Source organism: Saimiri boliviensis, chromosome 11, assembly GCF_048565385.1.
Source record: "Saimiri boliviensis isolate mSaiBol1 chromosome 11, mSaiBol1.pri, whole genome shotgun sequence".
Taxonomy (NCBI): domain Eukaryota; kingdom Metazoa; phylum Chordata; class Mammalia; order Primates; family Cebidae; genus Saimiri; species Saimiri boliviensis.
The window spans coordinates 30,096,839-30,168,380 of record NC_133459.1 but is presented as its reverse complement, the minus strand read 5'-3'; the positions used below and the strand labels follow the sequence as shown (position 1 = coordinate 30,168,380).

Here is a 71,542-nt window from a genome sequence, read left to right as displayed (position 1 = left end):
TGTTCCAACAGCTGGGAGTATACTTGTGTCCTCACTCCACACCCAGACTTACCTGGTGCCCACTGCAACCTCTTGTTCAGAGACAGCCAGGGGAGTAATCACCCAGCCAGGTTCTTGCCTGCTGCCCAGAAAAGCCAATACAATGAGAAGAGCAGGAGTGTTGTAGCAGAGAAAGAGTTTAATTATCACATGCAGCTAAGTGGGAGGTATTTCTCAAATCAACCTCTCTGAGAATTTGGAGGCTAGGGTTTTTCAGGATAGTTTGGTGGGCAGGTGGCTACACAGTAGGACATGCAGGTTTGCTGGGGATTAAACTATAAGAGTGCAGGAACTATCTTTGCATGCAGTTTCTGCTGGGGGTCACAGGATCCACTGAGTCTGTTCTTCCATATGAGTCAAGATTCTCTGGAATGCAAAAGTTTGAAAAATATCTTGAAAACCAATCTTAGGTTTTACAATAGTGATGTTATCTATAGGAGCAATTGGGGAAGTTCCTTTATCTTGTGACCTTTGGCTACAGACTCCTGAGCAGTAGGTAAGTTAAAGAATAATGGCTGGTTCCTTTCGGCTGGAACTGCCATCTTCAGTAATTTGCCAAAATGACGAACACAAAGGGAAAGAGGAGAGGCACTCGATACATGTACTCTAGGCCTTTTAGAAAACATGGAGTTGTTCCTTTGGCCACATATATGTGAATTTATAAGAAAGGTGATATTGTAGACATCAAGGGAATGGGTACTGTTCAAAAAGGAATGCCCCACAAATGTGATCACGACAAAACTGGAAGGGTCTATGGTGTTACCCAGCACGCTGTTGGTGTTGTTGTAAATCTTGCCAAGAGAATTAATGTGCGTATTGAGCACATCAAGCACTCTAAGAGCCGAGATAGCTTCCTAAAACGTGTGAAGGAAAATGATCAGAAAAAGAAAGAAGCCAAAGAGAAAGGTACCTGGGTCCAACTGAAGCACCAGCCTGCTCCACCCAGGGAAGCACACTTTGTGAGAAGCAATGGGAAGAAGCCTGAGCTGCTGGAACCCATGCCCTATGAATTCATGGCATAATAGGTGTTAAAAAAAAAATAAAAGACCTCTGGACTGTTTAAAAAAAAAGAGAGAGAGAGAGAGAAAGAGAGAGAAAGAATAATGGCCGGTTATCACTTATCTGTGGTTATACCACAGCAGAATCCAGGCCCCTACCACAATTCTAACCTTGTTGACTTCCATTAGTTTTCCAAAGGCAGTTTGAGTCCCCAAACAAGGAAGGGGCTAGTTTCAGGAAGGGACTTTTATCATCCTTGCTTTAAATTGTTAACTCAATTTTTCCCATTGTAGTTTGATCTATGGCCAGGAAAGAGCAAAAGCAGTGAGTTTGTGAGGTTAGAAGCAAGATGGATATCCAGCAGTCCCACTGCTGGGTATTACCCAAAGGCAAATAAGTCAATATATGAAAAAGACACTTGCACACACATGTTTATAGCAGTCAGTTCATAATTGCAAAGATGTGGAACCAACCTAAGTCCCTGTAGACTAATGAGTGGATAGAGAGAATGTATACATACACAGTGGAATACTCAGCCACTAAAAGGAGCAAAATAATGTCTTTTGCAGCAACTTGGATGGAGCTGGAGGCCACTATTATTTTTTTCTTTTTAATTTGAGACAGGGTCATACACTGTCCCCAGGCTGGAATGCAGTGGCACAATCTCAGCTCACTGCAACCTCTGCCTGCCAGGTCAAGCGATTCTCCTGCCTCAGCTTCCCTAGTAGCTGGGACTACAGGGACTCACCCCCACGCCCGGCTAATTTTTGTATTTTTAGTAGGGACGGGGTTTCGCCATGTTGGCCATGCTGGTCTTGAACTCCTGACCTCAAGTGATCTACCCACCTTGGCCTCCCAAAGTGCAGGGATTACAGGCATGAGTCACCACATCCAGCCTGGAGGCCAGTATTCTAAGTGAGGTAACACAGGAGTGGAAAACCCAAAAACGTATGTTCTCACTTATGAGTGGGAGCTAAGCTACGAATATATAAACACAGAGTAATATAATGGATTTCAGAGACTCAGAAAGGGGAGGAGGCTGGAGGGGTTCTAGGGATAAAAAACTATACATAAGTTAACACTACTCAGATGATGGGTGCACTAAAATCTCAGAATTCACCTCTATATAATTATCCATGTAACAAAAAAAAAAAAATTGTATGCCAAAAGATTTTTTTTTTTTTTTTTTTTTTTGAGACAGAGTTTCGTTCTTGTTGCCCAGGCTGGAGTGCAATGGTGCAATCTCGGCTCACCGCAACCTCCGCCTCCTGGGCTCAGGCAATTCTCCTGCCTCAGCCTCCTGAGCATCTGGGATTACAGGCACATGCCACCATGCCCAGTTAATTTTTGTATTTTTAGTAGAGACGGAGTTTCACCTCGTTGACCAGGATGGTCTCGATCTCTTGACCTGGTGATCCACCCGCCTCGGCCTCCCAAAGTGCTGGGATTATAGGCATGAGCCACCACGCCTGGCCGATTTTTGTATTTTTTAGTAGAAATGGGGTTTCACCATGTTGACCAGGATAGTCTCGATCTCTTGACCGCGTGATCCACCCACCTCGGCCTCCCAAAGTGCTGGGATTACAGGCGTGAGCCACTGCGCCCGGCCCAATATATATATTTTTTAAAGCAGCAAGGTGGAGTCATCTGTGTTAGATTTCTCCAAGTGTTCTAATTTTGCAAAGGCAGATTTGGGAGCCAGATCTACGGTGTTCCTGGGCTTCAGGTAAATCCCTATGGGAAGAGCAGAGTCCAGCCCAGATCTTAAGAAATAGGAGAAGTACTTCCCCTGCTGTCCCCTCTAAACCTCAGCCACCCTGGACTGCTCAGCCCAAATCTCCCAAGCCAGAAAAACGTACCTTCCTAGATCTGCCCCTACAGGACAGGTGCACAGAGGGGAGTCCGAGCGCGGTTACAGGTGAATGTTGGCAATGATGCGGAGTGGAGGGAACCTGGAAACCTCGCACCCACTCTCTCTGCTCTGCGGATGGAAAGCCGTGGGGCCCGGAGGTCTCCAGATCATTCAGCCAATCAGGAGTGAAACTGGGAGTAGAACTAAGACCTCAGTCTCCCACCGGGAGCTGGTCCCACTGCCTCGAAGCACAGCTGCTCTCTCCTGGGGTCGTGTCTCTTGCCCTCCACTGCAGATTTAAGCGTCTCACTGAAATGCCTTTGAATGGAAGTAGGAGCCTGTGTGCATCAGAGTCTAGTCATCTCCCCAACCTCTCCCCACCCTCCCTCTCCATGTGGGCTGCTGAGGTCTCACCTGAGGTCTTCTGGCCCTCCCAGGCTGAAGCCACCACCTTGGGGCAGCCCCAGCTCAGGTATCAGCTGTAACCTCCTGCAGGCTTACACCCCACCTCTGTGCTGTGACACAGAACCTCCTCTGCCTGTTCAGTAAAGGCAGATCCGCAGGGAGTGGGCTGCTCTCCCGGTTTTTGTCTGCCAGCCGTGCCTAGGGCAGGAGGTGGGGAGGAGGCCAGTGAGGGCGAGGCTATGAACCCCAAATACCTGACACAGATCTCAGTCAGTGTAGAAAGTTTGTTTTCTCAAGCTTAAGGATGCACCCATGACACAGCCTCAGGAAGCCCTCACATGTGCCTAAGGTAGTCAGGGCACAGCTTGCTTTGATACGTCTCAGGGAGACAGGAGACATCAGTCAATATGTGTAAGAAGAAGCCGGGTGCAGTGGCTCAAGCCTGTAATCCCAGCACTTTGGGAGGCCGAGGCGGGTGGATCACGAGGTCGAGAGATCGAGACCATCGTGGTCAACATGGTGAAACCCCGTCTCTACTAAAAATACAAAAAATTAGCTGGGCATGGTGGCACGTGCCTGTAATCCCAGCTACTCAGGAGGCTGAGGCAGGAGAATTGCCTGAACCCAGGAGGCGGAGGTTGCGGTGAGCCGAGATCGCGCCATTGCACTCCAGCCTGGGTAACAAGAGCAAAACTCCATCTCAAAAAAAAAAAAAATATGTGTAAGATGTACGTTGGTTTGCTTTGGCAATGTGGGACAACTAGAAGGTGGCAGGTGTGATTCCAGGTCATAAAAGGCAGAAGGTTGATAAGAGACAAAAGGTTGCATTCTTTTGATTCCTTAATCAGCCTTCCACTGAATACACAATTTAGTCTGACTCAGTGAATCTGCCTCTTTCATAAACAATAGGGCAGAGGAAGCAATCACATGTGCATTTGTCTCAGGTGAGCAGAGACGATTTTCTGTGCACGCCTCTGAAGATCAGCTATTAGTTTACATTGCAGGGTGAAATTCAACAGAACTGTTTTAGGGTAAAGATCTTGAGGCCCACAATGAATTTTCTTGTGGGCAGTCTGTGAGAGAGGTATGCAGCTATCTTACCTTATTTAGGAATCAAATGGGAGGTGGGTTTGCCTGGCATAGTTCCCAGCTTGATTTCTTCCCTTGGCTTAGTGATTTGGGGATCCTGAGGTTTTATTTTCCTTTCAAGTCTTCCTCTGCCTGGAGCAGCAGAGATGGCGGTCTTCCCCCAGAAATGAACCTGCTCTGAGACCTTGGACCAGCTATTCTTCCTTTCTCCGGCCTGCCTCCCACTCGCGGGCCCCCCATGGCCCCTTCTCCCGCCTATAGCGGAGAGCTTAATCCCAAGGGATTGACATCAGCTTGGTTTACCACTTACCAAGCCTGGTGTGCCACTTACAACAAATTTGCTCTAGGCAAGTTAGTTGACTGCTCTGAACCTCAGTTTTTTTAATCTGGAAAATGGGGCCTTGAAGCCGGTTATCAGGATTAAGATATAAAAAGAAAATACATACAAAGTGCCTCACTCCCACCACTGCTGTTTGTATCTGTTTCTAGCCATAGGAATTTCCCCTGCCAGATTGTGTTGGTCCCTCTGCTTAAAACAGGGAACAAATCTGTAATTTTGGGTCCCCAGTGCCTAGGATAAGACTTGGGGCCAGGGCGGTGGCTCACACCTGTACTCCCAACACTTCAGGAGGCCAAGGTGGGTGGGTCACTTGAGCTCAGTAGTTGGAGACCAGCCTGGGCAACAGGGCAAAACCCTGTCTCTACAAAAAAATACAAAAATTAGCCAGGTGTGGTGGCACACGCCTGTGGTCCCAGCTACTTGGGAGGCTGAGCAGGAGGACGGTTTTAGCCCAGGAGGTCGGGGCTGGGGCTGCAGTGAGCTGTGATCATGCCACTGCACTCCAACACTCCAGCCTGGGCAGTAGAGTGGGACCCTGCCAAAAAAATAAAAGAAAAAGACTTGGCACAGAATTCAATAAATATTTATATTTGTAGGCTAGATTAATAAATGGATGTCACAGCTAACATATGAGATCTGGGATTTAGATCAAGTCCTATCTGACTTCACATCCTGTAGGGATCCTGAACAGAAGCATCAATGGGGCAGAATTGAGGGCCCAGAAACAGAGCTGATAACAAAGACTGGAACGTGTCACCCATCACCAAAGAAGCTGAAGGTGACAGAGAAGTGGTGCTGGGACAACAGGGAAGCAGTTTGGAAAGTAAAGTCTGTTTGGAACCTCACTTCTCAATAGAATACATGTGCGATGGTTTAAAAAGTTAAATAAATAAGTGTATATATCACATGATTCCATTTATATAAAATATCCAGAATATGCAAATCCACAGAGATAGAGAGTAGATTTGTGGTTGCCTATGGCTGGGGAAAGGGGAGAGAGGAATGGGGGGTACCTGCTAATGGGGTGCTTAAGGGGTTTCCTTTTGCAGTGGTGAAAATACTCTGCAATTAGACAGAGATGAGGGCTGCTCAACTTGGCAAATACGCTAAAAACCACTGAAGTATATGCGTGAAAAGGTCAACTTTTATGGCATATGAATCATATCTCAACAAAGTTGTTTAAAAAAAACAGATTGCACAATCCCTGCATTCATTGCAGGGGAGGGGAGTGGTCCAAGAGCACCAATTATTCTCTTATTAAAAAGTTAAATAATATATCTTTTTTAAACAAGCCATTAAAGAGTCTTTAAAAATTCAGCCGGGTGCAGTGGCACATGCCTGTAATCCCAGCACCTTGGGAGGCTGAAAAGGACAGATCACTCGAGGCCAGGAGTTCAAGACTAGCCTGGCCAACATGGCAAAACTCCATCTCTACTAAAAATACAAAAAATTAGCCAGGTGTGCTAGCACATGCCTTTAGTCCCAGCTACTCCAGAAGCCGAGGCAGGAGAGTCCCTTGAACCGGGAGGGTAAGGTGGGGGCAGAGGTTGCAATGAGCAGAGATCTTGCTACTGCACTCCAATCTGGGTGACAGAGCTAGACCTTGTCTCAAACAAACAAAAAAATCTTTTAAAAAAAAGAATTGACTAAAAAAAATTACTTTCTAAGCTTGGATGTGACACAAGAGATCACACTTGTGAAAGATCAACAGGTTTGGTGGCACCTGACTTATAACTTGTTACAAGTTACATTCATAATTACAAAACTCAGCTCTTCCTGGGAGTTAGGACACCAGGGGATTAACTAACAGGACAGTTCGAGGCCTGAATAAGTCACTCAGGTTGTGGTTCCCTTGACTATGAAATGCTAATAAGTAATTTAATGCAGTGATTATGTTCTTCTTCTGAATCCCAGCTAATAACATTATGTCACCTTTCCTGATCCTCCACTTCCTCATCTGAAAAATGGAATTAATATGTTAGTATTTGATACCAGCATTGTTTCGAGGATTAAATGAGATGATCGAAGTAAAGATCTTAGCTTACACCCTGTTAATTGAAATCCCTGGGATTGAAGGACTGTTCCCTAGCCTCACCTGCCAGATACACATGTTAGCAGAAAGTTCTTAGCAAATGGCTCTGCCAGCTGTCTTTCTCAGAGGGCTGCGACCAGCCTGTGCAGAGCTCTGGTGGGTAAATGACTTTCAGCCCAGTCTGCGTGATTATATTCTCATTTCTGCTGGAGCATCGCTACAAACAAAGCAACAGGTTTGATCCTGTGAACTAATCGTGGAGTTGGAATTCAAGGGGGACTAGCCAACAGCGGGAATTAGACCCTGTAGACCCTGGGATGGCATGTGAATAAAATAAACAACACTGCAGCTTTGCTCTATGCTATTAAAGGTCTTCTTTATGTTAAATATCTGAAGCTTCACCTAAAGTAAAAAATACTTCCGCTTTTCTTTATGCTATTAAAGGTCTTCTTTATGTTAAATATCTGAACTTCACCTTAAAGGAGATATTTCACATAAAGACAATGCCAGTATTATTTTGCCTTAAATATATAAAAGCTATCATCTGTTTTGTAACAAGAATCAGAAGAAAGATAACCCAGGCCCAACATTTCTATAATTCTCATGTTGGATTAATGAATATGGAATCTTTATAAATTATGCATTGCATAATTTCACTATTTCTTATAATCCTTGTAACAACCATATGAAGCACTAATCATCATCTCCATTTTACAGATGAGGAGTCAGAGGCTTACATATGTTTAAAATGAAGAATTTCCAAGGTTCTCAGTAAGTGGCAGAGCCAGGATTCAAACATGGCTCTGTCCGATTCCAGAGCCCAGGCTTTTGCACCAGTGCTCAACTCATCCAACACTCTTCGCAACAGCATTGAGAAGCGAATATTATTATGCCTGCTCACAGAGGCATCTGTAAGGTCAGAGAGGGGCCAGAGGTCATCCAAATCAAATTACTACCAGAACTAACGAAAGTCATCTCAAAGGTGACCTTAGGTCTGGGACTGATATAGGCCAATCCTAACACAGAGAACAGATGGCATCTGTCCCTGCCAGTCTATCCCTCCTGCCATACACCCAATCCATCCCCTCACTGCATTCTTCTCTTTTCCAAACCATGCAGTGATGTTTCCTTCTTCCTGAAATGCTTTCCCTCCAGCCTAGCCCGCTGCTCTTCTCTCCAGTTTTCAATTCAAATGGCATTATGTGGTCATCATGCATGCTGCCCATCAGCTGTTTCAAAGTCTCCCCTTGCGCACGGGATAAAATTATATTTCCCAACTGAAATCATCAGTGTAAGTTAAGCTATACTGCAGTAATGAACAACCTTCAAATCATAGGCGCTTATAACTACAAAGATTTCTTTCTCACTCATGCGTTGTTCCCATGTGGGTCAATTTCACTCTGTTCTGTCATCTCCAGGATTCAGACTGAAGGAGCAGTCAGTCCCTCACGGCACATTTCTACTCAAAGACCAGTAGCCAGGGCCGGGTGTGGTGGTTGACGCCTGTAATCCCAGTACTTTGGGAGGCTGAGGCGGGCGGATCACAAGGTCAAGAGATCGAGACCATCCTGGCCAACACAGTGAAATTCTATCGCTACTAAAAATACAAAAATCAGCTGGGTATGGTAGCGCACGCCTGTAGTCCCAGCTGCTTGGGAGGCTGAGACAGGAGAATCACTTGAATCCGGGAGGTGGAGATTACAGTGAGCCAAGATTGTGCCACTGTATGCTAGCCTGGCAACAGAGCAAGACTCTGTGTCAAAAAAAAAAAAAAAGAAAGAAAGAAAAAAAGACCAGTAGCCAAAGCAAGTCATGTGGCTAGGCCAAATGTTAATGAGGAGAGAATTATAATCCTTCCACAGGTGGGAACAGCAAACATTTTGGTAATAATAAGGTCTATTATACTCCTTTCCCTTTAAATGGGATATGGCCGTGTGGCTTGCTCTGGCTAATGAAATGTGAATAAAGCAATGTGTTACCACCAGTAGAAAGCTTTATGAGCTGGTGTTAATTCACCACACACTCTGCCCCTCTGCAGGAGCAGTCATCAGATGGTGGCTACTCTGTCAGCCCAGTTCCAAGCGTTGAGGACAGCATAGAGCAGGGCCCCCAGCTCTCCCTTCATAGGGATATAGTTTGAGGCGATCACAACCTTATTAAAGTATTGAAATATGAGGTTTGTTTGTTACTGCAGCATCAGTTAACCCATTCAGCTCAATACATACTTCCTTTGGAATACTTACAGGGGACAGTGGGAGGTGACCAGAACTAGACCCAGTAGCTGGGCATGGTGGCGCACACCTGTAATCCCAGCTACTCTGGAAGATGAGGCAGGAGAATCACTTGAACCTGGGAGCTGGAGATTGCAGTGAGCCAAGATCATGCCACTACACTCCAGCCTGGGCAACAGAGTGAGACTCCCTCTCAAACAAACAAACAAACAAAAAAAAACCAAAAACCAAAAAACAAAACAAAACAAAACGAAAAACTGAATCCAGGGATTGGTCAATCAGGAAGCTTCCCTATCCCTGAGCTTTAAGGAGGATTAAAACATCACAGGATGGGGAAAATCTTCAGGACATTGTTCTGGGCAAAAATGTCTTGAGCAATACCCCACAAGCACAGGCAACCAAAGCAAAGATGGACAAACAGGATAACAAGTTAAAAAGCTTCTGCATAGCAAAGGACACAGTCAGCAAAGTGAAGAGATAACCCACAGAATGGAAAAAAATATTTGCAAACTCTCCAACTGACAAGGGATTAATAACCAGAATATATAAGGAGCTCAAACAACTCTCTAGGAAAAAAAAATCAAATAATCCAATCAAAAAGGGCAAAAAATCTGAATAGACATTTCTCAAACGACAACATACAAATTGCAAGCAGACATATGAAAAGATGATCCGCCCACTTCAGCCTCCCAAAGTGCTGGGATTACAGGCATGAACCATCGTGCCTACCAAAACATGTGATTTTTAAAACACTTGCATTTCTAATAACACGAATTCTTTGGAGTTGTTTTGCATTATCCTACTTGGGAACCATAAATCAGCCCAGGGCACACAGAGGCACCACATTCAGCTTTGCCAAGGAGTAGTCATGTTTCAAGATGAAGTCCATCACCACCCATGAAATACTCATTCTTGCCAAGGCTGTTCTGCTTAAATCAAATCAATTCATCTCAGTTTACAGAAGATATGGGAGATAAAGGGACATCAAGTGGAAAGAATTATACCAATTCAGAAAGTGGGATGTTATGCAATTTAACCCTCCCAGCCTTGTAGAAGCAAGCAAACTGGGAAACCATTCAGGAGAATTCAGACACATCACAATTAACTACAATATGTGGTTAGTAATTAGAGCATAGTTTGAAAACATCAACAAGGCCAGGTGGTGGGGGCTCACACCTGTAATCCCAGCACTTTGGGAAGCCGGGATGAGCGGATCACCTGAGGTCGGGAGTTCGAGACCAGACTCATCAACATGGTGAAACCCCAGCTCTACTAAAAATATGAAATTTTGGGGCATGGTGACGCATGCCTGTAATCCCAGCTTCTTGGGAGGCTGAGGCAGGAAAATTGCTTGAACCTGGGAGGTGGAGGTTGCAGTGAGCCGTTATTGTGTCATTGCACTCCAGCCTGGGCAACAAGAGCAAAACTCCATCTCCAAAAGATAAAAAAAATCAGCTATACAAGACATCTCGGGGGAAATTGAGGGAATTTGCATTAGAACTGTGTACATGACATTAGGAAATTGCTGTTACTTTTTTAGGTGGAATAATAACCATGTGGTTATATAGGACAGTGTCTGTTTTTTTTTTTGTTTGTTTTGTTTTTTTTTTTTTTTTGAGATGCTTGCTGAAATAATTAGAGATTATGTGACAGGATGTCCTTACTGCGAAATGTTCTTTTCATTTATTTATTTATAGACAGAGCCTCACTCTGTTGCCCAGGCTGGAGTGCAGTGGCAGTGGAGCATCTTGGCTCACTTCCACCTCTGCCTCCTGGGTTCAAGCAATTCTCCTGCCTCATCCTCCCAAGTAGCTGGGATTATAGGCGCCCACCAGTATGCCTGGCTAATTTTTGTATTTTTTAGTAGAGACTGAGTTTCACCACTTTAGTGAGGTTGGTCTCGAACTCCTGACTTCAAGTGATGCACCTGCCTCAGCCTCCCAAACTGCTGGGATTACAGGCATGAGCCACTGCACCCAGCCCTGAAATATTCTAAGAAAAAAATTCAGGCTGGGCTCAGTGGCCTCTCAGCACTTTGGGAAGCTGAGGCAGGTGGATCACAAGGTCAGGAATCTGAGACCAGCCTCACCAACATGATGAAACCCCATCTCTACTAAAAATACAAAAATTAGCCAGGCATGGTGGCAGGTACCTGTAATCCCAGCTACTTGGGAGGTTAAGGCAGGAGAATCGCTTGAACCTGGGAGGCAGAGATTGCAGTGAGCCAAAGTCACACCACTGTACTCTACCCTGGGCAACAGAGCTAGACTCTGTCTCAAAAAAAAAAAAAAAAAAAAAAAAATTCAGATAGTTAGATAGATGATTAACTATGGCAAAATGTTGACTAAATTTTACTGCAACATTGGGCCTGTTCTTTTTGCTTTTCTGTCTGCTTGAAATTTTTCATAATAGAAAGTAAAAATTTAAGTCTCATAGTCAGCAATAACTACACTACAGAATCCAACTAAATATCTTTTTTTTTTTTTTTCTTGAGATAGGATCTCACTGTCACCTGGGCTGGAGTGCAGTGGCACAATCTTGGCTCACTGCTTACTACAACCTCCACACCTCAGGCTCAAGTGATCCCACCTCAGCCTCTAAAGAATAGCTGGGACCACAGGTGCATGCCACCATGCCTGGCTAATTATTTTACTTTTTGGTAGAGATGAGTGTTCACTATGCTGCACAGGCTGGTCTTGAACTCCTGAGCTCAAATGATCCGCCTGCCTCAGCCTCCTCAAGTGCTGGGATAACAGGTGTGGGCCACTGCACCCAGCCTCCAAACTAAATATCTTGAACAATTCGTGGCCGGGCATGGTGACCCACACCTGTAATCCCAGCACTTTGGGAGGCCAAGGTGGGCAGATCACTTGAGAACACAAGTTTGAGACTAGAATGTCTAATGTGACCAAACCATGTCTCTACTAAAAAAAAAAAAAAAAAAAAAAAAAATTAGCCAGATGTGGTTGCCATGCCCATAATTTCAGGAACTCGGGTGACTTGGGAACTCGGGTCAAGAGACATTAGAATCACTTGAACCCAGGAGGCAGAGGTTGCAGTGAGCCGAGATGGTGCCACTGCACTCCAGCTTGGGCGACAGAGCAAGACTCAGTCTCAAAAAAACACCAATTTGCCCAAGAGATGAGTTACCATTTTACTAAGCAAATGAGCATTCAGAACACCTTGCACATGTAATTCTCATTCTGTTGACATCAGTCACAGTGTTTCTATATCCAGGAACTTTACTCGGAAGATAGAGTCACTCTACCATGAGACAATGTACATTTTAAAACAGTTACTCACATTTTAAAACCTCAACTCACAATGGGTGTGGCTCTTCCAGGTTGTTCAGAAGGTTAAAACATTTTTAAAAGGCAGCCTCTTTTTTCAGCCAAAATATTCCTCAGCTTCCCTGTAATTTCTTTGCCTCCAAGACCTTCAGCATTTTTCAAATTTCTCTTGCCAAATCAAGAATTTATATTTTTAAAAAAACGTTTTAGACCCAACATTGTTTTTACATTGACATGTGGGAAGACAGTTTGCTGGATCGTGGGACATGGGGGGTTCTTCTGAGGTTTGGAGATAGTTTCTATCCCTCCATGACCAGTCAGTCCTCGTGAGGGGAAGTAGTCAGAAACCAAGACAGAGTCCCCTGTGCCAGCCTCCCTGCTCCTCATCCAGGGATCCATGCCAATGTCCTCTGGCTACAGCCAGGTTTATTGCACTTTCAGAACTAACTGTCCATAGTTTAAAAGCCTGATCCACACGATGAGACATCACTTCACACCCTTTAGGATGGCTATTATCTAAAAAGCAAGCAAACAAAACAAAACAGAAAATTACTAATGTTGAGGAGGATATGGAGAGACTGGAGTCCACATTCATTGCTGGTGGGAATGCAAAATGGTACAGCCCTATGGAAAGCATTATGACAGCTCCTTGAAACATTAAGCATCGAATTACCATATGACCCAGCAACTCCACTCCTAGGTATATTCCTGAAAGAACTAAAAGCAGGGACTCAAACAGCTATTTATATACCAATGTTCATAGTAGCATTATTCACAATAGCCAAAAGAAATACCCCAAATTTCCATTAATAGATGAACAAATAAATAAAAGGTGATACATAAATATTAATACAAGGAAGTATTATTCAGCCTTAAAAAGAAACAGAGGAGGCAAACCTGGTAGCTCTTTTGTGAAGCCAAAGATAAGGAGAGACTCTGGTGTTGGCCATGCTGAAGAAAAGCTCAAAGAAGGAGTCAAGATGTAACCCCAATTATATTAATTTCAAAATGGTGGGTAAGGATGGTTCCATGGCGCAGTTTAAAATTAAGAGGCATACACCACTTAGCAACCTAATGGAAATCTGTTGTGAATGGCAGGATTTATCCACGAGGAAGATGGGACTCCAATTTGACAAGCAGCCAATCAATGAAACAGACACACCTGCACAAGTTAAATGGAGGCTGAAGATACAATTAACACGTGTCAGTATCAGAGAGGAGGTGTCTGTTACAAAGGAAACCTGCTACTTTACTCCAGAGCTCTGTTCCTACAGACCAAGAATACGCTCTCAATTAGATACCACAATTTGCAGCTGGGTATGGTGGCTCACACCTGTAATCCCAGCACTTTGGGAGGTGGAGGCGAGTGGATTGCTTGAGCTCAGGAGTTCGAGACCAGCCTGAGCAACATGGCAAAACCCCAACTCTACAAAAATAATTTTAAAATTAGTCGGGTTTGGTGGCTCGCACCTGTGGTCCCAGCTACTCGGGAGGCTGAGGTGGGAGGATCCTCCAGGAGGTTGAGGCTGCAGTAAGCTGTGATTTCACAACTGCGCTCTAGCCTGGGTGACAGAGTAAGACCTGTCTTGAAAAAAAAAAAGAAGAAGAAAACCACAATTTGGTTACACCACACCCTGACTACTACAGTACCATTTTCTTTATCCTTTCATTTCCCTTTCCCTGTTTCTCTGTTTTACATAAAGTAATTGGTATGTGTGCGAGTATATTGTTTTTTGTTTTGTTTTGTTTTTGCTAAATGGCCGGTGGTATGTTTTGATTGACATCTGATGGAGACGGGATGGAGAAAAACATTCTGTGAAAATACCGCCTTTTTCCATGAGTGGCATACTGGTGCAGCTCTCATCTTTATATTCCAGTAAGTTATTTTGCTCTCACTATTTAACCAAAACCCACACGCACACATAAAAATCCTTGCGTACCTTGCTTGCTTGGAGACTTTCTATCTTTTTATCATTGTAAGATCAAGGACAATTTTATAACTTTACTGTTAAAGGTCAATCTGTCTTTAAGTAGGGATAAATTACTCTAGAAAAAAAAAAAAAAAACTAGATAGTTTTCCCTTCAAGTCAAGCATCTTGTTTAAATAAACTGCTTTTTAAAAGAAAAAAAAAAGGAATAAAGTCCTGATTTGTGCTACTGGATGAGTGAATCTTGAATTCATTATGCGAAGTGAAATAAGCCAGACACCAAAGGACAAATACAGTATGATTGCACTTATACGAGATCCCTGGAATAGTCAAATTCATACAGAGAGAAAGTAGAAAGAGTCGCAGTTACCAGGGACTGGAGAGAGGAAAGAATGAGGAGTCAGTCAACGTGCACAGTTTCAGTCTGGGATGACGAAAAAAATCTGTTGATGGATGGTGGTGATGAGCGCACAGCAACATGAATGTATTTAATACCACCTAAGAAAACACTCAAAAAGGGTTAAAATGGCAAATTTTATGTTGTGTATATTTTACCACAATAAAAAACAAATACTCATCCACTTGGAGCTGCTGGGCAGAGACAAGACCTTGCTGAGGACAGCCTCTCGTGAGCCAGTGACTTGCCGCCCCTACCTGCCTCCCACCTGCTGGACTCTTGTCCCCTGCCTGCCTCCCACCTGCTGGACTCTTGTGCTCTTCTTCCCCAACACCAGCCTCAGCTGTTGGTGGCAGCAGAAAAAGGTTGGGGGAGCCCCATTCCCATGGTCTTCAGTTTGTTTCATAGATGGGACGACTGAGGTCCAGAGATCAAGCCCAGCATGCCCTCAGGAATCTGACTTTGGAGGCTTCCCACCCCACGGTTCAAGATCTCTTGGATCCCAAATCCAGCAAATGTAATTGCAAATGTTTTGGGGTTCACCAGCTAGGACTTACTCCCCCTCAGTACCAGACCTTACTTTGTTTTCAATTCCGAGGAACCAGAAATCATGAGGCACTTGGAGCCTTTTATTCCCTACTAATTACAATGCAAGCTGCTACCCACATTTTCTTGCTTTTGTCTGAGGGTGGGATCCATCCGTTATCAGAGCTGATGTGTAGTCAGTCTGTTTGGCAATAGGAGCCAACAAGGATTCATGATCCACCACCCACAGCCAACCCCCCACACTGCAACAACCAGGCAGCTGGGCAAGATGAGAGTATGGTCACTTTTACCCTTTTCATTGTTCCACTCAGAGTAGAAGAAATTCAGGGCCTATGGGGATATTGCAAATTCCTTTAACCTGAGTGGGGACACTGATGTGCAAGTTCCTAGAAAGCAGCATGGACATTAACAGAACATTAAGCAAGCATGATGACTAAACCAAAGGGAGTTGACAGAGAACATTTCAACACCACATAATTAATTGCCCAGCAGAAAGACATTTCAGCAAAGGCCCTGGAGACCACGTGATTCTGCTTCCTCATCATAGATCTGCAAACTTGCTTCACAGATGGTGTGCAGCAGCCATTGCATGAGGTGCTTAAGAACACAGTGTTTTAATTCCATTTGCTTACCCTGGGGAGACAAATTCTTAATTGACAGTGAAGCCACCTAGTACAAGGTAGTCGTGAAGGTTGACACTGAATCAGCCATTCACCAGGACAAATATCTTTAGTTTGTTTCACAGATGGGAGGACTGAGGTCCAGAGATTGTGGGTCGTGCCCAGTATCACAAGCTCAAATTCACACATGACAGAGAGCAGAGCAAGGGTTCCCTTGGACTTTGATTAACGCCCTGCGGCTACTCCCAACTGGGGTGAGGGAATCTCCCCACACTCAGTACCCAGCCCTGATGAGGCTTAGAGTCGAATTAGTGGTCCTATTGAAGAGAGAAATTAAATAATAACAATAGTAGTCTGTGATTGCTGCATAATAAAATTTACTGTGTTGTGTTCAGTATAAAACCTAACCCCCCAGCTCTGCTTAAAATTAACTAACTCCCTGTAAAACCTACCTTGTCCGTTCTCCCCACATTCTCAGCAAAGTTCCCCGGCATCTCAAGACTCGTGTTTTTCTTGTTGACCAGCTGCAAGGTCACAGGGCAATGTAACACTCAAAGACGCTGTGTTTCTCAAAATGCTATTTTTCAAATGTAGCATACATCACCAAACGTGTCACAAATTAATTAACTGTTCTTTGTTCTGGCTTCTGTAAGCCTGTTAGCTGCCACATCATCCTGGATGTAAAAAAAAAAAAAAAAAAAAAAAAGAAGTTCGCCATTTTCTTGTCCTTTGCTCAGCCTTGGAATGCTAATCTGCTGAGCCAGCGGCCACCTTAATAAAATCCTCCTCTTTCATCCATTGGTCTCTCCGGTCTCATGGGCAGGACCCCTTCCTTTCTCCCTTATTCTCCACAGGAAAAATGTTTAATTGGTAAGTATCATTACCATGCATGGGTTTGTACTTCTACCACCGATGTATGTATCCATGGACAATACAAAGTATTATTTTGTGTGCTTTAAAAAGTTTCAAATAAATGGTATCATATCATTTTGCAACCTGATTTTTTTCAGTCTTTAGTGTGTTTTAAGTTTATCCTTATTGGTTCATGTAACTCTACTTAAAGTATTTCAAATACTATAAAGTAGTCCACTGTTTGAATAAACCTCAAGTTATCTACCCATTCTTTGTGTGTGTGTGTGTGTGTGTGTTATATATATTGTACGGTGAATTCTTACAATAACATAAGCTTGAGAAAAGAAAATGTTATTAAGAAAATCACAAGGAAGAGAATATATATTTACTGTTTATTAAGAGGAAGTGAGTCATCATAAAGGCTTTGATCCTCATTGTGTTCATGCTGAGTAGGCTGAGGAGGAGGAAGAAGAGGGAGAAAGAAAGAAGGGTTGGGGTATTGGCATCTCGGGGTAGCAGAGGCAACAGAAAAGTAGCATATAAGTGAACCAATAGACTTCAAACACAAACCCATGTTGTTCAAAGGTCAATTGTTTCTTCTTTTCTTGTATAATTTATTGGGTGCAGTGTTCTAAAGATGACTTTTGGGTCTAGTTGGTTTATAGTGTTCTTCAAGTCTTCTACTTCATTGTTAATCTTCTGCCAAGATATTGTATTCATTATTGAAAGTATTCAACTATTATTGTTGAATTGCCTATTTCTCCCTTCATTTGTCAGTTTTTACTTCATGTACTCTTGGGCTCTGTTGTTAAGTGCATATATGTTTATGATTGTTTTATCTTCCTGATAGATTAATCCTTTTATAACTTTAAGATGTCTCTCTTGGCCAGGCACGGTGGCTCACACCTGTAATCCCAGCACTTTGGGAGGCCGAGGCTGGCGGATCACCTGAGGTCCAGAGTTTGAAACCAGCCTGACCAACATGGAGAAACCTCGTCGACTCCCACACAATAGTAGTGGGAGACTTGAACACTCCACTGTAAATATTAGACAGATCAATGAGACAGAAAATTAACAAGGATATCCAGGACTTGAACTCAGATCTGGACCAAGCAGACCTAATAAACATCTACAGAAATCTCCACCCAAGATCCACAGAATATACATTCTTGACAGCACCGCATTGCACCGACTCTAAAATTGACCGCATAATTGGAAGTAAATCACTCCTCGGCAAACGCAAAAGAATGGAAATCATAACAAACAGTCTCTCAGACCACAGGGCAGTCAAATTAGAACTCAGAATTAAGAAACTAACTCAGAACTGCACAGCTTCATGGAAACTGAACAACTAGCTCCTGAATGTGGACTGGATAAACAATGAAATGAAGGCAGAAATAAAGATGTTCTTTGAAACCAACGAGAACGAAGACACAGAATACCAGAATCTCTGAGACACATTTAAAGCAGTGTCTAGAGGGAAATTTATAGCAATAAATGCCCACGTGAGAAGCGAGGAAAGATCCAAAATCGGCACCCTATCGTCAAAACTGAAAGAGCTAGAGGAGCAAGATCAAAAAAACTCAAAAGCTAGCAGAAGAAGTAACTAAGATCAGAGCAGAACTGAAGGAGATAGAGACACAAAAAACCCTTCAAAAAATCAATAAATTCAGGAGCTGTTTTTTTTTTTAAAAGATCAACAAAATAGACTGCTAGCCAGATTAATAAAAAAGAAAATGGAGAAGAATCAAATAGAAGCAATAAAAAATGATAAAGGGGATATCACCACTGATTCCACAGAAATACAAACTACAATCAGAAATTACTACAAACAACTCTATGCACATAAACCAGTAAACCTGGAAGAAATTGACAAATTCCTGGACACTTGCACCCTCCCAAGCCTAAACTAGGAAGAAGTTGAAACCTTGAATAGACCAATAACAAGGGCTGAAGTTGAGGCAGCAATTAATAGCCCATCAACCAAAAAAAGTCCAGGTCCAGACAGGCTCACAGCTGAATTCTACTGGATGTACAAAGAGGAGATGGTACTATTCCTTCTAAACTATTCCAAACAATCCAAAAAGAGGGAATCCTTCCCAAATAATTTTTTGAGACCAACATCATCCTGATACCAAAACCTGGCAGAGACTCAACAAAAAAAGAAAACTTCAGGCCAATATCCATGATGAACATAGATACAAAAATCTTCAATAAAATACTGGCAAACCGATTGCAACAGCACATCAAAAGCCGTATCCTTCACGATCAAGTGGGCTTCATCCCAGGGATGCAAGGCTGGTTCAACATACGCAAGTCTATAAACGTAATTCACCACATAAACAGAACCAAAGACAAAAACCACATGATTATCTCAATAGATGCAGAGAAGGCCTTTGACAAAATTCAACAGCCCTCTATGCTAAAAACTCTCAATAAACTAGATATTGATGGAACATACCTCAAAACAATGAAAGCTATTTATGACAAACCCACAGCTAGTATCATACTGAATGGGCAAAAATTAGAAGCATTCCCTTTAAAAACTGGCACTAGACAAGGATGCCGTCTCTCACCACTCCTATTCAACATAGTACTGGAAGTTCTAGCAAAAGCAATTAGGCAAGAAAAAAAAATAAAGGGTCTTCAATTAGGAAAAGAGGAAGTCAAATTGTCTTGATTTGCAGACGACATGATTGTATATTTGGAAGACCCTATTATCTCAGCCCAAAATTTCCTTAAACTGATAAGCAACTTCAGCAAAGTCTCAGGATACAAAATCTATATGCAGAAATCACAAGCATTTCTATACACCAATAACAGACTAACAGAGAGCCAAATTGAGCAAACTCCCATTCACAATTGCTACAAAGAGAATAAAATATCTAGGAATACAACTAACAAAGGATGTAAGGGACCTCTTCAAGACCTATGAACCACTGCTCAAGGAAATAAGAGAGGACACAGACAGATGGAGAAACATTCCATGCCCATTGTTAGGAAGAATCAATATCCTGAAAATGGCCATACTGCCCAAAGTAATTTATAGATTCAACACTATCCCCATCAAACTACCAATGACCACCTTCACAGAACTGGAAAAAAACCACCTTAAACTTCATGCGGAACCCAAAGAGAGCCTGCATAGCCAAGATAATCCTAAGCAAAAAGAAAAAGCTGAAGGCATCATGCTACCTGATTTCAAACCATACAGTAATCAAAACAGCATGGTACTGGTACCAAAACAGAGATATAGACCAATGGAACAGAACAGAGGCCCTGGAGGCAACACCACACACCTACAACCATCTGATCTTTGACAAACCTGACAAAACCAAGCTATGGGGAAAGGATTCCCTGTTTAATAAATGGTGTTGGGAAAACTGGCTAGCCATGTGCAGGAAGCAGAAACTGGATCCTTTCCTGACACCTTACACTAATATTAACTCCAGATGGATTAAAGACTTAAACATAAAACCTAACACCATAAAACCCCTAGAAGAAAACCTAGTCAAAACCACTCAGGACATAGGCATAAGCAAGGACTTCATGACTAAAACACCAGCAGCATTGGCAACGAAAGCCAAAATAACCCAGCAATAATGGGATTGCTGGGTCAAATGGAATTTCTATTTCTAGGTCCTTGAGGAAGTGCCACGCTGTCTTCCACAGTGGTTTATAAATCATTGAAGTATAAAGACACATGCACACCTATGTTCATAGTGGCACTGTTTACAATAGCAAAGACCTGGAACCAACCCAAATGCCCATCAACGACAGACTGGACAAGGAAAATGTGGCATATATACACCATGGAATACTATCCAGCCATAAAAAATGATGAGTTTGTGTCCTTTTTTTTTTTTTTTTTTTTTTGAGGCAGAGTCTTGTTCCATCACCAGGCGCCAGGCTGGAGTGGTGCAGTGGTGCAATCTCGGCTCACTGCAAACTCCGCCTCCCAGGTTCAAGCAATTCTCCTGCCTCAGCCTCCTGAGTAGCTGGGACTACAGGCTCAAGCCACCATGCACAGCTACGTTTTGTATTTTTAGTAGAGAGGGGGTTTCACCATGTTGGTCAAAATGGTCTCGATCTCTTGACTTTGTGATCCATGCGCCTCGGCCTCCCAAAGTGCTGGGATTACAGGCATGAGCCACTGCGCCTGGCTGAGTTTGTGTCCTTTGTAGGGACATGGATGAATCTGGAAACAATAATTCTCAGCAAACTGACACAAGAACAGAAAATCAAATACCAAATGTTCTCACTCATAAGTGGGTGTTGAACAATGAGAACACATGGACACAGGGAGGGGAGCATCACACACTGGGGTCTGTTGCAGGGGGGCAAGGGAGAGAAAATTGGGGGGTAGGGAGGTTGGGGAGGGATAACATGGGGAGAAATGCCAAATGTGGGTGACGGGGGCATGGAGGCAGCGAACCACATGGCCATGTGTGTACCTGTGCAAAAATCCTGCATGATCTGCACATGTACACCAGAACCTAAAGTACAATTTAAAAATAATAAATAAATAAATAAAGATGTCTCTCTTTAGTAACATTTTTTCGTTTTCAAGTCTATTCTGTGATATTAGTAGAGGATCACCAGCTTTCTTGTGATTTCTGTTTACATGATATATTTTTCCATTCTTTTACTTTCTTCTTTTTCTCCTCTTCTTCTCCTCCTCCCCCTTTCTCTTTTCTTTCTTCTTCATCTCACTATATCACTCAGGCTGGTCTCAAACTCCTGGGCTCAAGGAATTCTCCTGCCTCGGCCTCTTGAGTAGCTGGGACTACAAGTGCACACCACTGCACCCGGCTCAAACTACCCATCCTTGAGCACTGATTAGGTTTTTGTACTTTTTACTATTATGAACAGAGCTGCAATGTCTACTTGTGCACATGGGTGAGTTTTCTCTGCTATAAACATTTATCAGTGGAATTGCTGACTCATAGATGTGCTCATCTTAAAATTTCCCAGATATATTGCCATATTTCTTTTCAAAATAAGAGCACTAGATATATATGAATTCCTGTTTTCCCAGAATATCCTTCAAATTTCTCTGTCTTTACCCATTTTTGTCTGTTTGATATCATTTACTGAGAAAGGCATGTCTAAATTTCCCATTCGAACTGTAGATTTGTCGACTTCTCCTTGCGCATCTGTCCATTTTTGCTCTGTGTAACTTATCACCAGGGTAAGTGGGAGTTCATGCGGATGAAGCAAAATTCATGAACTCATGGATGCCCAGAGATCACAAAGAAGCCTATACAATTAGGGAGATGAACTTTGCTGGTTTGCTGAAGACAGATGGGTTTCCCAGGATGGGGACTTTCAGCGCTAAAACAAAGGAATGACAGATTCTAACACTTTCATGAATGACCCACAGAAGTGGGATGCAGGGGAGGGACCCTGCTTTGGGGCCTCCCCAGCATCCATCCTCCACGTCATCTTTTCTTCTCATACCAGAATTTTCCAGCCATTAGAAGTTGGGTAACACTGATCCCACCTCTGGGTGAGCTGCTGACAAACGACTTATATTCTTGACCTGCGGACCACAGGCAGAATTCAAGGGGTTCCATGAACTCATATAGTAACGTAATTGCATCTTTATTTTCACCAGGCTCCCACTGAAATTTGTCATGTTCTTTTATTATGAATACAGGAAGCACACCACAGTCCCATTAGCAATACATGTGTGTTTGTGACCTAGTGGAAATCACGGATATCCATATTACATGACAGTTGTTGCCGACATCTGAAAAGTAAGGTAATTATTACATTTGCTGCCGCATACAGGTGATCAAAGTCTTTTCAACTGATGTGCCTGCAACATTGCAAGCCAATATCAGACAACTCTTTGCCACACGACAATGATGTCTCATATTCTCACATTGGTGACCCAGACATATTAATTGCTTTCCAGGATCCCCTATTCACATTAGTTATCAGTCAGGGGAAGGAGGTAAGTCAAAGAGCACTTCACAGTTTAACACTCTCATTAAACCTTAGCAACAACCACCCTCACTGATGTGTCATTTTAAAATAAAATCAAAACCTTGTATTTCCCATATTTATAATAGATTCTCTTAAGAAATGAATAATTTAAAAATGTATATTACTCTATTGGAAGTTTGTTTATTCATTATTTCGGTAGCTATATTTTAATATAATTTGTTTCCTCTGTGATTTTTTTCTGAGACAGTCTCTCTCTGTTGCCCAGGCTGGAGTGCAGTGGCATGATCTTGGCTCACCGCAACCTCCACCTCCTGGGTTCAAGCAATTCTTCTGCTTCAGCCTCCCAAGTAGCTGGAACTATAGGTATGTGCCACCATGCTTGGCTAATTTTTGTATTTTTGATAGAGACAAGGTTTTGCCATGTTGGCCAGGCTGGTCTTGAACTCCTGGCCTCAAGTGATTCACCCACCTCAGCCTCCCAAAGTGCTGGGATTACGGGCATGAGCCACCATGCCCAGCCTCCTCTGTGGCCTTATACATTTTACATTTTACTTTGTGCATTTAAAAACACTCTGAGGTCAGGTGTGATGGCTCACACCTGTAATCCCAATACTTTGAGAGGCCAAGATGGGAGGATCACTTGAGGCCAGAGGTTCAAGACCAGCCTGGGCAATATAGTGAGAACCCATCCTAAAAATAACAATAATAAATTTTAATTTAACTTAATTCAAAAATAAAAACACTCTGAGAAGGGCTTCCCCCACTGGTCAGAGGCCTATGGCACAGAAAAGATAAAGAATCACTGGCTAGCTCTATCCCCCAGCTTGTTTTATTTTTATTATTTTTATTTTATTATTTCTTATTTTATTCTGTTTTGTTTCTATTTCATAGTGTTTCTCATCTTTTAATATACTATATAGTTTACATTTTAAAATGATCTGTGCATCTTTACTAGAAAAATGAAATAAATGAAAACAGAAATTTTGGTCTGTCTTGTTCACTGTCATACTCCCTAGGACATGAGCAAATGATTCTGAGGCCCCCCCAACCATGTGGAACTCTAAGTCAAATTAAACATTTTGTTGTTCCCAGTTTCCAGTGTGTCTTTATCAGCAGCATGAAAACGAACTAATACAGTAAATTGGTACCAGTAGAGTGGGGTGTTGCTGAAAAGACATCCGAAAATGTGGAAGCAACTTTGGAACTGGGTAACAGGCAGAGGTTGGAACAGTTTTGAGAGCTCAGAAGACAGGAAAATGTGGGAACATTTGGAACTTCCCAGAGACTTGTTGAATGGTTTTGCCCAAAATGCTGATAGCGATATGGACAATAAAATCCATGCTGAGAGGCCGGGCACGGTGGCTCAAGCCTGTAATCCCAGCACTTTGGGAGGCTGAGGCAGGTGGATCACGAGATCAAGAGATCGAGACCATCCTGGTCAACATGGTGAAACCCCGTCTCTACTAAAAATACAAAAAAGTAGCTGGGCATGGTGGCGCGTGCCTGTAATCCCAGCTACTCAGGAGGCTGAGGCAGGAGAATTGCCTGAACCCAGGAGGCGGAGGTTGCGGTGAGCCGAGATCGCACCATTGCACTCCAGCCTGGGGAACAAGAGCGAAACTCCGTCTCAAAAAAAAAAAAAAAAAAATCCAAGCTGAGGTAATCTCAGATGGAGATGAAAAACTTGTTGGGAACTAGAGTAAAGGTGACTTTACTATGTTTTGACAAAAAGACTGGTGGTATTTTTCGCCTGCCCCAGAGATTTGTGGAACCTTGAACTTGAGAAAGACGATTTAGGCTATCTGGCAGAAAACACTTCTAAGGAGCAAAGCATTAAAGAGGTAACTTGGGTACTGTTAAAAGCATTCAGTTTTATAAGGGGAGTAGTTTGGAAAATGTGCAGCCTGACTATGCAATAGAAAAGAAAAACCCATTTTCTAGGGAGAAATTCAAGCTGGCTGCAAAAATTTGCATAAGTAGCAAGGAGCATAATGTTAATTCCTAAGACCTCGGGGAAAATGTCTCTAGGGCCATGTCAGAGACATTTCATGGCCACCCCTCCCAACACAGGCCTAGAGGCCCAAGAGGAAAAAAAGTGGTTTTGTAGGCCAGGCCCAGGGTCCTCGTGCTGTGTGCAGCCTAGGGACTTGGTGCCCTGTGTCCCAGCCACTCCAGCCATGGGTGAAAGGGGACAATGTAGAGCTTAGACTGTGGCTTCAGAGGGTGGAAACCCCGAGTCTTGGCAGCTTCCACGTGGTGTTGAGCCTGCAGGTGCACAGAAGTCAAAAAAATTGAGGTTTGGTGGCTCATGCCTGTAATCCCAGCACTTTGGGAGGCTGAAGTGGGTGGATCACTTGAGGCCAGGAGTTCAAGACCAGCTTGGCCAACATGGCAAAACCCTGCAGTGAGCTGTGATTGTGCCACTGTGCCCTGAGCAGCAGAGTGAGACCCTGCCGGCATCCCCACACACAAAAAATTGAGGTTTGGGAATCTCTGCCTAGATTTCAGATGATGTAAGGAAATGCCTGGATGTCCAGGCAAAAGTTTGCTTGAGGGGCAGGGCTCTCACAGAAAACCTCTGCTAGGGCAGTGGGGAAGGGAAATTTGGGGTTGGAGTCCCCATACAGAGTCCCTACTGAGACATTGCCCAGTGGAGCTGTGAGAAAAGGGCCACCGTCCTCCAGACCCCAGAATGGTAGATCCACCAACAGCTTGCACCGCATGGTGGAAAAGCTGCAGACACTCAACACCAGCCCATGAAAGCAGCTGGGAGGGAGCCTGTACCCTGCAAAGCCATGGAGCCTGAGCTGCCCAAGACCATGGGAACCCACCTCTTGCAGCAGTATGACCTGGATGTGAGACCTAGAGTCAAAAGAGATTATTTTGGAGCTTTACAATTTAACTGCACTCCCTGGATTTCCAACTTGCACGGGCCCTGTAACACCTTTATTTTGGCCAATTTCTCACATCTGAAACAGCTGTCTTCACCCAATACCTGTACTCCCATTGTGTCTAGGAAGTAACTAGCTTGTTTTTTTGTTTTACAGGCGCATAGGCAGAAGGGACTTGCCTTGTCTCAGATGAGACTTTGGACCATGGACTTTTGGGTTAATTCTGAAGTGAGTTAAGACTTTGGGGGACCGTTGGGAAGGCATGATTGATTTTAAAATGTGAGGACATGAGATTTGGAGGGGCCAGGGGTGGAATGATATGGTTTGGCTGTGACCCTACCCAAATCTCAACTTGAATTGCATCTCCCAGAATTCTCATGTGTTTTGAGAGGGATTCAGGGGGGTAATATAATCATGGCAGCCAGTCTCTCCCATGCTATTCTTGTGATATGAGTAAGTCCCACAAGAGCTGATGGATTTATCAGGGTTTCTGCTTTTGCTTCTTCCTCATTTTTCTCTTGCCACCACCATATAAGACATACCTTTTCCCACCCTGCATGATTCTGAAGCTTCCCCAGCCACATAGAACTGTGTAAGTCCAATTAATTCTCTTTTTGTTCCCAGTTTCAGATGTGTCTTTATCAGCAGCATGAAAATAAACTAATATAGCAGTGCTAAGATAAAAGTTCATAGCCCTAAATGCCTACATCAAAAAGCCTGAAAAAGCACAAATAGACAATCTGGGGTCACGCCTCAAAGAAGGAGAGAAACAAGAACAAACCAAACCCAAATCCAGCAGAAGAAAGGAAATAATCAAGATCAGAGCAGAACTAAATGAAATTGAAACAATAACAACAACAAAATACAAAAGGTAAATGAAACAAAAAGCTGGTTCTTTGAAAAGATACATACAATTGATAGACCATTAGCAAGATTAGTCAAGAAAAAAAGAGAGAAAATCCAAGTAAGCTCAATTAGAAACAAAATGAGAGATACCACAACCAACACCACAGAAACACAAAAGATCATTCAGGGCTACTATTAACACCTTTATACACATAAACTAGAAAATCTAGCGGGGATGGATAAATTCCTGGAAAGATACAACCCTCCTAGCTTAAAGCAGAAAGAACTAGATACTCTGAACAGACCAATAACAAGCAACAGGATTGAAATGGTAATAAAAAGTTACCTACAGAAAAAAGTCCAGGACCAGATGGATTCACAGCTGAATTCTACCAGACTTTCAAAGAATTGGTACCAATCTTATTGACACTATTCCACAAGATAGAGAAAGAGGGAATCCTCCTTAAATCACTCTATGAAGCCAGCATCACCCTAATACTAAAACCAGGGAAGGACACTACTGCCACCCTCATCCAGGCCACCAACATCTCCACCTGGACTGCCAATATTCTCCTACACATTCCCCTGGATCCACTCTGCCACCGATCCATTGTCCACAATGTATCCAGAGTGAGTATTTCTGAAGGAAAATCTGATCCTTGTTCAAAACCCTTCAATAACCTCAACAGAGCCCAGACACAGTAATACATACAGACCACCTGATCTATGACAGTTCCCCTGTGGGAGGGAAGGGATTGTCTTTTCAACAAGTAGTGTTGGGTCGGTTGGATTTCCACATGGACAAATATGAACTGTGACTTCTACTTCTTCACACTATAACAAGAAGTAATGAGATGGAACGTAATCATGTCCCTAAATGTAAACAGCAAAACAGTGAAGATTCCAGAAAAAAAACAATAATAATATCTGAACTTGGAGGGAGACAAAATTTTCTTAATAAGGGTAAAATAAGCCTTGTAAAAGGTTTAAAAATTAGACTTCGTTAAATTAAAAATCACTGTTCATCAGAAGACAACATTAAAAGGGTAAAAGGACAAGACAGAGACGAGGAGAAGATATCTGCAAAATATAAATCCACAAAGGACTCACTTCCCAAGTATTCACTACAAATCAACAGGGAAAAAAACCTCCCAATTTAAAAATGGGCCAAAGAGTTAAACCGGCACTTTACACACAGCGAAAATGAATATTCAAAAGTCCAATAAGCATATGAAACAATGTCCAGCGTCAGTGGTCATGAAGGAGATGTGAACTGAAATCACAATATACTTCTATACCCCTGCTCTGGACCCCAGCTCACCCCTTACAGAAGTGTGTGACATCACGGCCCTTGACACATTTACAACGTACACGGGTTTGTGTGGCTACTGGGTTGATGTCCATCTCCTTCACCAGATCTCAGCCCCCTAATGGCAGCCATGACATCTGCTGCTGACCCTTGTGTAAACAAGACCTGCTATAGAACAGGTGTGTGACACACAGCTGGTGGATGAATGAATGAAGGAAGGAAGGAATGAAAAAGGCGCTATCACTGCCATTTTACAGGTCAGGAAACTGAGTCTCATTTGTTTGAGAAATTTGCCCGAAGTCACACTGCTCGCCTGTAGCTACTAATGCACATGAGGGTTCAGGTCCTACTAGGGAGTAGATTAGTTGTCCTGCCTTAGTTACTGACAGTTCTGAAGAGTCTCAGCTGGATGGAGGTATCTTTTTCAGATGTTTCTAGGTGACCTGAACAGAAAAGCCTTGTAAGTATATTAAGATGAGGTCACGGCTCAGGCTGATCTGACCCAGGCACAAGCCAAGTTAAGATTCTGTTGTTGTGGTCCAGTTCAGGGAAAAGATCTTCCTACTGCATATTCTGGTTTCCTGCTCAGGGGCGGATCAGGGTGAAGGAGGTCACAGTGTCCTCCCTTGCACCTCTCTGAGCAGCCAGTGGCATGGTGTAGCCTGATTTCCACGTGAGACTTCCACACATTCATGAACACAGTTTTAGATACCACTACTAGGTATATACCCAAGAGATAGGAAAACAGATGTTCAAACAAACACCTGTGCATGCCTGTTTACAGCAGCATTTTTTTTTTTTTTTTTTTTTTTTTTTTTTTTTTTTTTTTGAGACGGAGTCTCACACTGTTTTCCAGGCTGGAGTGCAGTGGCACGATCTCAGCTCACTGCAATCTCCGCCTCCTGGGATCAAGCAATTCTCCTGCCCCAGCCTCCCAAGTAGCTGGGACTACGGACGTGCGCCACCACGCCCAGCTAATTTTATTTTTCTTTTTTGCATTTTTAGTAGAGACAGGGTTTCACCATGTTGGCCAGGATGCTCTCGATCCCCTGACCTCATGATCTGCCCACCTCGGCCTCCAAAAGTGCTGGGATTACAGGCGTTGAGCCACCGCGCCCAGCCTACAGCAGCATTTTTGTAACAGTGAAAAAGTGGAAACAACCCGATAATCTATCAATGGATGATGAGTGGATAAACAAAATGTGGATATTCATACAATGGAATATTACGCAACCATAGAAAGGAATGAAGTAGTGCTACAAGCTGTAATATGGATGAACCTCAAAACCATGATGCGAAGTGAAAGGAGTCAGCCCCAAAAGGTCACAGAGTGGACAATTCCATTCATACAAAATATTCAGAATAGGCACACCCACAGAAACAGGAAGCAGATTAGAGGTTGCAAAGGCTGAGGGGAGGGGGAGTGGGGAGTGATTGCCTAATGGATATAAGGTTTCCTTCTGGGGCGATGAGAATGTTTTGGAACTGGATAGAAGCAATGGATAAAGCTGAACATTGTGAATGTACTCAACACCACCGAATTCTATCTTTCAAATGGTTCATGTTGTTATGTGAAGGGACCCTGGGCTCTAACTCAGAACCCCTGCCCCATAAGGAGAAGGCACAGAAAAGCAGGGTGAATGGGTGTTCAATGTCAGTCTGTCAAATGCATCGCTGTGTGCAGGCATGCGCATCTGTGTGTACACATGCTGTGAGCACGTGTGTGCATATGTGCACGCATGCGTGCATGTGTGTGAATCCGTGTGTGTGCGGTGGGAGGGCACTTGGCCAGTAATAGGCCATTGAGACCAGAGGGAAGGAGGCGTTCTCAAAAAGATCACCACAGACTCTTCTTCTGTGAGGACCTGAACCAGACCTAAGGGCCATTGGGCCAAGACAGGAAACAGATATTATCTATCAAATTGCCTAAAACTACCCCTTATTTTCCTAATGAGAAAATACCCCTTATTTTCCTAATGAGAAAAAACTACCCCTTATTTTCCTAATGAGAAAAAAAAAAAACTACCCCTTATTTTCCTAAGGAGAAAAGCCAGGCCAGAAGAGTTCTACCTCTTGCCCAGGGCCACACTGCAAGTCAGTAGCACTGACTGAAACCCCAGCCAGGTCTCCAGGAGTGGGGCCTATGTTTTCCACTTGAGGTGTGACCTGGCACCAGCGTCCCAGGTTTTACCTGGGCCGGGGGTTGGGGTGGGGTCCTCCCACATCGGGCACCCAGCCCTGAGGACACCACTGCCCTCTGGCTGCTCAACAGGTCCTGGATCTTAGTGGGCATGTCCCATTGCAGTTCAACAACATCAGGGGCATGTTCCATTGCAGTTCAACAACAGCAAACATTTACAGACGTCTGCTCTCTGCCAGGCCCCGGGGAGTGGAAGATGGCAGAATGCATCAGTTCTGATTCTTTCCCCCTCCCCACTTGAGCGATCCCTAGGCTTGTGGGGCATTAGGTAAACAATCTCAACAGAGCCGGGAGGCCAACAGGGAGGGAAGGGCCCTCAGAGGGCATCTCGACCGCTATCAAAGAGGAAACTGAGACCCAGAGGATCCCTGACCTGGCTGAGGCCGCACAACCCGGATGCAGCTGAGCCTAGAATTTGAACCTGATAACCTCTGGGTTGCATTTGGCAGGTTTCCAAATCGACCGCCAGGGAAGGTCTTATGATTCATGGCAACATCCTGTCCCTGAGCTTATCACAAGTCCTTCAAATCTTACGTGACTTCCTCCAGCTATTGACATCCTGATTAATATGTAACCTACTGACACAGAAAAGGACACTGATTTGTGTCTGTATCGTGAAGTTTACTGCTTACATGTAGAATTTCATCCGTATGATATAACCTGTGAATGGCTGGAACGTCTGTGTTGTGCCCTCCTACGAGAAAGGGCATATCTGAAATGAGGTGCCCGGCTTTCTCCTAAACTTTCCTACAAAAGCATTCCCACTTGTTACAGACTTGGGAGGATGCCTGACTGTGTTGGTGTGTCTTCTGGGTCCAACCTCACATTTGGTTTCCGACACATTTTTACCAAATAACTTCTGCCTCAACAGCCTTAATTTTAGTTAACAAACCAACATATCTGAGTTCAAACCCAAGCTTTTAGCATATAGAAGGTAGCAGAGCAGAGAGTGTGACTTAGGTGTCACCTAGACTTGTATCCAAATCCCAGGCTCAGCACCTTACTGGCTGTGTGCCTTGGGTGACACCTCCTGGCCTCAGTTTTCTCATACATGAAATACAACCATAAATACGTCTACTTCAGGGAGAGGGTGGGAGAGTTAGTTCAGATAATGCATGGAAACGATTGAACCACTGTCTGGCATACGACAAGTGCTCAGTAAGTATGAATCGTTCACCTTATGCCCTCAACCTGCCAGCCCCAGACTCTTCAGGCAGAAAGAGAAGGTTGAGGCCAGGTGGCTCCTCTGGGATCTTCCAAGGGGCACAAATCAGGTCCCTTTCCCATTCCGACCTTGTGTACAGGAAAGACTTTTAAGTTGCCAAAAAGAGGTCTGGCCTCTGCCTTTGGTAGGTAATCTCTGTTTGCCTGGTCTTGGGCTAGCCAGAAAGCAACCCTTTGATGCAGGGTGGGAAGACCAACCACATGATTTAGGGTAGAAGCCCTGGGTCACACCATCTCAGTTGACCTGGAGACTGAAATCAACCACATGGGCAATCAATCAATGATGCCTGCGTAATGGAGACCCAATAGAAATTCTGAACTCCACGACTCAGGCAAGCCTCCACGGCTGACAATACTCCATGCACATCATCATACATGGGACACTGGGAAGTAACACCTCCAGCTTCAGGGAGAGAGGACAGTGGGAGCTCTGCATCTGATACTTCCCTAGACTCGACTCTATACATGTCTTCCCCTGACTAATCTTAATCTTTGTCCTTTCCCTGTAATCAACCACCACCACGAGCCCAGCAGTTTTCAGCTTTCCACTGAAAAGGTGTTCCCGGAAGGAGAGGAAAGGCTAAGGTGACCTCATCTGTCAGCCTAGCTTTCTGCTTTCGGACCTTCTAATGAGTCCTTCCAGTGAATAATAAAACTTCAGGGTGGTTTCGGAAACTCCTGGACTTGCAATTGGTGTCAGAAGTAAGGGTTGTTGGCTGGGCATGGTGGCTTATGCCTGTAATCCTAGCATTTTGGGAGGCCAAGGCAGGCCAGCCTGGGCAACATGGCAGAACCTCATCTCTGGCTTTAAAAAAAAAAAAAGAAGCGAGGGTGATCTTGTAGACTGTGTCCCCCTCAGCTACAGTTGGCCAAACCCTCACACCCTGGCAATGTTAAACAAACAAGAAAGCGAGCGGGTTGTCCAGAACAGCTCACAGTCAAAGAAGATTTATCCCAAACCCTGCACAGAGCGCTTGCAGTGCAGTGTGTCTCTGCATCTCTCCAGCAGCCCTGCGGGGTAGGAGCTCAGCATTCCTTTTCCAGGCAAGGAAGCTGGGGCTCAAGGAGGTGAGGTAAGGGGAGGAGGCAGATGCGAGCCCTGGCCTGCCTGACTCCACACTCAGGATCTGACCACTGCATGGCAATGCCCCTCCTGAGGGCCCTTCTATGCTCACAAGCTAAGATGCCACCAGTCTGGGACCTCCTGGGAAGCCAAACAGAGAAAGGCTGAGGCTTTTCAGAGTAGGGTGGTATCAGGCCTCCCTGGCGACCCCATGACCACATTTTCATCACTCTCAGGAGCCTGACCACAGTACTTGGCCCTGCATCGGGGCTTGCAAACGCAAATGTCTTCGTGGGCCAGACAGGTCCCTTAAAGGATGAAGCACCAGACGGATGCTGAGGAGGAGCAGCGGGAAGTGGAGCAGACGGAGAAGGCACTCCGTAACCAGACATCACAGCTTGTGTTCAAGTGCTTGTTTGATTTTTTTTTCAGAAGCAGAGTCTGTTGTGCAGACGAGTGCAGTGGCACAATCACAGCTCACTGCAGCCTTGAACTCCTGGGCTCAAGCTACCCTTCTACCTCAGCCTCACAAGTAACTGGGACTATGGGCACACACCACCATGCCCGCATATTTGTATTTTTTGTAGAGATGGGGTTTTGCTATGTTGCCCAGGCTGGTCTCAAGCTCCTGGCCTCAAACAATCCTCCCACCTTTGACGCCACAAGTGTTGGGATTACAAGCTTGAGCCACTGTACCGTGCCTGTTCTTGTTTTTTGTTTGTTTTTGCTTTTTTGAGATGGAATTTCACTCTGTCACCCAGACTAGAGTACAGTGGCACGATCTCGGCTCACTGCAACCTCTGCCTTCCAGGTTCAAGAGACTCTCCTGCCTCAGCCTAGTAGCTGGGATTACAGGCACCCGCCATCATGCCCAGCTGATTTTTTTTTTTTTGTATTTTTGTAGAGACAGGGTTTCACCATGTTGGCCAGGCTGGTCTCAATCTCCTGACTTCAGGTGATCCACCTGCCTCGGCCCCCCAAAGTGCTGATTGCAGGTGTGAGTGAGCCACCATGCCCAGCTTGTTCTGGTTTTTTTATACACAGTGAGGGCCAAATCAGACAAGCCTTTGGGTCTCCAGCCTGCAACCTCTGAACCACAGAGCCCTGCCCTTCTCCCTTCTGCAGCTTCGTCCCTAACTGTGGAGCTCCAGCCCCACACCTCGCACCCGCTGTGTCCTCTCCCTGCAGAGCCTCCACAGGTGCTGTTCCCTGCCCGCACCCTCCAGTGCTCTGTGCCTCTCTGGGCTCTCACCATTTCCGCACATCTCAGCTTCACAGTCATTGTCCTCTAACCCTGCGCACCTCTGTAAATAGAGCTCAGGCCTCAGCCAGCCCAGGGCTCCTCCTCCCCAGCTCCTTTATAAACTCGCCACTCCTGCCCCAGGCTTTCAGGTGGTTGCTGCAGAATCAACTAATGTTCACTCAGATGGTCAGCCAGTCAATCAATGAACCTAGCTCTTGCTGAATACCTTCTCTTTATCGAGTTCTATTCTAGGCACTGGGAAACTATAATCAGCAAACATAGATTCTCACTCTCATTGACCATAGGAGGAGTCACACAATACACTCACAATCACAGAAGTGGAAACATAATTACAACCAGTAACAAAGGTCATGCAGACCTGGGCAATACAGTGAGACCTCATCTCTACTTAAAAAAAAAAAAAAAAAGCAGGGCATGGTGGTGTGTGCCTGCAGTCCTAGCTACTCAGGAGCCCGAGGCGAGAGGATCACTTGAACCTGGGAGGTTGAGGCTGCAATGTGCTATGGTACCACCACTGCACTCCAGCCTGGGTGACAGGAAGATTCTATCTCAAAAAAAAGAAAGAAAGAAAGAAAGAAAGCAAAAAAGTCATGCAGAGAATGCAGAGTGGGCTAATTAGACTAGGGGTCACGGTCTCCAACTTCTTCCTCGATTTCAAATTTCTTTCTCTGTGCACTAGCAGGTCTGCTGTAGGGATTAAAGCTCCTTGCTCCAAGGGCAGGCACATGGGAACTGTTGCATAAACACTGGCTCCTGTTATCAGCGCCCCCCCCCCCCGCAATCCTGCCACATGTCATTCATAGCCACCTCCAGAGGGACAAAAGGCAGGTGTCCCTGGAGGGAGAGGGAAGGCTAAAGCGACCTCATCTGTCAGGCTAGCTAGCCTTCTCTCAGTACCTGAGGACTGACTGCCAAGGAAAAGAAGGGGCTATGTCTTCTCCCCAGCTTGGTGCCAGGCCCTTTCCAGATGTGCTCTCACTGAACCAGGCAGCATCCCACCGGGTGGATGCTACGACAATCTCCGTTCTGCAGTTGGGGAAACTGAGACTCAGAGAAGTCCCTAGCAGCTGGAGAACCTGGAGGATCTTGGCTCTGAAGCCCATGTTCTTCCTGGTGCCTGGCAAGCTGTCAGAATCACCACAGCCACAGATGGTAGCAATAACAAAACAAAAAACAAGCAAAACACTCAAGGCCACATAGGTGTCCATCAATTGAGGATTAGTTACATAAATGATGCAATATTCATTACACAGAATTCTATGCTGCTGCTTGAGAAAACTCAAGTAGATAAAATGCTTTTCATACTCCTGTACTGTTTAAGTGGGGCTTTACTTAAAAACCATAAACTTGCGGCTTGACATGGTGGCTTGCACCTATAATCTCAACACTCTGGGAGGCCAAGATGGACAGATCACTTGAGGTCAGGAGTTTGAGACCCATAAACTTGCATTGTATCTAAAATTATTTTAAAGTGGATATGAGGCCGGGCTTAGTGGTTCATGCCTGTAATCCCAGCACTTTGGGAGGCTGATGCAGGTGGATCACTTGAGGTCAGGAGTTCAAGACCAGCTTAACTAACATGGTGAAACCCGGTCTCTATGAAAAATAATAATAATAATACAAACATTAGCCAGCCATGATGGCGCATGCCTGTAGTCCCAGCTATTCAGGAGGCTGAGGCTTAAGAATTGCTTGAACCTGGGAGGCAGAGGTTGCAGTGAGCAGAGATTGCACCACTGAACTTTAGCATGGGCGACAGAGTCTACCCTGTCTAGAAATAAAATTAAATTAAAAATAAAGTGGATAATGACACTCAATTCACAGGTGTACAAGAAACAGCATCATTCATTTGCTTTATAGCAACTTTTTTTCTCTCTTCTTTTGTAAACAGGGTTTCACTCTAACGCCCAGGCCAGAGTGCAGTGGCACAAACTCAGCTCACTGCACCTTCGACCTCCTGGGCTCAAAGGACCCTCCCACCTCAGCCTCCCAAGTAGCTGAGACTACAGGCGCATGCCACTACACTTGGCTGATTCTTTTGTATTTAATAAAGATGAAGTTTCACTCTGTTGCCCAAGCTGGTCTCAAGCTCCTGGGCTCAAATGATCCTCCTGCCCCTGACTCCCAAGTGCTGGGATTACTGGCGTGAGCCACTGCACGTGGCTCATTTGCTTCGTATCAACTTTCTATCTAAATTTTCCACGCCACCATGCTGGGGGAAAATTCAACCTCAGCCATTCATCATTCTCTCTGACACACACACATCCCTCACCAGGACAGACCAAAAATCCTGGGGTCACCTGTAGCAAGGCAGTGGGCAGAGCAGGAGGAACCTAGCGTCACTGGACACCAATCCACACTGGTTACTGCCAAAATACCCACTGTCCCAGCCCACCAGGGAGCACTGCAGGGTTGGGCTGGAGACTATGCTTCTCTCTCTCGACCTCTTGCCAGCCCCCCCAGGCTCTGCCTGGCTCCCCAGATCAGCAGGAACTGGCTCCCTGCAGCCCTCTGCCTCCTCTTCCAGACAGAGAACTTTGGGGCTCAGGAGAAAACACTCCTCTCCCTTTTGATCAAGCTCCAACTGTGCCTCACCCTCTCCCTCCAGGAAGCCACTGTGTTGCCTCCATCACTGAAGGAGGGAAAGAAATAACAACAATAATAGTAAAAACAAAACCTTATAATTTGTAGTTGCCATATAATAAAGTAAATTTTGCTGTGCTGTATGCTGCTTAATATAAAACTTAACACCCAGCTCTGCTTAAAATTAATTAACTCCCTGTAAACCCTACCTTATCTATTCTCCCCACATTTTCAGCGAAGTTCCCAGGCAACTCAAGACTCCTGTTTTTCTTGTTGACCAGCTGCAAGGTCACAGGGCAATGTAACACGCAAAGAATAAACAATGTATTTCTGGCTTCTGTTAGCTGCTATGTCTTCCTGGGTGTATAAAAAGTATCCTTTTCTTTCTCGGGGCTCAGCCTTGGGCTGTTCATTCGCTGAGCCGGTGCCACGTTAATAAAATCCTCCTGTTTCACCCATTGGTCCCTCCAGTCTCCTGGATGTTCTGTAACATCACTGCCCTCTCCCTCACTACCCCAGAGCTCCTCAGTCAACTCAGGCCTCTGGAAATGAGAGTTAGGAGAAGAATTATATCTTGCAGGTAAGTGTCTCCTGCTTGCTGCGCCTCCACAAAGGTCCCCCAAACAAGGAGACCCAAAACCTTCAAAACACTATCTTCTCAGCTGGGCACAGTGGCTCACACCTGGAATCCCAGCACTTTGGGAGGCTGAAGCAGGCGGATCACAAGGTCAGGAGTTCGAGACCAGCCTGAGCAACATGGTGAAACCACGTCTCTACTAAAAATACAAAAATTAGCCAGCTGTGGTGATGCATGCCTGTAATCCCAGGTACTCAGGAGGCTGAGGCAGGAGAATCGCTTGATCCCAGGAGACGGAGGTTACAGTGAGCCAAGATCGTGCCTCTGCACTCCAGCTTAGGTGACAGAGCAAGACTCCATCTCAAAAAAAAAAATAAAAAGAAAGACTATCTTGTCATAATTTATCGTACTGGTAAACATATCTGTATACTATACAAACATATATAATACACATGTTTGTAAATATTTACATTGATATGGGGAGGTTGTGCACACACAGTACACTATTGGCAGCCAATGTCCTGGCGTAATAAAGATAGGTTTCTTCTGTTTATTTTTATTTTCACTAAAATTAATGACCGTCTCACATGTCACATCAGTTAGCAATACATTCAGTTGCAAGGAACGTAATACTCAACTAACAGGAGCTTACATGTATTGGGGTTTGTCTTCCTCACATAACAGGCATCTGGAGTCAAGGACAGCAGAGTTGATGTAACGGCTTAAAGACCCAGACCCTTCACTTTTTTTTTTTTTTTGAGACAGGGTCTAGCTCTGTTGCCCAGGTTGGAGTGCGATGGCACCATCACAGCTTACTGCAGCCTCAACCTGCCGGGATCAAGCAATCCTCCCACCTCAGCCTCCCAAGTACAGCTGGGACTATAGGCACATGCCACCATGCCTGGCTTTTTTTTTTTTTTTTTTTTTTTTGAGACAGTTTCGCTCTGTCACCCAGGCTGGAGTGCAGTGGTGCGATCTCAGCTGACTGCAAATTCCGCCTCCCGGGTGCAAGTGATTCTCCTGCCTCAGCCTCCTGAGTACCTGGGATTCCAGGCGCATGCCACCATGCCTGGCTAATTTTTGTATTTTTAGTAGAGATGGGGTTTCACCATATTGGTCAGGCTGGTCTCAAACTCCTGACCTTGTGATCCACTCATCTCAGCCTCCCAAAGTGCTGGAATTACAGGCATGACCCACCATGCCTGGCTCAATTTTTTTTTTTTTTTTGTAAAAATGGGGTCTCATTGTTGCCCAGTCTGGTTTTGAACTCCTGAACTCAGGTGATCTTGCCTCTGCCCCCCAAAGTGCTACAGTTACAGGTGTGAGCCACCGTGCCCAGTCAACCTCCTATTTTTCTGAACACCGTATTCTCCAGGTTGGTTTCTGATCCTCAGACTTGCTGCCTCATTATCCCAAGACAGCTGTTGCAGCCCCAGGGACTGTGGCTGTGTCAAGAGAGGAAGGAACAAGCAGTGCCTTGTCTAATAGGAAAGCAAAAATGTCCATGAACATTTGTGCTACAGCTGGCCTAGAGTTAGAACCTGAGCAATGCCATTTTATCCAAGGTAAAGCTGTTTTTCCAAAAGTAAGTTGTAATTGCTGCCCCATTCTCCTTGCAGTAACTGTTGACCTTGGCTTCTGTAAATAAAAACAGCTAGCTTGCTCTGAAAAATGCCCACTATGTAAAGCTGCTTGCCTTTGCTTATCAGTAACTGCCAGAATAAGCTTCTGTAAAGTTGCTTGCCCTGCATCCCCTCACCCTCTTGGTCCTAAAACCAGGATGTGGTTTTTCAGCTTAAAAACCCGGCTTTCCCTGAGCTTAGGACCACGGGTTAGAGAGACGTGAGTCCTCCATGGTTGCCGGCAATAAAGATCCTGTAATTTGGCAGACTTTTGTCTTGGTGTTGATTTTTATATTTGATCTAATATTACCCATTTCCACTTAGATCTAATCAGCCTGCAGGCTTCTAACTCTCAGGGAACATGCGAAGTGACCAGCTGGCTTTTCCGGCCCTGGTGATGGAGGCAGGAAAGGGTACGGGTTCGGGAATGGCAGGCTGCTCGCAGTGCGCCACACTGCCTTGTTCCTGACAGGATCTGTGGGCTTTGCGCTCACTCTGCTCAGATACTCATTCCACAGCCTGGGTCTAAAGATGCACCAGGACAGGCAGGGCTGAGGCTGCCACTGGTATCTCTGCAGAGACAACAGCCCAGACCTGGGGGCTGCAGCACAGTGTCCAGGGGCAGAGCATGGGCCCTCAGGGCTGAGGGCAGCCTTTTCCCCATTACGAGTCCAGCGGGGAAACCCAATCTGTCAGGGGTTGGCAGACAAAAAGAGTGAGGTCCTCTGGGCCTCTCCCACAGACCGACAAAGGAGGGGAGGTGACAAAGGAGAGGGAGAGGAAAGAGAAGTGACAGAGAGGATGATAGAGAAGAGGTGACTGAGAAAGAGAAGGTGATGGAGAACAGGAGGTGGAAGAAAGATGGGGGTGAGGGAGGAGAAGGGAAGACAGGAGGGTGTGTGGAAGCCACGATGCTGGGTAGCAGGAGACAAGGGGACACCCAGCAGATAGGCCAAGTGGAAGTCCCAGGTCCTGGGTGGGCAGCTGGTCAGGCCTGACATCGACCAGCAGGTTCATGAGCTTAGTCAATGCCTTGCTAAGCTTTATTTGAGACCCCATTTTTACAAAAAGTAAAGGGAAGAACAGGGGCTGAGGAGACACAGAGGGAAGCCCTACGTGGGGGATTAGAGGTGGCTTTCCAAAGGTGGTGACTTCCACATGGGGACCTGCTGCTCCCTAGCCAGGCATTCCGGCTCCTCAGCCTGGCCCCTGCTCCTTCCCAGCCAGTCCCGCTGCAGCCCAGCCCAGCAAAGAACACGTGCTCGGTACCTCTGTTGAATGGAAAAACCTACAGAGCAACGAGGCTACAAAAGCTGGACAAAACTGTCCATGCAGGCCGGGCACAGTGGCTCACACCTGTAATCCTAGCACTTTGTGAGGCCAAGGAAGGTGGTTCACCTGAGGTTAGGAGTTCAAGACCAGCCTGGCCAACAATGTTAAAACCCTGTCTCTACTAAATATTAAAAAAATTAGGTGGGCGTTGGTGGTATGTGCCTGTAATCTCAGCTACCCGGGAGGCTGAGGCAGGAGAATCACTGGAGCCTAGGGGACAGAGGTTGCAGTGAGCTGAGATCGTGCCACTGCACTCCAGCCTGGGTGACAGAGTCAGACTCTGTCTCAAAAAAAAAAAAAAAAAGAAAGAAAGAAAATTGCCCACTTACACAAATACAAAGAAAAGATTATCAAGAGCACAACATGGGCTTTTTCTCCCAAGGGCGAAATATGAAAAGATGTGAAATCCGTGGTTGCGGGAAGGAGGTTTAGGCTACTCTGAAGAGAGGGGTCTCCGTTAGCTGAAAAGCACCAGGGACAAGAGCATTTGCAAGATCCATCCCAGCGGCAAGAGGAGCCCTCCTCGGCCCCTGCCCCCTCAGGCCCCCACTCCTTCTCCCTGGGCCTTGGCACCTGGCACCAGCTGCTGCACTCCCTCCATCTCATCCAGGGAAACCTTTCTAAAATGACAATCTGAACATGCCCCTGCTGTACCTGAAATCATGCAGGGCCTTCCCATGATCAGCCCACGTTTGCCACTTCTCTCCTGCTCTAAAACCCTCCATGGCTCCCCTCTACCAGCAGGATTATGTCTGGTCTCCCCACCATGACCCTTAAGGGCCTGTGTGATTTGGCTGGCCCATGTCTCCGAGCTCATACTTACCTCACCACCCCACCCCTCTCTGTGCCCCAGCCACCTTGGCTTCTCATTGGTCACTGAACCCTGCACCTTCTGGCTCCTGTGTTGTCCCCCCGTCCTCAGTGCTGTGGCTCCTCTTGGCCCAGGTGACTCCTACACATCCTCCAGATGCCTGTCCTGCCTCCTTGGTGACCCCACAAGTCCCTGAGCGGCCCCCACCAGTGCACTCACCCCAGAACCCAGGAGAGCCTTAGAAGCAGGCTGTGTCCCCAGCACCTATCCCCAGCATCTTCATACCTATGTGTTATCCCCACAAATGGAAGGGACGAATGGCCTGCAGTCCATCATCGTGACAAGACTAGGCCCTGGGGCCCCAGCCAGAAGCCTGTCAGTCCCCCTCACATCTCTCTGCCCTTGCGAGGTGGGTGCTGATGTTATTTCTCAAGAAGCTGCTGTGCCAGGCAGGTTGCATGGGCTGCTTCCTCTGATGCTCACAATGGCCTGGGAGTGGGTGGCATTGAGGAACCAGAGCCCAGGAAGAGAAGGACCCTTCTGGAGCCCCACGGCCTCCATGGTACAGAGGGATCCGGGCCAGCCTGGCTGACTCCAGAGCACATGCTCCTCCCCACAGCACCCCAAGGCCTGGGGCTCAACTGGTCAGGGCAGGTACCAAGGGTGGTAAGGATTCCAGGCAGGTCAGAGGTGGCTGGGGCCTTGAGGCAGGCTCTGGCGAGAGGGGCCCTGAAGACTGTCTTCTGGCCAAGTCATTGCCCCTCCTCCTCACCGTGGCTCTGCCCTCACCACCCTCCCTCGGATGGTGGGGCAGCCTCCTGCTGACCCCACTGCCTCCAGGCTCTCCTTTTCTGACTGCTAGACCCACCCCCTTTCCCAAATCCCTGCTCCGCCCCTCCCTCCTGGTTGGCCCCCTCCCCTCAGGCTCTGACCCCCGTCCCCTCTGACCCAGAAGACAGAGCCCAGGCCATTCTGTCTGCCTTTGAGGCCCTTCTTGGTCTGGCCCTGATGTCCCAGCCTCCTCAGCCCATTCCATTCCCAAGCCCCACACTAGCCCCATGTGGTGGGGCCCTGTGCTGAGGGTGAGGGGCACGGAAGGTGGTATATGAACTGGCTTGTTTATTAGCAAAGTCTTAGAGACACAGTAAGGCACGAAGTCCAGGAAGGGGGCAGGGTGCCCTGGGGGACATGACACCCAGGGCCTCAGTGCTGGATGCCCCATCATGGTGGGAGCTCCCCGCTCTCGAGCGGCTCTGAGCAGCTCTCTCCAGCAGCCCCGCTCCCGTGGAGCCTGAGGACAAGGGAGCCCTTTCATCCCAAGATGCTGAGTATAGGCAACAGGGAGGAGTGGAAGGAAGAGGCAGCCCCACCCTGTGGGTGGTGGGAGGGTGGGGCTCGGCGGGAGGGCGGGGCTCGGCAGGAGCCTGATGCTCCGCAGACCCTGAAGGCACTAAGACTAAAGGGCCCGGCCCAGAGGCAGGTCCCGGAGCTGGGGCAGGGGTGGAGGCTCAGCCTGGCTGATGGTTATGGGGAGGGGGCAGGTTGGCTATCTCTGAGCCCAGAGGCACCAGGTGGCAGGCTGTGGGGGCTGCCTCAGCTGAAGTCTCGGTTGGGCAGGAGGAGCGGGGCTACCAGGGTCCACAGGTAGAGGAGCAGCCCCGCCCAGCTGGCGCAGATCTTCACCCACACGGCGGTCCACGTGCTAATCATCTTCCGGGTCTCGCCAGGCCTGGAACACACCATCTTCCCCATGAGCCTGGCTCCCAGTCTTGTGACTTCCATCTTGGCCCCTGGCCTTATGACCCAGTGTGACCCCTGACTTCAACTCTGGCTGTAACTCCAGCCCCTGTCTCTGACATTTTAACACCTGGCCTTCTGACCTTGGACATGGCTCCTGACATCAGTTCCCATCTTGAGCCCAGTGTTAGTCCCTGAGATCGTGACCTGACTCCTGGTCTCCAACCTGTGATCTGAATTCTGGGACCTCAATCCTAGCCTCTGAACTTGGGACCCTGGAGCTCCTGGCCTTAGTCCTGACCTCTACCCTTGACTCCTGACTGGCAGGAGGGATGTATGGACCTGCATCCCATGCCCTGGGCTCTGCCCATGCCCCGCTGGGCTACATACTTGTACCAGTTGGTGATCCTGTAGCTCAGGGGTGCCCCCTGACCTTATTTATTACAGTCATTTAGCTCCCTGACCTTGCCACTTCAATCCTGGCTTTATGGCCTCCTACTCTCAATTTTAACTTTAACCAAATGACCGCATTTGTGACTCTAAATGACCACAGTCCCAGCCCTAGACCTCATGACTTCTATCCTTGACCTTGTGACTTTGGTTTGGATCTCCACACCCTAATCCTAACCCTCCAACCATGAAGCCCAAATCTGACCCCATGACCCCTGATTTGTAAACCCCACCTTCCCCGCACAGGCCCAGCCCCAGCTGCTGTGCTCCCCCAGTCTCAGTCTCCTAGCGAAGGAGCAGGAGGTGAGCAGATGAAGGCACTGGTGGGGAAACTGGGGCAGGGAAGGGGCAGGCTCTGTCGAGGGTCCTCGATAGACACCCCCACCCCCAAGCCTTCAGCAGACACCAGGAAAAGCCAGTGAGGGACAGCAGGAGAGATGTATGGACCTGCACCCCATGCCCCGGGCTCTGCCCATGCCCCGCTGGGCTACGTACTTGTACCAGTTGGTGAGCGTCATCATGATGTGCAGTGAGGCCAGCACCAGGCAGAAGTGGAAGAAGGAGTAGCTGTAGGTGACGCCATCCTGCTCATTGTCAAAGGCCCGGCCCTGGCAGGCTGCCAGCTGCTGCTGCTGCTGCGTGGCCTGTAGCATGGGTGGGCACTCCTCCGTCTGCATCAGGCTGTTCACCTGCCGATGGTCCGAGGAGCGCAGACTGCAGTGGAGGGAGGAAGGCGGGCAAATGGATAGACCTGGCATTGGTCATAATACTGGACACGAGTGGTCCCAGAGCCTCGTAGGCCAGTGACCCGGTTACTGGGCCCAGGGGTTAACAAACGGCTTTGCCTCTCAACTCCACCCCTACCCGACTCCCACTTTCTGTGTGACCTTGAGCAAGACACTTAACCTCTCTGAGCCTTTGATTCCTTGTCTGTGAAATCAGGGATAATTGTACCTCCTTTAGAGGGCTGCTGGGAGGATTCGATGGAATAATGATGTAAAGTCTCCAGTATAGTGCTTGGCACAGAATATAAATTCAATAAATAGCCACTATGGTTACGACAGCTCCTTTGCCGTTTCCATAAACACGTGTTGAGTACCTAATGTTACAAAGCACCGTACCAGGTCCTACATCCACTAAGAATGTTAATAATTAATTGTGCTCGTTTCTCATTAATTTTCAGTTTCCATTTTATTAGTGTCAAGTGGTTTTACCAATGGCCGCCCTTGCCTTCATGCTTACACTAAAAAAATAAAAGAACAACAGTAATGGTTGTATGCCATTGCTTTTCTGTGATGAGCTTTGATGTTTTTAACAGAATTTGATAGTTTGAGACATAAAGTTTTTTGAAAAACCAACTTGCATTTCAAAAAAATAAAATAAAATAAAGGAGAGCTGGATTTCAGTCCCCTCCCAGCAAACTGAGAAATCACTCCTTGCTGTGCTCCCATGGGCCCTAACCACCAAATACTGTATGGATATCTCTGCACGTGAGCCCAGCCCTCATGGGCTGTATATGCTTCTTTGCTGCCTGCGCTGTGAGAACTGTGCTAAGAACAGACCTGTGCCCCTGGGCTCTCAGCAGTGCAGGTGCCAGCGAGCTGTGGATGTGGAAGCAGCAGGAAGCACAGCTGTGCCAGGTCAGGGAGGGGAAGGGGTAGAGAACCAGGGGCAGGGAAAGTGCCAAGCTCCTTGGCCACCAGCCACCATGAGCTCATGGCCTCCTCCTTGGGTCTCAGTTTCCCTATCTGTAAAATGAAGGTAATCAGGCCAGGAGTGATGTACCCCTGTAATCCAAACACTTTGGCAGGCTGAGGCAGGAGAACTGCTTGGGCCCAGGAGTTCAAGGCCAGCCTGGGCAACATAGTGCCTTTACAGAACAAAAAGAAAAAAAATTAAAAAAAGGTTTTTTAAGTAGCTGGGCATGGTGGCGTGCACCTGTAATTCCAGTGACTCAGGAGGCTGAGGTGGGAGGATCGCTTGAGCCCAGAAGTTTAAGGCTACAGTGAGAGGGGAAGGGAGGGGGAGGGCAGGGAGGGAAGGGGAGAGGAGAGGAGGGGAGGGGAGGGGAGGGGAGGGGAGGGGAGGGAAAAAGAAAAGAAAAGAGAAAAGACAGAGGTAAATTCAAGCCTTTCCAGCTTGAAAAGGAATCAAATGTGATAAAGAAGACAGATGTTTATGAACTGTACAGAATTGAATTGGAGAAAATGTTTTGAAAAACGCCACAACAGAACAAAATGTGAAAGAGCCTTAAAATGTTCTAGCCCGGGGGCCCGGAGGCAGGGGTGCTGTTGGAACTGGGATGGATGGATGAGGAGACCAGAGGAGCAGAGCCAAGGTTTCCTCTAGAGTGAAAAGCAGATGGAAAGGGGCGCTTAGAGAAATGCAGGGCCTCCCAGCACTTTGGGAGGCCGAGGCGGGTGGATCACGAGGTCAAGAGATCGAGACCATCCTGGTCAACATGGTGAAACCCCGTCTCTACTAAAAATAAAAATTAGCTGGGCATGGTGGCACGTGCCTGTAATCCCAGCTACTCGGGAGGCTGAGGCAGGAGAATTGCCTGAACCCAGGAGGCGGAGGTTGCGGTGAGCCGAGATCGCGCCATTGCACTCCAGCCTGGGTAACAAGAGCGAAACTCCGCCTCAAAAAAAAAAAAAAAAAAAGAAAGAGAAATGCAGGGCCATGGGGAGGCAAACTCAGGGTCTGCCGGATTCAGTGTAAACAACAATTAAACCTAATATTATAATCTAGTGACTCATAAGAACAGCCACTCAGAGCTACCTAGTTGTGCAAATGTTCACAATATTATGTTCATACTAATATACAAATATGCAAATGTTCACAATAATACGCAAGACTTATTTGGCAAACTCCCGGACTCAAGTGATCCTCCCACCTCAGCCTCCTGAATCACTGGAACCACAGGTGCACATCACCATGCCTGGCTAATTAAAAAACCTTTTTTGTGTGTGTAGAGACACCATGTTGCCCAGGCTGGCCTTGATCTCCTAGGCCCAAGCAATCCTCCTGCCTCAGCCTGCCAAAGTGTTTGGATGACAAATAACTTACTACTTGCCAAGTTTCTAAGTGTTTTTGTTTTGGTTTGCTAATTTTTAAAAAGAGATCGGGTCTCACTCTGTTGCCCAGGCTGGTCTCAAACTCCTGGGCCCAAGAGATCCTCCCACCTTGACCTCCCAAAGTGCTGGGATTACAGATGTGAGCCACCATACCTGGCCCCTTTCTAAGTGTTTCACACATACGGATTCATCCATGGCTCTTCCAACAATCCAGTGAGGGAGGTACTATTTTATCTCTATTTTGCAGATAAGGAAATTGAGGCTTAGAGAGGTTTTTGTGTTGTTTCGTTTGCCCAAGATCACACAGGGAGGAAGTGGCAAGGCCAGGCTCAAATGCAGGCAGTCTGGCTGCAGAGACCACATGGATAAGCACCTACTAAGATGCCCCTTTGAAAAGCGCCACTCAGCGACCTTCAGCATGAGCTGCCTTGTCTCAGGGGAGAGTGTGGGGCCACAGCCACATCCACCACAATGGAGGCTGTCATCCTCTTGTTATTGAGGACAAAACAGGAGCTCAGAAAGGTCAAGCCACTTATCCCAAGCCACACAGCAGGTAAAAAACAGAGCCTGGACCCACTGACTCCAGTCCACGCTCCTTCTCTGACCCTACAGCTGTCTGCACCCATCTGAGCTGGCCCAGTATGCAGAAAAGGGCTGTGAGCCAGGAAGCAAGGTCACGGCTGCCTCTGCTGCCCACTTATGCCAGGCCCTGTGAGGAACTCAGTTTCCCCTCCCGCACAATACAAGAGCTGGACACGCTGCATGCTAAGAGCACCTTCCAGCTTGGTATCCTGGCTCCCACATCCTTCCCTCACTTCCAGCTCAGGGCCCCCAGTCATGATCGATCCCTCCCCAGAGTCCAGACCCAGCCATACCTGATGAAGAGGGTGCACAGAAGGAAGACGATGAGACCCACAATGCTCGGGGCATCCCACCACTGGGTCTGATAGCCCTCGGGGCCAACTGGGACCGTCTCATTGCCCAGCTGGGTTGGCAAGTGGGGGTTGCATTTCTGTTCTGGGGATGGAAGCACAATCATCTTCAGCCCAGGCCAGGCCTAGGTAGCCAAGTGGCTCTGAGGATGGCCGGAGAGCCAGCCCAAATAGACAAGATACACAACCAACCACCCAAGTCCCAGCAACTGAGCACTCAGCAGTCACAAGGGCAGAGAGACAACTCCGGAACAGACAGGGCCCTCCCATCTCATGGGAGGACTGAGTCTCAGAATGGGCTGAAGCTGGGATGTCCCTGTCACCTGTGAGGGTCCCCAGCCCCACAGCAGGCCAATGCTGGCCCAGGAACAAGGCCAGGCCTCCTCGAGCCTGGGCCCATACTCACCAGGGACACTGGATAGGGCCAACCAGGTGACAAACATGGTGTAGAGCGTGACAACCGAGGCCTGCAGCAGACCCGAGTTGGGCTGGGCATTCTGCAAGAGCCGTTCACTGTAAGATCCCTGCCTGACCAGGGACACCCCACCCACCCAGCCCACTCACACCAGCCAAGGGACCTCAGAAACTCCCACCCACCTAGGATGCCCCACCACACCCCACTTAGGGAAAACACCATCCAGGCCACCTACCACCCACCTCACTAAACAAAGGCTGAGTGCTAATTCTTCTTTCTCTTAACACCCCTCAGATTACCCGACTTCTCCTGCTGAAAACCCATCTCATCACACTCTGAATTCAAGCCTCCCTGGTTGCCCCTGTCTTCATCTCCACCTGGCCCGCTAACCCCCTCTTCCCTGCTCTCTATCGGGAGAGCCTGCCCAGCCTCTCCCACATCCTGACATGTGCCTTCCCAGCATCTCTGCACAGGCAGCCCCTCTTTAGTATTCAGACAGGACTCCCACCGAGCCCTGGGAACCCTATGACAGCCCTGCACCTGCCAGCCACCCACCTTTCAGCCCGCACCCTCTCTCATGGTCCGCATCGCACAATTTATCTAAATGACCCCACTGGGCCTCGTCCCCTATTGCCTGTCCTTCCCCACCCCTCAACCACACGAGCACTTGAAGACATGGCTCTCTGTGATTAAGAGCACAGGCGGCTGGGGATGGCAGCTTATGCCTATAATCTCAGCACTTTGGCAGGCTAAGGCAGGCAGATCGTTTGAAGTCAGAAGTTCAAGACCAGCCTGGCCAAGATGGCAAAACCCCGTCTCTACTAAACATAAAAAAAAATTAGCTGGATGTGGTGGTGGGAGCCTGTAATCCCAACTACTGGAGAAGCTGAAGCATGAGAATCGCTTGAGCCTGGGAGGAGGACGTTGGTTGCAGTGAGCTGAGATCACACCACTGCATCCCAGCCTAGGTGACAGAGCAAGACTCTGTCTCAAAAAACAAAAACAAAAACAAATTTGGGCTAGGCGTGGTGGCTCACGTCTATAATCCCAGTACTTTGGGAGGCCAAGATGGGCAGACCACTGACTACTTGGGAGACTGAAGCACAGGAATTGCTTGAACCCGGGAAGTGAAGGTTGCAGTGAGTCAAGATTGCGCTACTGCACTCCAGCCTGGGCAACAGAGCCAGATCCTGTCTCAAAAAAAAAAAAAAAAAAAAAAAAAAATACACACACACAGAGCGCAGGCTCTGGAGCCAGCCTGCCTGGGTTCAAAAACCCAGCTCCCCATGTGACCTTGGCTAGGCCTCTTCTCTAAGCCTTCGTTTACTCATCTGTAAAGTGAGGATGAGGATGATGTGAGGATCAAATAACATGTCAGAGGCCACTAACTGGCTACCATCATTATTCCTCCTCCCCTTCCTCACACCATGTCCCCAATATCTAGAAGAGGGCCTCGTACACAGGAGGTGCTCAGGAGGTATTTGCTCAATAAATACTGATTGCTGTGTGACCTGGGACACAGACATCACTTTCTCTAAGGTTCAACTTTTCTTACTGGGAAATGAGGCTCTGACCAGAAGGGAGGTTTCCCAGCTTTTCTGCTAAAGACCCCCAAAGACTACCTAAGCCCCCTGAAGCCGCTGGTGTGCTGACAGCTCAAACCGCAAAGCACCGCGGGACTCGTGAGGGGCTCCAATGGTACTTTCTGAAGAACCAGCAGTTCCTCTGGGAGCTCCCGCCCATTATTCCAGATGGTCTTGGATTGGAAATGTGAAATTGTACCTCCCTACACTACTTCCGGAGGTGTCTAGGAATCACCACTCCTGGACTCCCCACAATGTTCCCCTGATTTGCATAGAAACAAAAACGACAACATAATAACCGTAATAATATCTAATATCTGCGGGAAACATAAAGGCCAGGCATGGAGTGTTTACAAATAGGATCTCGGTCCTGAGAATAACTCCAATAGGAGGTCTTATTATCCTCGTTTGATATTTGAGAGGCAGAGAGAGATTAGGGCACTTCCTAAAGACACCCAGCATGCAGCCGTGAGAGCCATGACTCAGCTGGGGAGGCTGACCTAGGAGCCCACATATGCGAGGGGGTGGAGGGGTGGACAAGGAAGCTAGCCCCAGGACTCTGGTTCCTGTAAGAAGTCCCACCCACCAAGGGGCCAGGGAGGGACAGGCAGGCTCACCTGGACCTTGGGCAGGACAGCAGCAATGGACACGCAGACGCAGAGGGTGAGGTTGAGGCCGATGAAGATCTTGCCCTCGTGGCAGGCGCTGGGCTCGGTGTAGTAGATGAACATCAGCACCACGGCCATGATCGACAGCGAGTAGAAGAGGATGGTGAAGAAGAAGAGGCCTGGGCCAGAGGGGTGGTGAGAGAGTGGGCAGGGGGCAGGAGGCATAGGGACCCGCGCTCCCTCGAGAGGCCTTGTTGGCAGCTCTCCCCTCTCCAGGTCTCAGTTTCCCCATCTAAGGAACGACGTCACTGCCTTTCACCAACACCTTTATGAGTCATTGCCCCACCCTGAGCTAAGATGCCTCATTTGCTACCTTGTATTAAGAGAACTGTACCAATAAATACAGTGAACTCAAAACAGCCTGGCAAAAACTGAACAAGGCAGGAAGGCAGCACCCAGGTGAGCCTTTCTTCTCAATGTGTTCAGAACTGAAAGAGAACCAGGGACTCACCCTGCTACTGGGTGAGGGACCAGGTGTCACTTGAAGTTCAGCCTGGGCACCACCAAAAGGGCTTCACACAGTGCTGGCTGTGCATGGCCCACCCCGCAGGAACCCCCAAACAAGAACCCCCAAGGCCTCTCCAGGTCAGCTCTCCTCGGATCCCTAGGAAGTCACCCCAGGATCAGCGGCCACCCCCCAATCTTCCTGGGACAGTTGGAATCTTGCCTTAAGGCAGTGGCTACTCAAGATGCCTCCCAATTTTATCTAGCTTCAGGGACCCTCAATTCCTCAGGTAGCCCCAGCCCTGCCCGGGCTGGAGTTCCCGCATGGAGGCAGGGTGGCAGCACTGACCTGCATACCAGGCACGAGAGTCACACTCCTCAGCCTTGCCCAGCCACAACTGGTTCCAAGAGTGCGCGAAGTCAATGAGCAGCACCAGCTGGATGAGGATGAAGAGGAAGGAGCCCACGACGCCAAAGTAGAACCAGACTAGGTGGGGAGAGGAGAGTGAGGGGAGGGGGGTCCCTCTCTCACACCTACTCACGTTTCAACGAGCGTTTCTGCTACACTCTGCACCCGGACACTGAGAAGAACAGAGCCCCTGCCCACAGGGAACCCCTAGCTATGCACAGAGACACACACAGAGGGCAGGATATGGGTCAGGCGAGGCGGGCTCCCCCTTCTCCTGGGTTGCACAAAGGCCGTGTAGCCAAGCACCACAGTGCTGTATCACAGGTGGGGAAGGACACTGGATCCAGCCAGCAGCCTGGGCTCTGTGTGCCCCAGCAAAGAGCAGTCCCACCACATTCCTCCAACCTGACGCCCCGCCTCCCTCCCCACAGCCCCCCATGCCTCCTGCCAAACCCGCCTACTGTTGGAGAAGGAGCCATCAGGGATGTAGAAGGCACCCACGGTGATGCCCACGAGGATCAGGAACTTAAAGAACCAAAACCTATGGAGGGGGTGGGGGATGGACAAGGAGGCTGAGTACGGGCAGGGAAACTGGAAGCCAGACTGGGCCTGGCCCCAGAGCCCCCCCACAACGAAGAGCAGATGTTGGGAACGACGCAGGTGGGCTTTCTGATGGTCTCATGGGCACAGGTCTCTCCTGGCCCTGGGAAAAGCCCTAAGGGGCAGGAGGGAGGACCATGCAGCAGTGCAGGTGGTCACCCAGGTCCAGCCCCAGGTGTGTCACTGAGGTGCTGCAGGGCCTGAGGCTTACTGCCGACCTTTCTGAGCCTTGCTCTCCAGCTGAGAAATGGACGTAACTCAAAGAGCCATTCCCCATGCTGTGCCCTCCCACGGCTCCTGAGCCTGAGGGTAGGGTCTGCAGATCCCTGGACAGGCAGAGGAGTGGGGAAGGCACTGGGGGAAGGTCCCAGGGTGCCGGCGGGGACCCCTCTCTCACCCGTTCTGGATGGCAGCCCGGGGGTCCCGGCTGCTGCTCACGCAGAGCATGAGCAGGGTGAAAAAGAAGAAAAAGGCTGCCGTGGCGAAGCACATGCGGTAGACCGCGCGGTAGCCAAGCAGGGAGCCGCAGTCGATGTAGCCCTGCAAGGCAGTGGGGATCCCGGCCCCCTCCTCACATACCCAGGGCAGCTGTGGAAACAGACAGAGCAGCGTCAAGGCCCCACCCCTCACAGAACCCTAGCAGCTGCCTTTATAAACCAGAGCCCTGCTCTGCCAAGGCTGTCCAGGAAAGAGGCTCTCCCAGCAGGGGCTGGACCAGGCAGGGAGGGGAGCTGGAGCCCCCGACCCGTGCCTCCACCGCCTCCATCTCCACTCCTAGCTCTCTCTAGGGCTGAAGCCCTGGGAGGGAGCTGCCCAGTTACATCTGGTTACTATCTGTTTATTTCCCACAGCTTCAGTAACTATTGCGCTGTCTAAAGTAGGGTTTCCCAAAGTGATCTCCATCCACCACCTACATCAGAACCACCTGAGACGCTTAGGGAAGCAGAGGTTCTGAGGCCCCTCTCCCATGGTGTGGCCTGAGAACCTGCATTTCTACAAGCTCTCCAGGAAGTCTTATCTTTATATACACTAAAATGTGCATAAATCACCATGGTGATGCCCACGCCCCCCGGCTCTGTGCCAGGCAGTAAGACACTAAGATGAATGGGAGAGTTAGGAGCCCCAGCTTGGGCTTGAGCACTGAAGGGGAGAAGAACACCCCCTAGGCCAGTGTCTAGGGGGGCAATCATGATTAGTAAGATTTTCCAAGGAGACGGTGGCCTAAGAGAAAGAATCCTCCCGTGAGGTTCAAGCCCTCCTCCCGTCATTTCCAACCTCAGATCATCAGTGCACCCAAACATCCCTGCCTCCTCTTCTGGATGAGCTGTGACCCCAAGCCTGGGCCCTCTAGCCTGGAGCAGCTGAGGCCCCTCACTGGAGGCTGCCCTGCCTGGGGTGCTCACCTTGTAGAGCTGACTCTCCACGCCCGGGCTCAGCATAATGATGGACACCAGCACCCCCAGGAAGAGGAAGAATGTGAAGATGAGGCGGCTCACGGTGGAGTTGCGGCTGGCGGGGCAGCAGCTGCACAGGATGCAGGGGGCAGAGCCACAGAGGCAGGACGCCTGTGGGACAGGACCATCATTCTCCCGTCTCCCCTTCCCAGCCCAAGCTCGCGGCTCCCACCACCTGCCCAGAGGTCAGCGCATCTGTACCGTGCTAAGCAGGAGCACACTGTTCCCCCGACACCAGCCCACTGAACTTTCAGGCCCAAGAGGGAGGCTGGGTCATATAGGGCTACACAGTCAGTAACCGCAGAACCCAGATTCAAACCTGGGTCTATCTCAAGTGATCCTGTGCCTTGAGAGAGAGAGCGAGCCAGCCGAGGTCACACTGTTTCTTACTTACAGGGAGGGAGAGTGGTTTAAAAAAAATCACAAGGCCAGCTGTCACCGATTACCTTTGTGACCTTATACAACTCACTCAACCTCTCCGTACCTCAGCGTCCTCTTCCATAACACCAGAATCCTAGTGGTATGTACTCCTCACATATCAGTTGTGAGAATGAAAGAGAAATTCCAAACTGTAGCCCCTTCAGGCTCCCTTTCTCCGCCCACCTTAGTTTTTCCCCCGAAGGACTTCCTGCGGTCTGCGAGGCTTTATGATTTACTTGTGTTTGTTGACCTCCGCTTTCTAGCAGGTCAGGGATTTTTGTGTTTTGTTCATTACGGTATTCCTAGAAATTGGAACTGTGCCTGTCACACAGTAGGAGCTTAGGGGCTATCTGTTGAAGGAATATGATGTGTTTGGCATGGTACCAGTCACATGTTAAGACCACAGAAAACAGCGTAATAGTGCATAATAAACATCAGTTTGGCGAACAGAATGATTTTCAGTTCTGAGGCTATACCAGCATTAGACAGCAGGTGGCGGCCTAACCTTCTCCCTCTCCAGTCCTCTGCCCAGTTGCGGTCAGCCCTTCCCCTGGGCTGGCTGAAATCATTCAGAAGCTGGTGATGCCACACTATACCCCACCTGAAAAGGAAACTCACCCTCCTGGGAGCCCGGTCCACAGCCCAGCCTTTGAGGAAACAGGTCCCACATCTAAATACCTCTGGTAAACTGTCTTCGCCCAAACAGCCCCTATTCCTCACCGGGGCATTTAAGAGCCTGGAGAGCAAGAGGCCTAGGCCCCGCCCTCCTGGGGCTTACACAAACAGGAAAAACACTAAACAAATCATTACTGACTCGTGATGAGCACTAAGAAGGACACGCACCCACTGCCAGAAGAGTGCCAACGCAGACTAGGTTTGATTGAGGGTGGCATGGCAGAGAAGCCCTCCTTGAAGAAGTGACTTTTAAGCTGAGAGCAGGCCAGGCATGGTGGCTCACACCTATAATCCCAGCATTTTGGGATGCCAAGGCCCAGGAGTTGGAGAACAGCCTAGGCAACATAGTGAGACTGTGTCTTTTAAAAAGGATTTTTCTGCCGGGCGCGGTGGCTCAAGCCTGTAATCCCAGCACTTTGGGAGGCCGAGGCGGGTGGATCACGAGGTCGAGAGATCGAGACCATCCTGGTCAACCTGGTGAAACCCCGTCTCTACTAAAAATACAAAAAATTAGCTGGGCATGGTGGCACGTGCCTGTAATCCCAGCTACCCAGGAGGCTGAGGCAGGAGAATTGCCTGAACCCAGGAGGCGGAGGTTGCGGTGAGCCGAGATCGCGCCATTGCACTCCAGCCTGGGTAACAAGAGTGAAACTCCGTCTCAAAAAAAAAAAAAAAAAAAAAAAGGATTTTTCTTTTTTCCTTGCCCTGTCACCCAGGCTGGAGTGCAGTGGCACAATCTCAGCTCACTACAACCTCTGCTTCCTTGGCTCAAGCCATCCTCCCACCTCAGCCTCCTGAGTAGCTGGAACTACAAGCACATACCACCATGCCTGGCTAATTTTTTGTTTGTTTGTTTGTTTTTTGGTAGAGATGGAGTTTCACTACAGTCCCCAGACTGGTCCCAAACTCCTGGGCTCAAGCAATCCACCCGCCTCGGCCTCCCAAAGTGCTGGAATTACAGGTGTGAGCCACTGCACTTGGCCTTTCGAAAAGAAATACTTTAAAATAAAATAATAAGCTCAGAGCATAGGGATGAGGAGACACGGCCAGACCAAAGGGAGGAAAGAAAGTTCTAGGCAGGTGGCTCTGGGGGAGGTAGGGGCTGGGCACTTGAGGAATAGAAAGAAGGGCCTCGTGGCCAAAGCTTGGTGAGCGGGCAGTCTGCAGTGAGTGTGAGGTCAGACAGGCTGGCAAGGCAGGACCACATAGGCACCAGCAGCCAGAAACAAGACCCTGGTTTTCATCCTAAGAGCAGTGGGCACCCACTCGAGGGGCTGGAGCCAAGGGTCAGGAATTGAAAGATCAGCTTTGCAGAGAGCAGACTGGCAGGGGCCCGTCGATCCTGAGACCTCCTCTGCCCTTCTTTCTGGACTAGTCACAGGGCACACGGCACACCCTGCTGGGGGCAGCTGCCTCCTCTCTTACTCTTCCCCAGACTAGAAATGCTCCTTCTCGCCTCTCTCTCGCTCACACAGATACTAAACAACATGCTTCGGAAACACAACTATTCCTCCTGGTCTAAATGAAAACAGTCCACCTATCCAGCAACTTCTGGTTACATCTTGCAGCTGCTACCCCAAGAGCTGCCTCCTATCCATGGCTGTTGGTGGGTGAGGAGATAAGAAAAGCCTGAAAACTGTTTCATAGGCCATAATGCAGAGGTCCCAAACCTTTCTGGCACCAGAAACCAGTTTCAGAGAAGACACTTTTTCCACAGATGGCAGCAGGGTGGTAGCAGGGGGCAGATATGGTTTGGGATGAAACTGCTCCACCTCAGATCATCAGGCATTAGATTCTCATAAGGAGGACACAGCTTGGATCCCTGGCATGCACAGTTCCTGGCAGGGTTCATGCTCCTATGAGAATCTAATGCTGCCGCTGATCTGATTGAGACGGAGCTGAGGCTGTCATGCTTGGTCGCCCACTGCTTGCCTCCTGTTGTGCGGCCTAGTTCTTTTTATTTTTTATTTTTATTTTTTTAGAGATGGGGTTTCACTATGTTGGCCAGGATGGTCTCGACCTCCCGACCTTGTGATCCGCCCACCTCAACTTCCCAAAGTGCTGGGATTATAGGCATGAGCCTCCACACTCGGCATGGCCCAGTTCTTAATAGTCCATGGATAGGTATTGGGGACCCCTGCCATAAAGAACATTCTGGTTATCAGATAGAGCAGGTTATTTAGTCCCATTTTACAGATGTGGAAATTGAGACCAGAGGGGTTAAACTTACCAGGGGTCACATAGCAAGTTGATAACAGCAATGAGATTCAAGTAGTATTAGCGACAGCTACCACTTACGAAGGGTTACTCAATCCCAGGCACTGTGATAAGCACTTTGTCTACATTAAGCTTCACTGATGCTATAAATTGTGTGTTTTAATTTTCCATTTACAAATGGGAAAACTGAGACAGAGAGATGGCATGACCAAGGTCACACAGCAAGTAAGCTGAGGAGCTGGGACGCAAATTCAGATCTGTGCGCATCAAGGGTCAGGCTGCCCAAAGGACCACACTAGGTCCCAGCTCGCTAATTCACTAATGGTCCTCTCATTTAATTTAAATACATCCCAGTGATGAAAACACAAATCCCTCCAAGACCAGAAAACCAAGGGAGGCCAGTAGGTACTGATCTCAGGAGCCAGATGCCCAGGTGCTCCTTCAGGTCCTGACTCTGGCTTGTTACCATTTAATTTCAATCTGAGACACAAGAAAGCTGTTCCACTTTCAGGGAGCTTGGCCTTTCAGCTCACTCTGGTTCCTAAAGCTCAAAATCCAGGTGTTCCTGATGCCTGAAACCTCAGGATTTCCAAGGGCTTGATCAGCAGCCAGAGAGACCAGGTCAAAGGCAAAAACACACACTGCTTCCAGATCTTCCTTGGAAATGGTCATCCGTCTTAGTCCATTCACCCCACCCCGGAATGGCTCCAGCTCCTGCAAGAACCTCTTCCATTTAACCAATTAACCAAAATGTTATTTTATATATAAATAAATATATATATATATATATATATATATATATATACACACATATATATATATATCTTCCTACAGAAATGGCAGACCGTGGGAGTAAGGGCAGATATGTACACATAGACACAAACACACAGAAATTAATTGTGCCACTGATCATAATAGGAAAATAACAGGGGAAGAGAAATTTTGTTTTGAGACAGGGTCTCATTCTGTCACCCAGGCTAGAGTGTAGTGGTGTCATCTCAGCTCACTGCAACCTCTACCCCCAGGGCTCAAACAATCCTCTCATCTCAGCTTCCGGAGTAGCTGGGACCACAGGTACCAGCTAATTTTTGTTTTGAGTTTTCTGGGTTTTATTCCCCCCTCACCACCAAGAAAGGGTCTGGCTCTGTCACCCAGGCTGGAGTACAGTGGTGTGACCTCAGCTCACTGCAGCCTCAACCTCCTGGCCTCAAGCAATCCTCCTACCTCAGCCTCCCAAGTAGCTGGGACCACAGGTGCATATCACCACACCCAGCTAATTTTTATATTTTTTGATAGAGACAGGGTTTTCTCATGTTGGCCGGGCTGGTCTTGAACTCCTGGGCTCAAGAGATCCTCCACCTTGGGCTCCCAAAGTGCTGGGATTATAGGCATGAGCCACCATCCCCAGCCACTGGGGGAAAATTGAAAATAACAAAACACCCATCGATATATCATGGTACTCCATAAAAGGGATTTCTCTGCTGAATGGGGCAAACATGTAGGTAACACTTAACTTGGATATATTTAATTGTACATAAATAATACTTCAATTAAGTTGAATTTACAAATATAAAAGTAAAGATTTTATATAAAGAAAAAACTTAAATAAGCTTTAGGTTTTGTGAGCCTATTGGAGTCTTAAGAAACTACAAATAAGGCCGGGCGCAGTGGCTCAAGCCTGTAATCCCAGCACTTTGGGAGGCCGAGGCGGGTGGATCACGAGATCAAGTGATCGAGACCATCCTGGTCAACATGGTGAAACCCCGTCTCTACTAAAAATACAAAAAAGTAGCTGGGCATGGTGGCGCGTGCCTGTAATCCCAGCTACTCAGGAGGCTGAGGCAGGAGAATTGCTTGAGCCCAGGAGGCGGAGGTTGCGGTGAGCCGAGATCGCGCCATTGCACTCCAGCCTGGGTAACAAGAGAGAAACTCCGTCTCAAAAAAAAAAAAAAAAAAAAAAAGAAACTACAAATAACCTAAATGCCTAACACCTGGGGACAGCCGTGGCCCTTTCACTCCACGGAATGCTACAAAGGCAGAAAGATGCCAGAGCAGGCGTCCCCAGATTTTTTACACAGGGGGCCAGTTCACTGTCCCTCAGACTGTTGGAGGGCCGCCGCATACTGTGCTCCTCTCACTGACCACCAATGAAAGAGGTGCCCCTTCCTGAAGTGCGGCGGGGGGCCAGATAAATGGCCTCAGGGGGCCGCATGCGGCCCACAGGCCAGCCATAGTTTGGGGACGCCTGCTCCAGAGCAACATGGAATAAACTCGTGATGCATGTGAAAGGAAGGCTGACCATAAGGCTGTTCCCACACTACAATTACAACCACTCCCCTCTCCCTGCGGACACACTCAAGGGCAGCATCGGAAAAGCCCCAGAACACTTACAGTGGCTGAATCTTGGCACCAGCCCAGGTTCTCAGAATGGAGAAGTCAGGATTTAAGAAGCCCCTAGCCTTAGAGTCCTACAGCTACAAGGTTCCTTGGCATTCAACCAATCCATTCTCTTTCCAATGAAGAACCACCTAGAAGCATCTGGCCATCCTTTGCTGCTTGCATACTGCCACTGACAAGGAGCTCACTACCTCTCGAGGCAAGGCAGATGGCTCTGGAGCTGTGAGTGGTTTGGCATTATGTGAACAGGCTGTCACTGAGTCAGTCATTCACATTGTCTCCTGGTTGTCCTTAGAGCCAGGGACAGAAGTTCTTAGAACCACTCGTAGGGTGCTAGGTGGGTAGGGGAGGCAGCTGAGGGCTGGGTGACAGTTTTGAATTTTTCTGTTTAAAACAAACTGGCCATCTGGGTGTGGTGCCTCATGCCTGTAATCATAGAACTTTGAGAGGCCGACACTGGCAGATTACTTGAGGTCAGGAGTTTGAGACCACCCTGCCAACATGGTGAAACCCGTTTCTACTAAAAATACAAAAATTAGCTGGGCGTGGTGGCGGGCACTTTTAATCCCAGCTACTCAGGAGGTTGAAGCAGGAGACTCGCTTGAACCTGGGAGGCAGAAGTTGCAGTGAGCCGAATAGCGCCACTGCACTCCAGCCTGGGTGACAGAGCAAGACTTCGTCTCAAATAAAATAAAAGCGGCCCTCCAATTCTGATATATATCCAAAAGAAATGAAGCAGGGACTCAGATATTTAAAGACCCATGTTCATAGAATTATTCACAGTAGCCATCAGGTGAAAACAAGCTAGATGTCCATTGGTGGATGAGATGAATGGACAAACAAAATTCCATACAATGGAATATTATTCGTTCTTAAAAAGGAATGAGGCTGAGTGTGGGGGCACACATCTGTAATCTCAGCACTTTGGGAGGCCAAGGAAGGAGGATGACCTGAGGTCTGGAGTTCAAGACCAGCCTGGCCAACATGGTGAAAGCCTGTCTCTACTAAAAATACAGAAAAATTAGCCGGGTGTGGTGGTGTGTGCCTGTAGTCCCAGCTACTAGGGAGGCTGAGGCAAGAGAACTGCTTGAACCTCGGAGGTGGAGATTGCAGTGAACAGAGATTGCGCTACTGCATTCCAGCCTGGGTGACAGGGCAGGACTCTATCTCAAAAAAAAAAAAAAACAAAAACAAACAAACAAACAAAAACGGGGGGGGGGGGGAATGAAATTCTGACACAAGGAGGAACCCACAGGGCATTATGCAAAGTGAAATAAGCCAGACACCAAAGAACAAATATTGTGTGACTCCACTTAGATGGAGAGAGTAGCCAAACTCATAGAAAAAGGTGGTGGAATGGTGGTTGTCAGGGGCTGGGGAGTTGCTGTTTAGTGGGAGTTTCAGTCTGGGAAGATGGAAAGGTTCTGCAGAAGGATGGTGGTGATGACTGCATTAACAGTGTCAATGTACTTAACGCTACACTTAAAAATTGTTAAAAACGGTACATTTTATGTTATGTATCTTTTTCCTTAATGTTTTTAAAAAGGAGGGGGCACAGAGTTTTTAAAGAAGAGCAGGAAGTCAGCCAGCTGAAGAGGGAAGAAGGGTATTCCCAGCAAAGAGAATGACACACGCAGAGCTACAGGGACACTGTATTTCCAGGGGAGCTGAAAGGGTGAGAGAAGCTGGAGAGGTCATGGAGGTGGCGGCCAACGTCCCATACACCATACCAGGGAGTCTGGACTTCAACCTGAAAGCAACGGGGAATGATTGCGAAAGAAGAGGAATGACAGCAGATTTGCATTTTAGAAACATCACTTTGACCACAAAAAGAAAGGTCAAGGGGGTGATGTGTGGTCTCTTTCAGGGAAGAGAGAAGAGAGGAGAGTCGGGGTTGTTTTCAGTAATCCAGACGAGGGCTGACAGTAAGACCCTCTAGAGTTACTGTGTGTGTGCCTTAGCTGGCACTACTCCTGACAATGCCTTCATTTGGGGTTAATTTTTATTAGGGCTGTATTTATTTGAGCTCCATTTTATTTTATTTTTATTTTTTTGAGACAACATTTCAGTCTTTTTGCCCAGGCTGGAGTGTAATGGCAGGATCTTGGCTCACTGCAGTCTCTGCCTCTCGGGTTCAAGTGATTCTCCTGTCTCAGCCTCCTGAGTAGCTGGGACTACAGGCATGTGCCACCACGCCAAGCTATGTTTGTATTTTTAGTAGAGATGGAGTTACTTCATGTTGGTCAGGCTGGTTTCCAACTCCCGATCTCAGGTGATCCACCCACCTCAGCCTCCTAAAGTGCTTGGATTACAGGCATGAGCCACCACACTTAGCTTTTATTATTATTTTTGATAGAGTCTCGCTCTGTTGCCCGAGCTGGAGTACAGTGGAACAGTCTCGGCTCACTGTAACCTCCGCCTCCCAGGCTCAAGTGATTCTCCTGCCTCAGCCTCCCGAGTAGCTGAGATTATAGGCACCCGCCACCATGCCTGGCTAACTTTTGTATCTTTATTACAGGTAGGGTTTCACCATGTTGGCCAGGCTGGTCTTGAACTCCTGACCTCAGGTGATCCACCTGCCTCGGCCTCCCAAAGTGCTGAGATTACAGATGTGAGCCACTGCACCTGGCCTAGATCTCCATTTCAATATACATGTCTTCTAAAATAAATTACAGGCCTGGCACAATGGCTTATGCCTGTAATCCTAACACTTTGAGAGGCCAAGGTGGGCGGATAACTTGAGGTCAGGAGTTCAAGACCAGTCTGGCCAATATGGTGAAACTCCATCTCTACTAAAAATACAATATTTTGATGGGTATGGTGGCACACACTGGTAATCCCAGCTACTAGGGAGGCTGAGGCGAGAGAATCACTTGAACCTGGAAGCCAGAGGTTGCAGTGAGCCAAGATGGTGCCATTGCACTTCAGTCTGGGTAACAGAGCAAGACTTCGTCTCATGAAAATATATAAAGTAAAATAAAATAAATTACAAACTCTTTAAAGACTAAAATAAAAGGTTAAAAGGGTAAACTTTTTAACATATATTTCGTCACAATTAAAAAAATACAAAATTGGCCCCAGTAAGAATGCAGCTTGCTGCCTTCACGAACAACTCCATAACTGGCTGAGCCACCCAGGACTAGTCAAAACACAGCCGAGGTCAGCCAGAAATGTCCCAAGGTACACTTACTTCCCCCATGCAGTGCCAAGAACGCAAGTCCTAATGCTGACTTGTCCACAACTTGTAGTCTGACCTCAGGCAAGGCTCTCCTCCCCTCCCTGGGACTCAGTTTCCTCATCTGTAAAATGGTCTCCTGGAGCAGGACAGTATAGTGGCTCAGAGCCCAGGCTCTACATTTAGGCAGCCCTGGGTCTCACTGGCTTCAGCACTTCCTTGCATGTGGTCTTGAGTCTTGTACCACTGTGGGATGTTTTTGGGCTGCTGCATGCCAGCTTCCTGCTAAATATGCAGCTGTGCTAAGCTCAGTCCCATTTAATCTTCACAACAGGCTAAGGGATAGACACCATTGTTCTCTCGACCTTACAGACGAGGGGATGGGCCACGTGACTGCCCACAGTCACAGAGATGAGAAGAGGCAAAGCTAGGATATGAGTGCAGTGGTCTGACCTACAGGCATTTCACACTCCCTAGGATGTACGAGACCCTCCCAAAATATTTGCAGACTGGCTGAGTCATCATGTGCGGGCTTGGTGGCTCCATCCCCTGTGTACCCATCTTACTTCCCCATGCAAGGCAGGACCTACCTTTAGCCCAGTTCACCTTCAGCCCAGTTCCAGTGCTGAGAACGACAATCAGCAGATGAGTCACAGCTGGGAGGGTACAAAAGTCTTCCTCCACTGACCCATCCATGCAAAAAAATCCCCCTAAAGTTGCCCAGAAACCCCTCATAGAACTTCACTCCTGCATAGCAACTCTTCACTACAACAGGATGGTACTGGTGTCTGGTAGTGCCCAACTGCATCACTTAATGCTGTGTGGCTATGGAGAAGTCACCTTCACTCTCTGAGCCAGTTTCCTCATCTGTAAAATGGGAACAATTATTAACTACCCCAGTGGGGTCTTTGTGAGGATTAAATGAAAGGAGGTTTTATACACACACACACACACACACACACACACACACACACACACACCAGTGTTCACTACAATGTGGGGCCTGAGCCACTGCTGGACAGCTCCATGCTTCCTGTTGGGATAGTTATCCGTAAAATGGGCTAACGCGTCACAGGGTGGAGGAGGTGGGGTGAACCAGTGAGATGGCATGTGAGGGGCTTGGAACAGTACCTGGCTCAGTAAATGTTAGAGGCCAGAACCTCAGTAAATGTCAGAGGCCAGAACACCAAAGGGATGGCATTGAAGGGTGGGGCAGGTCCCTTGCTGATATTACTCACTAAGTTACCTCCCAATTCTACCAAAGACCAACCCTGTGCCTCAAGTAGCCAGGATGTGGGGAAGGGAGAGAAGGTGTGGGCAGAGGCCTGGACCAGGAATCAGACGTTGCTCCTAACTGTGCAGTTCTCCGTCCTTTCCCTGTGCAACCTTAGGCAAGTCAGCGAACTTCTCTGGGTGCAGTCTTCTCACCTGTAAACAGATGGTTTGAGCAGACCTGTCTGCTCTCAGCATTGTAGAATGCTGTGACTCAGGGACCGGCACTTGGCTTTGCATTGTCTCCAAATGGAATTCTCCACCCACCTTTCCTTGATGTTAGCAATAATTCCCACAGGGAGCACTCACGATGTGCCAGGAGCTGTTTCATCTCCCAACAGCATTGTGAGAAAGGCCCTGTGACCGTCCTCGACTGACAGATGGGGAGACCAAGGCACACATGGCTGGCTGGCAGGCTGCCCCTCAACACCCCCAAGCCAGCCCAGGAGGGCCTGTGTCCCAGCTGGTGCAACCAGATGGAAACCAGGTCCACTGTGAAAGCTCTGCCTCCCTCACCAGGAAGCAAACCCTGCGGGCAGAAACCTGGCCTAAACCTTGAATTCTTTGGGCTCGGAGGGATTTCAGGCACCAGCTTGATTCTTCCTTCTGCACATGCACCCGTACACACACACACACACACACACACACACACACGGGAAATGGACACCCAGTGAGGCAAGAGGCTCTCTAGTCTCTCTGTGCTGTCTATGCTGATCTCATTCTCAGAAAATGGCTGTGAATTAAATCTCTAGACCCCAAGCTCTCCCCTACACGCCCCCCACCTCTCTCTCTCTCTCTCTCTCTCTCTCACACACACACACACACACACACACCCGTCAGGGACAAAGGAAAGCGAGTACTGAGATTCAGCAGCCGCTGGAGCCCCCTTCTCCCTCTCAGGGCCTCTTTGTGTGGGGCCAGAGGGGGAGGGGGCTGCCTGAATGAACCTCAGATTTAATGAGGGAAAGAGGGAAGGAGAGGGGGCTGGGGAAAGGGAAGGGAGAACGGGCCTCCCAACCGGGGTCTGGCTGGAGCCCCTCCCTTCTGCGGCTGCAGTCACAAAGCAGAGGCTGGCCGCCCCTCCCGGGTCCCGAACCCGCGACCGGTCACTCCCCGCGCACACCGGCACCTCCCTCGATTCCGTTCTCCCAACCCAGAGCCCGCCCGGTGGTCCGTGACGACCCGCACCCGCCTCACTCGCGGGCGGCTAAGAAAGTCCGGGGCTCCCTCCCCTCCCATCCCAGTCTCCGCGCGGGGCCCAGAAGGTTCCAGGCGAGCTGGGAAAGTGGCTGAGAGGCAGCGCGAGCCAGACAGGACAGCCGACGGGGCCGCAGAGAGACTGAGGGACGGACGACAGCAGACGGACAAAGACAGTCGGACGAACGACGGACGGAGACGCGCACCAGACAAATAGGAACTGACAGGCCGGGCCCGAGCGACAAAAACAGACAGACTGACGGGCAGGCGGCCAGAGGGCCCGGGCGGGGCACTCGGCAGGAGCGACCGGCACGGCCGACCACGCGCGGCACCAGGGCGTCCGGGACGGGGACAGAGGCCACCCCGAGGACCGCCCCAGGTGGGCGACGAGGGCCCGCACAGCTGCCCCGACCCCGGGCTCCAAGCTCAGTCTCCCCAGGTCCCGGAGGGCACTCCCCTCCCGCCCGCGCGCCCCGCCCTCCCCCGCGGAAACCCGAGCCGGGACCGCAGCTGCCCGGCGCCCGCCGTCCGGGGAGAGGCAAGGGGACGGGGGCAGCGGGATCGAGGTGCCGAGAGAGAGCCCGGGAGGGCGAGCAGGCGGGGCGCCGGCCCAGAAAGTCAAGTTCGCAGGAAGGAAAAAGAAGAAACTACTCGGAGCAGAACAGAAGAAAGTGCGGGCCCGCAGCAGGAACGGGCGGCGCGCGCGGGCGGGACTCACGCAGCTGAGCAGGGAGCAGGCTCCCAGGCAGGCCCCCATGGCGGCGGCTTCGGGCGCCCGGCGTGGGGCGCGGGGCGCAGGGCGCTGGGCGCGGACTTCGGGATCCGGGTGCGGGGCCTGGCCCCTCCCCGGCCCCGGCCCCGCCCCGCCCCGCCTCGGCCCCGCCCCACCTGCCGAAGCTACTCGACGATTTCCGGAGGCGCTCGGGGCCTCCCCGGACTCACCTGGGGCAGGTGCGTGGGGCGGAACCCTAGGGGAAAAGGAAGGTGGGAAATTCCCGCGGCCACGCGAGCCACGCAACCTGACCCAACCCTGGCCCGGGCTCACATCCTGCTCCAAGGCGAGCGTTCGGAAATCGACCTCGGTTTGAGCCCGTGCGACCTCAGGACACTGTCACCCTTCAGGACAGAAGCCAAGAGCTGGTCACCGCTAACTCCTCAGTGCTTGGCGAAAAGCCTCATCGCAATATGTAGGTGCTGAAGTTGAATGCTGAATGATTGGATAAAGAAACTTTGGCAAGTCACTGCACCTCTCTGAGCCTCAGTTTCCCGGTCTGTAAAGTGAGGATACATACCTCATAGGGTGGTTACAACACATGGTAGATGCTTGACAAACGTAAGCTCCTATCGTTCACTGTTTTCCTCTTCTTTTTTAAGAGACAGGGTCTTGCTCTGTCACCCAGCCTGGAGTGCAGTGGTGCAATCATAGCTCATTGCAGCCTTGACCTCCTGGGCTCAAGTGATCCTCCTGCTTCAGGCTCCTGAGTAGCTGGGACTACAGGTGCATGCCACCATGCCCACCTACTGCTTCTTCTAAGACCCCAGCCTCTCACTCTAAAAGCATCCTCCCTTCTCTCCATCTGTTCTTCAAACTCCACTGACTCCCAGCAGCCTGCTGGGAGCCACACACTGCCCACAGCCACCCGTGCTTGGTGGCTTATCACTCCCTAGGGATGCCCAAACTCTGGTCCCTCACTAAGGAGGTCAGAAGGCAGGGAGGGGAAGCCACATTCCTGGCAGATGGCTCTCCAGGGGTAGGTGTGAGAGACTCAGAAGTAGCGCTCTGTAATTACTCTCCCTTCAGTCCTGTCCTCAGCCACCTCTGGACAAGATAATGTTAGGGAAAAGAAGGCTCTATGCCTCGAAGCTGGCCCCAGGGCCAAAGAGCTGGGTTCACTGCATTCTTGGGTGATTCACTAGGCGCCAGGCTTAGCCATTAATATTCCACGAGGACTGTTCAACAAACACACCCTACACTTTCCCTCCTCCGCACTTTTGCCCACACAATGCCCCCTTCTTTTTTATTTTATTTATTTATTTTTTGAGACAGGGTCTCACTATCACCCAAGCTGGAACACAGTGGCCCAATCATGGCTCACTGCAGCTTCAGTCTTCTGGACCTCAGGTCATCCTCCCCCTTCAGCCTCTCAAGTAGTTGGGACCAGCAGTGCATACTACTATGCCTGACTAATTTTTTAAAAAATTTTTTGTAGAGATGAGGTCTCCTTATGTTGCCCAGGCTGGTCTCGAACTCTTGGGCTTAAGCAATTCTCCTGCCTTGGCCTCCCAAAGTGCTGGGATTCCAGATGTAAGTCACTGCACCTGGCAGATGCCCTCCTCTTGAAGGTCCTTCTTCTTATCCCTCTTTCTCCCCTTTGAAGCTTGCTCACATGCCATACCTCTCAGTGAAGAGAGCCACCACCATCACCCCTAACCCACTACCTGCCTCCATTAGAAATGAACATCCTTGTGATTCCCCCAAGCTTCCAAACAACATGGGCCTCCTTTATGGCCTCACAAACAACCCAAGCACATGCCCAACTTTCCCCCATGGTACCATTTAAGCCCCACAACAGCCCTGAGAAGTTGATTAATTCCACACTCACTCCAGTTTACAGATGAGGAAACCAAGGCACAAAGAAGTTGTGACACGCTAAACCTAAACCATGCATTGAATAAACATTGACTATGATCACTGTGGTTATTGTTACTGTTGCTTGAGGCTACACAGCTCAGAAGCAGCAGAGCTGGAGGGCCACCCAGGCTGGCTTTCACCCTGATGTCCTACTGCTTCCCTTAGAAAAGTGCAGGTGACAATATCTAGTCTTCCTATTCTTCTGTCCAGTAATATTTCAGTCCTTGCCTAGCCCAAAGCCTTTAGGAGACTGTGACCCACCCAAGAACGGTCTGCTCTCTGGCCACCCCCTCTCCTGCCCGGAGCACAGTACAGGGCCTGGCACAGTCAGGCAGTGAATGCTTGCTGGATGAATGTCTGAACTTTTACCATAAATCCACTTTCCTCCTTTTGCTGTAACTGACATTCTGATCCGAAAGCAGCCCCTACATGGTCATCTTCTGCACAGAAAACCTTTACACTGAAATATCACCGAGCAGTCTGAAGTGAGCCCTCCTCACATGCTCCCATCCCAGGGCCAGCTCCCTTGGACACTTCTGCTCCAAGAGCTGAATTTTTCATTCCACATCCCCTCCCTATCCATGACCTGGAACAGGAGAAAGCACCCAAGACCAAGAAGAGTGACCCCTGGGATTCCTGTTCTGCCACAGAACATGCCCCATGTCCCCATGCCCTATGCCATCCTTGGGGGGCCACTTCACCTCAGAAAGGGCGCCCATCCATCCCCTTCCCTGAAATAGGGAGGGCTATTCTGTTCAATCTCACAGAGCCAGAATGAGCATCTGAGAAAGCATTCTAAGAAATAAGCAGTTATCTGCAAGGAACGAGGGATTAAGCTGACTGCATGTGTAAAGGGACAGCCACTCTGGCTTCAGGCTAACATTTTCAGAGCAAGGTAATGTGCTGCCACTGTCCTGGCCTCCTGCCTGCCCAAGGCCAAGGCCAGCTGGGCTCTCGCATGCCGGGCATGGAGGACATAACTCACTGTGTGGCTGGGTCCTGGTGACTCCTCCTCTCTCAGCCTCACGCTTCTCATCTGTAAAATAAAGATAAGATATTTTGCTCCAGATATCTCGGGGGACTACTGAGGAGATGAAATGAGGACATAGATAAACAGTTTCATTTCTTGGTACCCTGGCCAGCCCATCAGCCTTTACTCCCAGCCTTGAGTCTCCTGCATGGGGCCAGAATAGCTCTGTCTCTCATACCCCCAAAAGTAAGGTCAAAGTTGGCAGCTATGTGATACTGGCAAGTCACCCAATCACTGTAAGCCTCACTGGAGGGCTGGAATTAGGATTCTGCTCCTCCACCCAATGCCATGTAAACCATGTCCCTTGAAAGAAACATATAGGGGTCATTTGGTCCATTGCCCTGTGTCCATCACCCAGCCCAGACAGATGCTCAACTCTCTAGTTCCCAAAGAAAGCAGGCTCTGACTTCTTGGACCACCCACCCCAACATTCTCTAATCTGATCTCATCGGGCCTGAGTTTTCAAATCTGCAACACAGGAACAAACACCTGCCCCAGCCCCAGTGCCTCCTGTCCATTCTCACCCTATCCCTTCTTACCATCCTTCCATCCATGAGGACTCAGATATGTGCTGGCTTTGAGTCTCCTATCCCTGGGGCTTTGCTGCCTCTGCACTGGCCTCTATTTCCTGCTTCTGACCCATTTACAGAGCAGGGCTGAGGCCATCCCTTATGAATATGCATATAGGATAATAAGAGCTTGGGATTGGAGGAGCATCTGGGGAGAGGTATTCACATCTGCACCATCCACTCTGCTCTCCCCATAAACACCCCCCAACCAAGGTTGTCCTTCCTCGAAAAGAGTGCATGGGATTTTGGAGCAAAGGCTCATGTAACGATAATCGTATTCACAGCAAGAATTTTTAAGAGCTTACAACATGCCAGGCATTCTGCTGAGATTATCTCCTTTAAGATGCATTTAAGGTAGGAACTATTGGCCCATTTAGAAGATAAGGAAATTGATGTTCCAAGAGATTAGGCAACTTGTACATAAATCATATGGGGAGCATGCATAGTGATCATGTGCAGAGCCAGAATGGAACCTGGGTTTCCTCAGAAGAATGGAATTCCAAAGCTGTTCTCTAAACCCCTGCTGCCCAGATGCTCAGGGCCAAGCCAGGAGCCCTGGGTGGTCATGGAGCCACAGCTGGATCTCACGTGCCAGCAGTTGAGCCCACAGGTCTTGGAAGGGACTCTATCTGGAAAGTATGAAGACAAGCAGAAACAATGTGTGTTCACACGTGTGCAGGCACACAGTGAGGCAAGCTTAGCATGTGCAAACACAGGGTGTTCTGCGTGCATGGATGTAACTGTGTGGGGTAGGGGTACTCCTGTGGCTGCCCAGTGTATCTGCCTCTATGCTGCTCCAGTGACTTTTCTCCAATCAACACTTAGAGAGGGCCACAGTGGGCGAGGAGCTGGGAATGCAGTGTGAACAGGGCAGACACAGTCCCAGCCCGTGTGGAGTGGATGGTCTGTGGGCTTTGCTTCCCATATGCAGTAACACTCTGGAAGGAATTTGTTTCCTTTGTGGGAAGTGGCCAGGGGTTGAGAGAGAAGATGGATAAGAGTGGAAAAGGTAGGACAGCTGAGGTGGGTCACTCAAGGGAGCCTCTGGAACTTGCCAGAAATACGGTGGAGGAGAGAGCCAGAACCTGGCACCAGTTCCACGAGAGCCACAGGTCTGAGGGTTCCCAAAGGTCTCCAGATGCTTTCCTTACAGATGTCTGGGGTCTTGAACACACATGTGGGCAGTGTGTGATGTTGGTGGTGGCGGTGGAGGCGGGGCTGTTTAGGTACATGTGCCCAGATGAGCATGTGTGGTTATGTGGATATGTGCATGGAGTATTCATGTATAAATGTGGGGATATGGGTAAGTCATATGTGGTATGTACACACATGGGGTTTACATGCAGAGGTAGGGGTGTGCCTGTGTGTGTAGCAGGGCCTGTTACTGCAAAGGAGAGAAGAGAGTGTCATTTGGCCCAGGTCTCACATTCAGAAGCCTCAAAAATGCATCCAAAAATGAGATGGAATGAAAAGGAGGGAGAGAGTGATGGATGGCTAGGTAGATGGATAGGCAGAGGGCTGGCTGTGCGGAGAGATGGATAGAGGGTTGGACAGAGGGACGGATATGTGATAAGGCAGATACTGCAAAATCGTAGCCCCTAGGTGCTGAGTATACAGGTGCTCACTGTACCATTCTTTCAACCCCTCCGGATGCTTGACACTTTTCGTAATACAATATGCACACAAAGTGAGCTGGATGTCTAGCTCCAGGGAATCATGGATGAAATGGAAAGAATAGAATGCTCTTCATGCCATTTGAAACTTACATCCCACCACTGGACCACACAGCAATGTGAAATCACATTTTTTATAATTGTTGTGATGATCTTGTGAGTCTCTCAATTACATTGTATTGGATGTGTGTGGGTGCATGTGTGTATTTTTAAAAAAAAACATTAGTTTGGCCGGGTGCGGTGGCTCACGCTTGTAATCCCAGCACTTTGGGAGGCTGAGGCAGGTGAATCACGAGGTCAAAAGTTCAAGACAAGCCTGGCCAACACAGTGAAACTCCATCTCTACTAAAAACACAAAAATTAGCTGGGCGTGATGGCGGGCACCTGTAATCCCAGCTACTCAGGAAGCTGAGGCAGCAGAATCGCTTGAACCTGAGAGGGAAAGGTTGCAGTGAGCCGAGATTGCAACACTGCACTCCAGCCTAGGCAACAGAGCTAGACTCCGTCCCAAATAATAATAATAATAATTAATTTGTTAGATAAAAACATACCACAGTTGTGAACACCCTATTTAGGCCTTCTTCATTTTTAAATTACCAGGAGCCTTAAAAGACAGAAGTGGCCTGGCTCGGCCGGGGGCAGTGGCTCATGTCTGTAATCCCAACACTTGGGAAGGCCAAAGCGGGCAGATCACCTGAGGTTGGGAGTTCAAGACTAGCCTGACCAACGTGGAGAAAACCTGTCTCTACTAAAAAATACAAAATTAGCCAGGTGTGGTGGCGCATGCCTGTAATCTTAGCTACTTGGAAGGCTGAGGCTGGAGAATTGCTTGAACCTGGGTGGCAAAGGTTGCGGTGAGCCGAGCTCACACCATTGCACTCCAGCCTGGGCAACAAGAACAAAACTCCATCTCAAAAAAAAAAAAAAAAAAAAAAAGAAGTGGCCTGGCTCTCTCCATCTGTGAGCGCCTGCTACGGGTGTGCGTATGGGTTTGCATGTATGTGCACCTGCAGGGATGTGAGCACATATAGGTGGGGTAGGCTGATACTCATGTGAGTGCCCACACAGAGAGCTTAGCCTCCTCCAAGCCCCGCTGGGGCCAGCACCACTCTGAGGTGAGACGGACATCTTAGGACTGAGGAAGGGCAGCCACTAGCCCCAGGGCAGCATAGGGGACCAGGAACTCTGTCATCTGAGGCTTGGACACGCTCAGGCCAAGCGGCGTCCTCTGGCCAGCAGCAAGGTGTGGGAGGCTGTTTCCTGGAGGAGGATGGGGCAAAGGCTATCCAGAGCCCTCCTGGGCCCAGTGGCTCCTTTCTTCCTCCCCATACATTTATATCTCCCATCAGGACCATTCACCCTCCCCTGCTCAGTGCCTGTGGGCCCAAGCTGTCAATATCCCCTCATTGGACAGATGGAGAAATGGAGCCCTAGAGAGAATGGAGTCACTCAGGCCACACAACAAGTCAGCCCAGAGCCGGTATGAGATCCAGCCTGAGTTCTGCTCTCTGGCCCTACTGCCTGTCATCTCTGCATCTCCCTCCCTCAGTCATTTGTCCACCAGCCGAGGTCTGCAGGGCTCCTACAGAATGGGCTCCAGGCCCAGTAGACCCAGCAGGGAAGGCCCCAGAGTGTCCTCCTGACTGGGCAGGTCACATATAAAATCCAGGAGGACAGGTGGGCACCAGAAACAGCAGGTGGCTGAGAGGCAGGGCCTGGCTTAGCCACTGACCCTGTTAGAGTGACCCTGGACAGCTCTCTGCCCCTCTCTGGGCCTCAGTTTCTCCATCTGTAAAATAAATGGGTGGAGTCTGGGAGCAGTGGCTCACACCTGAAATCCTAGTACTCTGGGAGTCCTAGGCAGATGGATCACTTGAGCTCACGAGTTTGGGACCAGCCTGGGCGAGACCCCATCTCTGCTAAAAACACAAAAAAATAGCCAGACATGGTGGTGCTCACCTGTAGTCTCACCTACTTGGTAGGCTGAGGTGGGAGGATCCCTTGAGCCTGGGTGTAGTGGTTGCAATAAGCCAAGATCACACCACTGCACTCCAGCCTGGGCAACAGAGTGAGACCTAACCTTAAAAAAAAAAAAAGAGAGAGAGATAAATAAATTAAAATAAATGGTTGAAGTATTAACAGTAGCTTTCAAATAATGTTTTGAAGCAGAATCCCTAAGTAGCTATAGGAGGAGCTCCCCTGTCCCATATAGGGAAGACAGG

At 48.3% G+C, this 71,542-nt stretch overlaps 1 protein-coding gene across 4 annotated transcripts; it reads right to left on the bottom strand.

Moving 5' to 3' along the window:
- Window positions 1-41,393: 41,393 nt before the first annotated feature.
- On the bottom strand, window positions 41,394-71,297 carry SERINC2 (serine incorporator 2). 4 transcript variants are annotated; one of them, XM_039474139.2, is made up of 11 exons: window positions 71,280-71,297; window positions 67,034-67,084; window positions 52,013-52,174; window positions 51,007-51,197; window positions 50,471-50,550; window positions 49,950-50,087; window positions 49,106-49,275; window positions 46,897-46,987; window positions 46,434-46,575; window positions 42,977-43,195; window positions 41,394-42,023 (listed from the first exon to the last, which is right to left on the bottom strand). In XM_039474139.2, the coding sequence occupies exons 2-11, from the start codon at window positions 67,082-67,084 to the stop codon at window positions 41,888-41,890; spliced, it is 1,380 nt and encodes a 459-aa protein (XP_039330073.1). In that variant the 5' UTR covers window positions 71,280-71,297; the 3' UTR covers window positions 41,394-41,887. The 4 variants fall into 4 exon arrangements, with proteins under 4 accessions (XP_039330073.1, XP_039330072.1, XP_003937635.1 ...); XM_039474138.2 differs by lacking the exon at window positions 71,280-71,297 and adding an exon at window positions 67,618-67,694; XM_003937586.3 differs by lacking the exons at window positions 67,034-67,084; window positions 71,280-71,297 and adding an exon at window positions 64,135-64,272.
- Between the last annotated feature and the right edge of the window lie 245 nt (window positions 71,298-71,542).

What these genes read in the sequence shown, in the direction of transcription:
- SERINC2 (XM_039474138.2), bottom strand. An exon ending in CGGGCTGCCATCCAGAACGG is followed by an intron (nt 50,551 to 51,006) that starts GTGAGAGAGGGG and finishes CCCCCTCCATAG; the next exon opens with GTTTTGGTTCTTTAAGTTCC. An exon ending in CTGTGCACCCTCTTCATCAG is followed by an intron (nt 43,196 to 46,433) that starts GTATGGCTGGGT and finishes CCTCCACTGCAG; the next exon opens with TCTGCGCTCCTCGGACCATC.